At 42.8% G+C, this 60,948-nt stretch overlaps 2 protein-coding genes and 1 pseudogene across 2 annotated transcripts; 1 reads left to right on the forward strand and 2 right to left on the reverse strand.

Moving 5' to 3' along the window:
- The first annotated feature begins 9,527 nt into the window (after positions 1–9,527).
- Positions 9,528–14,739, forward strand: C6H5orf58 (chromosome 6 C5orf58 homolog). The gene is made up of 2 exons (XM_049775656.1): positions 9,528–9,621; positions 14,588–14,739. The coding sequence occupies exons 1-2, from the start codon at positions 9,528–9,530 to the stop codon at positions 14,737–14,739; spliced, it is 246 nt and encodes an 81-aa protein (XP_049631613.1).
- LOC126012652 (uncharacterized) lies at positions 10,497–10,641 on the reverse strand (annotated as a pseudogene).
- Positions 14,740–22,390: 7,651 nt separating the features above from the next.
- Positions 22,391–57,957, reverse strand: LCP2 (lymphocyte cytosolic protein 2). Its single transcript, XM_049775657.1, has 23 exons — positions 57,880–57,957; positions 55,018–55,080; positions 52,267–52,313; positions 46,493–46,558; positions 46,068–46,099; positions 45,523–45,560; positions 44,007–44,009; positions 41,656–41,845; positions 39,739–39,836; positions 38,677–38,740; positions 38,493–38,576; positions 38,120–38,145; positions 38,000–38,016; positions 37,783–37,890; positions 36,582–36,612; positions 35,225–35,237; positions 34,362–34,491; positions 32,546–32,555; positions 30,022–30,061; positions 28,762–28,844; positions 27,656–27,733; positions 24,591–24,746; positions 22,391–22,602 (listed from the first exon to the last, which is right to left on the reverse strand). Exons 1-23 carry the CDS (start codon positions 57,955–57,957, stop codon positions 22,480–22,482), a joined length of 1,578 nt encoding a protein of 525 aa, XP_049631614.1. The 3' UTR covers positions 22,391–22,479.
- Between the last annotated feature and the right edge of the window lie 2,991 nt (positions 57,958–60,948).

Consider the following 60,948-nt stretch of genomic DNA (forward strand, 5'->3'; position numbering starts at 1 on the left):
AAAAAAAAAAAAAAAAAAAAAAAAAAAATAGGGGGCCAGAGAGATAGCATGGAGATAGGGCATTTGCCTCACATGCAGAAGGATGGTGGTTCAAATCCCGGCATCCCATATAGTCCCCTGAGCCTGCCAGGAGCGATTTCTGAGTGTAGAGCCAGAAGTAACCCCTGAGTACAGCTGAGTATGACCAAAAAAAAAAAAAAAAAAAAAAAAAAAAAAAAACAAACAAAAAAAATAGGGGCTTCAGGGCAGGTGAGCAGAGCCTGTGTGTTCTGGAGCAGTATCTGATGCCCATATCACACTGAAAAATTTATAATCAAGATCTGGTGCTGCTGGGTAGAATCCCGTCTGAGTGTTAGGGGAGATTTGCTTTCTTTGGGGGGCACTTTCGGTTGCCAGTCAGTAGTTTTATTTCCATTTTAATTTTCTGAGCGTCTGCCCCCAGCAATAGCCAGTGGCTTGGAATTCACGGCTCTGTTGTGTGTTTACGCACTCTGCTTGCATGTAATTGACAAATTTAAATTCTGGTCATATTTCATTTATTACACAGACCCGGGGAAAAATCCTCAGCACAAACCTAATTACAGCACAAGTGCCACAAGGTAATTGCCGTGAAAGGACTCTGCCGCAGCGCTCTGAATATTTCATCCACCCATAAAGCGATTATGCTGACAAGATTCTGAAAAATAATAAAATATGTTTAATAAAGAAGAAGCAAAATATTGGTGTTTTTACATACAAAATATTAAAACATCCTTCATTTTGGACAGATCCTAAGTCAATTTGATTTTTTTTTTATTCAAATGACGATCCATAGCCAAGAGAGCTGTTCAAGTGGGGAACAGAGCTTCATAATCCTCCCACCCCATAGCCATGCTGCTTACTAGCTTGCTGTTGCCATCAAGAACAATTCTCAGCCTGCCCTTTGGGACCTCTCTTGGATCTATGATCTGGCCATCAGAATCCACAAGCTGGCAGGACCCAGCCCAGCATTTGGACAGCTGTGGTTCACTAACACTCTCCGGAGCCTCTTTGGAGTCAGCTGGGCCACAGAAACAAAGCTGTGCTGCCCCTCTAGACACTGGCAGGTGCTTATTTTCTTGTCTTCGGGATACTCCCAAAACAGGCCAGTGCATTCATTCCACCCATGAACAGAGATGAATTGGGTACTTATTACTGTATCCAGGAATTCTACTAAGCAGCAACTAGTAGATTGAGAAGACCAACCAAGACCAGCGCTTCTTGCCCCTTGAAGAAGGCAGATGGGACTGGATCACAGCCTTGACAGCATCTTTCTTTTGGGCTCTGTTGAGCACACGCGGGTTTGAGAAGCTCTGTTTTAAGGTGATGAATGTTGTTCCACATTGAGAAATACCCTAGAGAATTTGAAATATAGCGGGATGGGACTAAATAAATAAACAAACACAAAGATTGAAATACCCCATAAATTTTACTACCCAGAGATAATGACATTAATATTTTGGTGAATATTCTTCAGACTTATTCATAAGATCTTAGGTACCTTCTTTCTTCTTCACTAAGAAAAGTGAATACATACTTACATTCTGTTTCAATTTATTTCACAAATGTATTTTTTAAAATAAATATGTTCATTTGTCATTGCCTGCCTGGTGATGAGGGTAAGGAATGGAAGCGTGTGTGGGATAGGAGTGGGCGGAGGGCTGTGCCTAGAGGGAGAACTGTTGATCAGGATCTATGTCTTTAATAAACAGGCCAAGTACTGTTGGGGGATGGAAGGCTGATAGGATTGAAACATATTTTAGTTTGGTCCAAAAGGCTTTCTCTGGTTGGTTGATCTCTGGAAATAAACACAATCTGCATCATAAATATGCCTTCCTAGATAAAGGCTTTTTTCTAAAAAGCCACGCACAAAGAGTTTTCAGCCAAACAGCAAGCAAATGTCAAAAAACAGTATCACGTTGAACAGTGTCAGCTTCTGTACATCTGCTTTCTTTTTCTTGCATTACAGGAATGTTGAAGGAAGAAGGGAGCCAAGAGTGGGCAGAGTAAGTGCATGTACTTTATTCTTCTGAACAGTAAGTTGGAAAACTTCAGTGTTCTCTTGGCTTCCATGCCTACTGATACAACAGTCTTCAGATTGTTTGCTTTCCTTTCCCACAGTTGGACTACTGTGGCGCTGAGTTGCAGATTTAGCAAATCAAAACACAGGACTCCTGGCTAAATGAGAACCTTAGGAAAATGAATAGATCTCCATGATGTACATAATCTCCATTCAGGACATAATTATAGTAGAAGGGGGAAATCTGTTGTTTTCTGAAATTCATATTTAACCGAATATGTCATTTATTTTATCTGGAAACTTTATTTGGATAGTTTCTTATTTCAGAGAAAAATGTCAAATTATAGTTTCCTCTTGTTTTACTGATACATAATTGACATGTAACATTTATAAGTCTAAGGTGTGTAGTGTGGTAGTTTCATATAAATACCTGTGGTGAATAGTTTGCCACAGTATGGTTAGTTAATACATCATTCACCTCATGTGATTGTCATTATGTTAGTTATTACAGTGAGAACAATAATGTTCATGGAAACTCCAAGTAATCAGTATGGCATTGTCTGTGCTCATCATGCCATAAATTAAATCCCTGGAACTTATTCCTCTTAAAACGGAAACTCTTTATTCCTTCATAAGCATATTCCAAGTTACCCCATCCCTTAGCTCCAGGTAACTGTATCTATTCTATTTCTAGTTCAATGTTTCTTCATCTCACAGGTGTGATCAGACAGTATGTCTTTATCTTTCTCTCTAGCCTACTTATCATAATAAACTCAAACTTCTATCTTGCAGTAAAGGGCAGAATTCTTTCTTACATAATTTTAAAATTAGAGGTGAAAATATTTTAGTTAATGTAGCTAGTGAAGTGTAATGGTTATCTTTTTTAATCCTCTTGCCTTTTTTTCTTTTACCTAAGTGTAAAATTATTTTGAAGTGATTTTTTCAATATAATATTTTATATAGGTGACAATTGTTTCTTCCCCCCAAAAGAGTAACTGGCCAGTGACTGGTCAGCTACTTAAAAAAGACCATGAGCAAGACTCTTAACTCCCATGAGTCCCTGAGATCCTTTCTGTGCTTGACTCTGGGGTAAGAGCTGGTTATTCTCATTCACAGGTATTCCTTGCATCTCTGGAAGCCAGTCGTGCTCTTCAGTGATTGGTCCAATGTGTATCTCCCAAAGTTGTATATAAAGGAGTTGAACCAGGTGACATTCAGGAAAAGGGTTGATGCTACAGCAGGAAGCCAATCCCCAGGAACAGAGGCCCACACTCTTAATGGATAATGAGCCAGGAAATGATAGAAATGAGAGCACTGAGAGCAAGTCAAAGAAGTGAGATAATTTACTCAATGTATTTTCCTGGAAATGAAGACTTTATGTTGATAATTTGCAATAAAACTCACTAAGGAACCCACACTTGGCTCCATCAATGCTTAATCACCTTGTTGTTCTATAAGTTTTTCTCTTTATAAGAGAATTTACCAGCTTCTTAATCTCCTTTATTTGATTAACTTTAGAATCATCAGCTGCAACTTGTATTGGGTTCCAGTAAAATGCTGTATTTGAAAACTTACTAAGGAATAGACATTTTTTCAGAGACTCATTTAATTATTTATTTATTTACCGTATTTGCCGGCGTATAAGGCGACCCCCCAATTTTGCAGTTAAAACATAGGTTTAGGCCTATATTCGCTGTATCAGACAGAACGTTCCTGTGCTACAACTGTATGTACCACAGTGAGCCAATCACAACAAGCAAAGGTTCAAAGGTTCTACTGTCATAGACTTCCTCTCTGACTGGCCAATCTGAGCAGCTTTTGACAGTGTAGATTCGGGTCCAAACATTGTCTAATTGGCATGCATAAAAAGCCTGCTTGGATTGACTGAGTTAGAGAGGCAGTCTGAGCAGCCTGGCAGTGATTGGTGCAGAACAGTGTCTAATTTGCATGCATCAAAAGCCTGCTTGGATTGGCTGAGTCAGAGAGGCAGAGGATCCGAGCAGCCTTGCAGTGATTGGTGCAGAATATTGTCTAATTGGCATGCATAAAAAGCCTGCTTGGATTGGCTGAGTTAGAGAGGCAGTCCGAGAAGCCTGGCAGTGATTGGTGGAGATCATCATCTAATTTGCATGCATCAAAAGCCTACTTGGATGGGCTGAGTCAGAGAGGCAGTCCGAGCAGCCTTGCAGTGATCGGTGCAGGATCGAATTGGAAAATTCGTTTTGTGGCAATATTCAGACAATTTTCGTTCAGCGGCATATTGAAACATTTTCCGGGATATACTCTGCGTATAAGACGACCCCCGATTTTCGGCTGACTTTTTTTTTTGTTTCAGAAGTCGTATTATATGCCGGAAAATACGGTACTTTGCAATCCCAAATCTTAAATAGTAGATCGTGCTTTTAAGGTCTAATTTTCTTATGAGAAATGAAAGTACAATCTAGATTTTCTTGAGGGAAAAAAAAAACACAACAAGTAGACATCATTGCTCTGAGATATTTTTGTGGAGGATAATACATAATTAAAATCTATGTTCTTCTGATTTCCTCTCTTTTTCCCCTTGTCATGCTTATTCAAAGGAACTAGATTTGATTTTTTTTTCCCCAGAAAAGGTTTAATAATTTAACTATGGGAGCCGGAGAGATAGCACAGTGGTAGGTCATTGGCCTTGCATGCAGATGGATGGTGACTCGAATCCTGGCATCCCATATGGTCCCCCAAGCCTGCCAATGGCAATTTCTGAGTGCAGACCCAGGAGTAACCCCTGAGCGCTGCCAGGTGTGATCCAAAATCCCCCCCAAATTTTTTTTAACTATGGTCTTTTTCAAGTCACAGCAGTTTGAGTCTTCTCATAAGAAGCAGCTCTCTGGATGAATTTATATAGTGAGGAAGACCCTTCTTTGCAGATGTCTGAGTTCAGACATACCAAGCAGATTCAGAACTTCTGAACTGGTTCATTGTGTTAGAGAGAAAAAAAAACAACAAAAAAAAAAACAAAAACTAAAGCCAACAAAACGAACTACAATTGGACCTAACACACACCCTTGCCAGAAAACAAGTTACTAGGAGTGCTCCAGAAAATCTATATTCTCCAAACAAACAGAAAAGCCCCCTCCATTTGTACCTGAGGTTACTACTCCCTGAATTATTGGAAGTAGTGGGTTTTGCCCACATTGAGAAAGCTTCATTTGGCTAATCAAAAAGATGGCCTTCTTTGTCTTTAGTTTTCCTACTTCGTTGTTTCACATAATTTACAATGGTAAATAAAGATTTAAGGTAGACTTAAAATTTTAAAGTATGTGAATAAAATATTAAGATAATAAAAAATGAGCCAGTCGCTTTGTAAGAGTGAAATTGAGGAAATAGTTGACAGCATAGATTCTAGCAGTGTCTGAGGTGCAGCTCAATGATGGTCAAACTGTTTGTAAACCTGATGCTGTAGGGGCCAAAGTGAACAGTGGGGTTTCCTTGCACACAGTGCCAATGTAGGTTCAATTCCTGGCATTCTATATGGTCTCCCAACACCACCAGGAGTAATCCCTAAGTGCAGAGCCAGGAGTAAGCCCGGAGCACTTGCTAGGTGTGGCCCCAAAGCAACCAAAAAACAACAAAACCTGGTGCTGGAGGTCTGTGCTCTTCTGCATGGAGGCGCAAGTTTCCACGAAGCCAGTCCCCAAGGTAGTAATAGCAGAGATTCCTCTTGGAGTCTAGCAAAGATGGCTCGACTCCCAGCTTTTCCCCTTGGCAAGGCACCAATGGAAGCCTCTCAGCTCATGTCCTTTTTGCTCATTGATACACATTTACAGAAATGATCACACTTTAGCACTGGCAGTGACTATCATCTGCTAGCCCTTTGATGGATTCTCTCAGCTTTGAGACATCCCCCTCCCCCACTCTCTCTCACCACCAACAAACTGGGGGCAGAAGTGTCGGGTCCTAATTCACTGCATACATCCATACAGTACATTCATTCACAGGCATTCCTTTCATCTCTGGAAGCCGGTCATGCTCCTCAGTGACTGGTCCAATGTGTATCTCCCAAAGTTGTGTATAAAGGAGCTGAACCAGGTGACATTCAGGGAAAGGGTTGATGGCTACAGCAGGAAGCCAATCCCTGGGAACAGAGACCCACACTCATAATGGAAAATGACATGGATGAGGACACTTAGATTCCATAGAGCTAAACACATGGCTAAGGTGGATGGGAACTCAGTGGATTAGTGTGGAGCAGCCTGTCCTCTCTCCCATCCCCTGGAAGCAGCCGCCCTGAGAGGTGCTATGCTCCGAGTTCTGGGGCCCTGCAGCAAAAAGCCAGTCACTTGGACCTCTTCTACTCTAGGTGGTGACAAGGCCTACCTGGCCTTCCCTTGGGCAAGCCTGTGGTTTTTCACCGAAAGTGTGGCCCAGGAGGGCCTCTCCCAGCATGCACCAGGCGTGGCAGACAGGCACTTCCGGTTGCTGGCCCGAGGACCCTTAGAACTAGGAGGCACCTTGTGTGGCCTGTGTGGTGGCTGGCTGGTGGGGGGCGGTGAGTGGCTGATGGGGTGGTCAGTGGCCTCTCCCCTCCACGGCAGGGGCAGTGTAGTATTGCACCGAGGCAGAGAGGACCGCTTTGAGAGCTGGGCCTGGGGCCCATGAGTTCGGCCTGCGACCCAAGGGGGTCCTTGGGGGGTAAAGTCCAGGGAAGCTATGAGCTGCCCCCCAAACCTGGGGTCCTGCTTGAGTTGCCCGGTTACACACCCTGGCAGTGTGGAGTGTGGGTTGGGCAGAGGAGGGGGGCTGTGGCTCTTTAATTTGGGGTTTGTCAGCCCCCAGTTTCTGGACTAGTTGCGGCGCTCTGCAAATCTGTGTTCCCCTTCTCATCTTCCAGCGATGATGGGGCATTTCGTCGGCTTCACCCTTCTTGCTTCAGGGGTGAAACCCCCAGGCGAAGGCCCGGCTATAGCCAGGGCCCTCTCACTAGACCTGTGGGGGTCTGACACCCTTGGGCATCATTTGGACTTTGTTTTCGGGGAGTGGGTTGGTTTCTGAAGTGGAGCTCATAGACAGAGGTCCAAAAATGAGGTGCTGCTCTGGGAAAAGATGGGGGACCAAAAGATGCCTCCATTCGTTTTTCTTTTCTTTTGTTCTTTTTTTCTTTCTTTCTTTCTTTTTTTTTTTTTTTTTTTTTTTTTTTTGGAGGAGACACTCCCGAGGATGCTCGACCTAGTAGTTGGGGGAGGGAAGGTGGGTTGGGGAGATCGACAACCTTGCACCTCCACTTTCATTCCTGACTTTTAGAAGACCTTTTGTTGCTGGATCTAGGAGGTCTGGGCCATGCAGAAGGCCCCAAGTTTTGAATCCTAGTGTTGCTAGGCATGGGAGACTGCCCTGGTGGGTCCAGAACCACTGCATGTCACCAGGTTCTGTTAATGGACCTTAGACCTGACCCTTAGATAATCTCTCCCCTCAGACCTACATCTTTGGTTTGCCCATGCCCAAGCAAAGCAGCTTTCCTTCTGTTTACTTCAAACTGGGGCTTGAGGTAATTGCAGACTCTTACTTGAGTTTGGAAAATAGTGGTGTGTTCTTTTTTCTTTTATATTTCACTGAGATAGTGTGAGTACAGTCTCCCAATTCAGAAAAAGGCAGAGGCCTGGATTTTGGCTTCAAGGTTTTTTTGAAATGTTTTGACAAGCATTTGGGGCCACAGATGCTCACCTTTCACAGTTAAGGAGTCCTGTATGCTATTGTGGTTTATTTTCTCAAGTTATTTTGAAAAGTTGGGTGGCTAAGGATCTACTGATCTGACACTATCCACCATATATCAGTCCGTATTTGATACAGTTTAGTCAAAGTCTTATGGTTTAAAATATTAAAAGTTATAATAAAGATACATGTTTGCTTGGTTTGAGGGGGCTACACCAGGTGCTGCTCAGGGTGCTACTTAGTCCTCAGTGCTTAGGGATCACTTCTGGTGGTACTCGAGACCATGTGCAGTGCAAGGGATCACACCAGGAAGGTATGAGGCATACATGACAAACTTACCTGCTGTGCTATTTCTCTGAATCTAAAGCAGCAAGTTGATATACACGTTTCAGTTGACTGAAATGAAAAATATGTATTGCTCTAATATCCAAAGTTAAAATAGAAATGGCCGCTTTTCCATCTTCTTTGTCATTGAATGGTAATAGAATCTTAGTGGTTTTCTATCCACAAAGAATCTGTGGGTCTTGTCACACATGGACTTACATAATATTAATGCGATTTTATTATAATTTTATAATGTAGAGTTATAGTAAAATCACATATTTTATGTATATAGTATGTATAATTTATATTACAGAAAAGATCATGGTTAATGCTTACAGTACATATCATCTGCCTAGTCCTTTGATGCATTATCTCACAGTCTCCGCCAGCCAACAAACTGGGGGAGGGTCTAATTTTATTATCAAGATATTAATAGATGAGGACATTTGGATTCTCATGCAGAACAGCACCTCCATAGTAAACGCATGCTAGACAAGAACTGAAGTGTTGATGGTATCAGAAATCATATCATTTCTGTAGTTATATATTTAATTAATATAATTTTATAATAAAATTCTAATTTTACTATAATTACAAGGATCTTATTCAATTGGTAAATGGTGAAGTTGTTTGAAAATGTGAAGGCTTTCTGAAAAGGAATTTTTCTTTCTTTTCTTTTTTTCTTTTTTTGGTTTTTTGGGCCACACCCATTTGATGCTCAGGGGTTACTTCTGGCTAAGCGCTCAGAAATTGCCCCTGGCTTGGGGGAACCATATGGGATGCCGGGGAATCGAATCATGGTCCTTCCTTGGCTAGCGCTTGCAAGGCAGACACCTTACCTCTAGCATCACCTCGCCAGCCCCTGAAAAGGAATTTTTCATGGTAAAGGCCCCATCTTTGGATTTTTACTTAAAGAAGGAACTTTAAGAACTCCAGTCAGTGGCTGAAGTGATAGCACAGCTGAGGACATTTGCCTTCTGTACTGCAGATCCAGGATGGACCCCAGGTTTGGTCCCTGGCATCCCATATGATCCCCCAAGCCTGCCAGGAGTGATTTCTGAACAGAGAGCCAGGAGTAACCCCTGAGCACCTCCAGATGTGGCCCAAAAACAAAAACAAAAACAAAAATTCCAAAGGGGCCGGAGCGGTGGTGAAGAGCGGTAAGGCTTCTACCTTACTGGTGCTAGCCTAGGACAGACCTTGGTTCGATCCCCTGGCGTCCCATATGGACCCCAAGCCAGGAGCGATTTCTGAGCACATAACCAGGAGTAACCCCTGAGCATCACCGGGTGTGGCCCCCCCAAAAAATAAATATTAAAAATATCTCAGTCAAAGATGTTTTTAGTTGGAAAAATGTTAACATGACATTCCCAAGTTGGAATTCTAACCATTTATAAAAACTACTATTCCACACAAATAACATTTCCTTAGAGAAAATGCCTAAGATTTATACATTGTTTTTGTTTCTTAAAATCAGATGTTTAAGAATAATGTTGCTGACCGTAGGCTAAATTTGGAAGAAATGATTAAGAATATTAACACAATTTCATTGGAGTTGAAGAAAATGAAAGGTAAATGGGGGATCACTAAAATATTTGCAAGGCCTCATTAAACAAGCAAACCTAATACAGTAGGGCCAATTATTGCTTCTACTTAAATGGTAACTAACTTTTTCCCACCCAGTAAGGTGTCTGTATTTCCTAAGAAATGCTTACATATAATTAAATCTGTAAAGATAAATTATGGCTTGCCCTAACAGTGCATTCCCTTCCCTGATGCTTAATAACTTGATGCTGTTGTCTAACCTTCTAAATTCGAATACTTTCTTCCCTTAGATCAGGGGTCCTCAAACTTTTTAAACAGGGGGCCAGTTCACCCTCCAATGGTCTGACTATAGTAAAAACAAAACTTATGAGCGAATTCTTATGCACACTGCATATATCTTATTTTGCAGTGAAGAAACAAAACAGATACAAATACAATATGTGTCCTGCGGGCCATAGTTTGAGGACCACTGCCTTAGATAAGCTTCGTGACTTTACCTTCTGCCAGACTCTGTCTTTATCCATTGATCTATACTCATTTTTCTAAAGTTTCTTTCACATAAGAAGTAACTTCCTAGGGCCAAAGTGATAGCACAGTGTAGGGTATTTTTCTTGCACATAGACGACTTGGGACGGACCTGTGTTTGATCCCCACCATCCCATATGATCCCCCCCCCCCCGAGTCTGCCAGGAGAAATTTCTGAGTGCTGCTGTGTGTAGCCCAAAAACCAAAAAAAAAAAAAAAAAAAAAAAAAAGTAACTTCCCTCTGGGAGTTACTGGTTTTTCTTTAGAAGCAGGTCTTTATTTTTTTTTTTTTTTATCTTTTTAGTATTGGTCTGTTAACATTAGGCTCTTTCTTTTTCATTATGGCAGGAGGCATACCTGACAGTCTTAGATTTTTTTTTGTCCCCCAATTCACAATACAGACCAGGCAAAGGGCCTGTGTTGAGGTGTACATGGAGTGCATTTACTCTACCTCCTCTTTCTATTAGAAACAAGTCTTTAGAATTTTAAACCGGAGCAGTGGCACAGCGGTAAGGGAAGTTACATTTTTTTTTTCGGTCTTTGGGCCACACACAGCATGCGGTTGGCCTAGGACGGACTTTGGCTCAATTCCCCTGTGTCCCATATGGTCCCCCAAGCCAAGAGTGATTTCTGAGCACATAAGCAGGAGTAACTCCTGAGTGTCACCGGGTGTGGCCCAAAAACAAACAAAAAAAATTGGATTAGATCTTAACAAGTTCTGATGTTTAGTCATTGACATCAGAGACATATTATTCTTTTTGTATTATATGAGGCTTGTAAACTTTCAGAATATTTCTAGGGCTACTCTGTAACCCAATATTCCTATACAGGAGAGTCCATTGTACCAATCGATCTCACCAAACTATTCCAATTTGCACAGTTTTTCCTCAGAGACTAGTTGAGACTTACTCCTATTTCTTTTTTTTTTTTTTTTTTTTTGGTTTTTGGGCCACACCCGGTGACGCTCAGGGGTTACTCCTGGCTATGGGCTCAAGTCGCTCCTGGCTTGGGGGACCATATGGGACGCCGGGGGATCAAACCGCGGTCTGTCCAAGGATAGCGCAGGCAAGGCAGGCACCTTACCTCTAGCGCCACCGCCCTGGCTGTTGGTTTTAAATCTTTGTGGGGTGGGGGGATCACACTGGTTGGCACTCAGGGGTTACTTCTGACTCTGTGCTCAGAAATCTCTCCTGACAGGCTCAGGGGACCATATGGGATTCCTGAAATCAAACCAGAGTCCATCCAGGGTTGGATGCGTGGAAGGCAGACTCCTTACCACTGCTATCACTCCGGCTCCTGGTTTTATTTCTAACCTTGAAAACTATACTGAATATATGTTTATTTTGACTCATGGATGTTTTTGGTTTTGTTTGAGGGACACACTCATCTGTGCTCAGGGTTTGGCAATCAAATACCATTTCATGAGGGACCATATGGGATGCTGGGGTTCAACCATACACAAGGCATGCCACCCTATCCTCTGTATTATCACTCTAATCCTTAACTCTTGTTTTTTTTTTTTTTGGTTTGTTTGGGTTTTTTTTTTTTTGGCTTATGGGTCACACCCAGCAGCACTCAGGGGCTACTCCTTGCTCTACACTCAGAAAGCCCCTGGCAGGCTCGGGGGAACATATGGGATGTCAGGATTTGAACCACCGTCCTTCTGCATGCAAGGCAAATGCCCTACCGATGTACTCTCTCTCTGACCCCAACCCTTAACTCTTAAATATCTGAAGATAATCCCTGTTTTAGTTATGATATGTCTGGTTATAAGGAACATAATATAGACAAATGTGACTCTGTAAGGGAAATTACAAAATTTAAGGGAGAGCAGAATTGTAAAGATTTCATCAGGTACCAGGTCCTTTTAGTTTTTCTGCTTTTATAATTACTGTTATCATTCCCCCTGGTCATTGTGGGCTTATGCAGAAACCTGCTTGTATCTCTTTAAATAAGCCTGTCCTTAGATTCTTCCAGTATACCCCTTTCCTTTCATTGGCCAAATTTGCATTCTTTGCATAAATTAACAGCAGCCACTGCTGAGGGGAATGAGACTGCCAACACCAGCCATTTAGACCAGTCTGGAGTTATTGCTGCAGCTGGGAAGAGGATTAAATCAAATAAAATCAAGTTGTTTCACCAAGAAGAAAAGTATAGTAGCTCTTCCTTAGGGACTATCTGAACCGACAGCTAGGTCATGGCACTCTCAAACAGTGAGTGACTATTAATAAGCTTTATTTTAAATAGGAATTTTCTCTAAGGCAGCATTTCCCTGCTTTCTCTAGGGATGCTCATAGATGCTTGGTGTTTTTGTTTTTTTAATATGGCAAATTGGGAAGTGCCCAAGCTATAGATTTCTTTTTCAAATTCATGGGACCTAGCAGGTTCTAAGGAATTTGATACAGAGAGATCTGGCTTTATTAATTCATTTCTGAAAATAAACTTCAGCAAGCCAAAAGGGATTATCTTTCTGAAATATAAATTGCTGAAAACTCTGGATTGGCTTACCTCAGGATAAAGTCCAGACTTTCTGGAATGAACTAACAACATTTCTTTCAAGATGAGATACTGTTTACTTCTCTGTAGTCTCTTTCTTACCTCATGCTTTGTTCCTTGAACATGTTATGTTCTAACCATCACTTAACTATTAACATGTGTATCATCTTAAGGAGTATTCAACTGCTGTACTCCTGAATTCACCATATCAACTACTGTTTATAAAAGTTTCTTATAGGGACTGGAGAGATAGCATGGAGGTAGTGTGTTTGCCTTGCACACAGAAGGATGGTGGTTCGAATTCTGGCATCCCATATGGTCCCCCGAGCCTTCCAGGAGCGATTTCTGAGTGTAGAGCCAGGAGTAACCCCTGAGCAATGCCGGGTGTGACCCAAAAAAACAAAAAAAAAAAAAACAAAACAAAAAGTTCCTTATAATGCACCTTTTAAATGCCAGCAGTTTTCTATCTTTTTACATAACTTACTACACTGTGTTATGTATTACTTTTCCATTCCCAGCTCAATTGTAAATGTCCTAAGGATATTCCTAACAGTAAACACTATGCATTAATATGATACTTTCTTCAAAACCATTTATGAAAGAGTACTTAGTTTCAGATGCTTGCTCTCACTTAAAATAATTGGAGAAATTTTTTTGATTACTCCATATTTAATTATCTAACTGTTCTGGTTTGGGGATTATTTAGTTATGAAGTAAAATAATATGATAGATGTATCTGTGGCCATGTATGATAAGTGAGTTGAGCCAGGTTATGAGGCACTTGAAGAGTCAGAGCAGGAGGCTAGTCTTGATATGAACATGATGGATTCAGTGCATACCCTTATTCAGCATAGACTCCTCTGCAAAATGACACTGGCTGTAGTTAAAGCACATTGGGACTGAGGGTTTGATTCAAGTGGTAGGTAAAATGCATGCCTGGTGTGTGCAGGGCCCTGAGTTCAATCCTTGAGAATTGTGTGGCCCCCTAACCACTGGTGGGAGTAGTTTACCCAACTACCCCATCCCCCCCCAAAAGCCATCATGATCTGTCTACTATCCAGTCCATAAATGAACTCAATTACCTAACAACCCTAGGAAGTAAATCCGGAAAAGAGGAGGTTAGGTGGCCCTGGGGGAGGTAAGACTGAACTGCACACACACACACACACACACACACACACACACACACACACTAGCTAAGGCACTTGATTATGAACATTTGCCCAGCTGTGGGGAGTTTGGGACAGATTTATTATAATTAAACACCAAAAAAGAATTAGCAATGTGTAGGTATTAACTTGTAGGAAGGGGAATGTCATCAGACATTCTGAATGTCTGAAGATTAGTTACATAGATAAAAATGTTACATCTTGAAGTAGTAAAAATTATAATCAGGTATAGTGGAAATGTGAAGAGAACTATACTTTAATTTTAATCTTATTTAGAAAATAAAGATCTGTGAACTTGGAAAAATAAAATATTTATATCATTTAGAAATTTGAAGGTAATCCCCCCAAAAAACTAATTCCCCAAAAAAGTACTTAGCAGAAACACACACAGGTTAATTCTTTTTAAAAGTTAAAATTCTTTTAAAAGTTAAAAGGTTTTGCCTCTGGTAAATAGGTAGATTTTTGTTTTTTACATTCCTTATTTGACTTTTGTGTACTTTGTATCATGGAACAGTTAAAAATAGTTCTAAACATATCAGTTAAATTTGTATAAATCAAACTGTAGTAAGATGAATGACAAATTGGGAGCTGGATAATTCTAATAAAATTTTACATCGTGCTTATTTTATGATACATGAATATGTTTTGATATTTAATGAATTGATCAAAGAAATATTTAATATTCATATTTAATGTTTTGATATTTAGTGAATTTCCCAAAAGACTAAATGAAGAATTAAGAGGATGCTACTTAGTCATAATTGTCTATGACACGTAGTTTCTTCTATTTTGTTTTACACAGAGAGCTCCCAGTTACTGCTTTGTGACCTTACTCTACATTTTAATTATCCCGTGAACACAGATGATTTAAAGGAGACAGAAGGAAACAAGCCCCTCTTCGAAGACTATAAAATATCAGATGTGTTACTTGCTTCTAATACTTTTTCTAAATAATGTTTGCTTTTCTTTTTAAATATTTGTTCATTGAATTAACACATTATCTGGAAGATAAATGTAGTTTACTAATACATTTAGTATAATAAAAAGTATGTGGGGTAGTAGTCCTGTCATGTTAAAAAGTTAAACATTTCACTTACCTTTCCCTTCATTGTTACTGTGTAAAGACGACTGATTGTCTAGCTATGGTGCTCACATATATCTTTCGTTATGGAGCTTACTGAGGAGGGGTTGGTGTCACACATTAGTTTGCACATTAAGCCTTCATACTCCTTTAACTGTGTTGCTTTCAAAGTGTTCACTTGGGTTTACATTCTACTTATGGTACTCACACCCATCCTAGTGGTAATGTCTGCCAGGAGTCACTCTGGTATGCACGTGTGTTCTTCAGAGCTTGTATTTGCTATCCATGGGGTCTGCATCTCTTTTGACTGCACATTTGCAGTGGTCACATACTGCTTAAACAAGCCTGACTGTGGTGCAGCCTAAAATCATTATTACACTGAGAAACCATAGCATATAGCCCAAGATTTTCCCTCTCTCCCTATCCTGCCTCCTAGAAATCTTAATAAAATGTTTTTGTACAGGGCCAGAGTGATGATAGCACAGAGATAAGGCTGGGTTCAATCCCCCAGCATCTCATATGGTCCCCTGAGCCTACCAGGAGCAATTTCTGAACTCAGAGCCAGGAGTAACCCCTGAGTGCTGCCGCATGTAGCCCAAAAACAAACAAAAAGTTTGGTCATGTGCTCACAATAGTGTTGACCCCTATGGTTCTGATGTACATTAATAACTTCAATTCTAAATCACCAACATTTCTAAGCTCCTTAACCTTTATGTTATCACCAGCCTGCCTTCTTCTTTTCCCCTTCCGATTCTCCTTCATTTGTACTTACATTACTATAACCTGGAGTTAAAGATTCATCATCATTTGCTAGCTTTCATTCTCATCTTGATACTCTCTGCATCATATGGTGAAAACATCAAGTTGTTTTATTTAAACATCAAGTTTTTTAAAATAATTTTTATTGTGACCAGAGTGAATTACAAATCTTTCACAGTAATATTTTAGTTTCATAGTGACATTGAATCAAGGGCATTCCTATCACCAGTGTTGTCCTCTCTCCACCCCTGTTCCCAGCATGCATTCAATATTCCCCTCCTTTTCCCCCTGGGCTGCTAGTATGTCTGTCTAGCTTGTTGTAGATTGGGTATCGATTCTGCATAGTGGGCTTTGGATTTGGTGTTTAAGTCTGATAATTTTTTAAATTTCTACTCAATGTTCATACAACTGTTTTGTCTTGGTACCCATCTATTTCTTTTTTGGGGGGGTCACACCTGGTGGCGCTCAGAGGTTACTTCTGGCTCTATGCTCAGAAATCACTCCTGTCAGGCTCAGGGGACCATATGGGCTGCCAGGATTCGAACCACTGTCCTTCTGCATGCAAGGCAAATGCCTTACCTCCGTGCTATCTCTCCAGCCTGGTACCAACCATTTCTTTCCCTCAATTTATGAGGCAAAACAAGATGATTCAAGTTTTGTGGTTCTGTTTGAAGGAAACAAAAAAGCAAACAAACAAACAAACAAACAAAAACCAGGAGGAGTCCTATCTAGAGGTTATAAATATCAATTTAAGAGAAGAAAGGGAAAAGGGAAGAAAAACATAATAAAAAGACAAAGAATGCAAAAACAAACAAACAAAAATCCATAAAGAATCACAGCAATAGGGCCCGGAGAGATAGCACAGCAGTGTTTGCCTTGCAAGCAGCTGATCCAGGACCAAAGGTAGTTGGTTCGAATCCCGGTGTCCCATATGGTCCCCCGTGCCTGCCAGGAGCTATTTCTGAGCAGACAGCCAGGAGTAATGCCTGAGCACCGACGGGTGTGGCCCAAAAACCAAAAAAAAAAAAAAAAAAAAAAGAATCACAGCAATAAATACAACAACCAAACAATAACCACAAGCCTGAAATAAAAAGAAAAAAATTGTGCTTTTTTTTTTTTGCATAGGCACAGTAAATATTGTGGAGATTAGAAAGGGAATTCCCTTGGCCTAAGAGATAAAGGGTTTCTCTGACCTTGAAGCATGCTGTCATGGGAATAACTATAGGCTCTGTACATGCTCTTTTTCACTCCCCTAGGTCTTTTTATGGTGCCAGGAAACTTTCTGTTCAGTCATGGATAATAAAATCAGGCCTCTGTACCTAGGGATCTTGTTATTTACACAGGTCATGGGATGAAGCTTAGGATAGTCTTTCTTTACAGTTCTAGAAGTTCTGTTCTATCATTGTTGTTTTAATCAGTCTTCTGTAATTGGTGGTCTTGGTTTTTGCACTGATTTTAGGACAAAGCCTAGAATAGAGTCTTTCATTATGTTTCCAGAAGTTCTGCTCACTTACAGTTGTCTCAGTGAAAACATAAAGTTTTTAATCCCTTTGGCTTCTCTCAATGTGCCCTGCAGTTCCATCCAGGTTGTAGTAAACTTGAATTGCATAAATTCATCTTATGGTTGCATAGTATCCCATTGTAGATTTTATATACTGCAACTTTTTTAAACTTTATTTACTGATTTATTAATTGATTGATTAGATGTTGAGGCACATCCAGCAATGCTCAGGCACTCAGAAATGGTTCCTAGACGGTTGGGGAAACATATGGGTGCTGGGAATTGAATTGGGTCCCTCCCACGTTGGCCGTATGCAAGGCAAATGCCCCACTGCTGTGCTATCTCTTCAGCCCATATATACTACAACTTCTTTATACATCCAACTGCCATTGAACATTTGGCTTGTTTCTATATACTGAATATTATACTATGCACTGCAATGAATAATTGTGTATATGTGTGTATATATTTTGATTTGAGGGCCACACCCAGCAGTAGTCAGGGATTACTCCCAGTTCTGCATTCAGGAATCACTCCTGGCAGGCTCAAGGGACCATATGAGGTGCTGGGGATTGAACCCAGGTCACTCATATGCAAAGCAAATGCCCTACTCACTGTACTATCACTTTGGCCTGCAAGCATATGTCTTTCAAATTAATGGTTCTGTGTTTTAGGGGTAAATCCCAAAAAGCACATTGGATAGATCATAAAGGAGCTTAGTTTTCATGTTGTTTTTCAATTTTTAAATTAATATCTTTATTTAAACACCTTGATTACAAACATGATTGTGGTTGGGTTTCAGTCATGTAAAGAACACTCCCCTTCACGAGTGCAACATTCCCATCACCAATGTCCCAAATCTTCCTCCTCACCACCCCACCCCCTCCTGTACTAGAGTACTAGACAGGCTTTCTACTTCACTCATTCATTCACATTGTTATGCTAGTTCTCAATGTAGTTATTTCTCTAACTGCACTCATCACTCTGTGATGAGCTTCATGTAGTAAGCTGGAACTTCCAGCCCTCCTCTCTTTTGTCTCTGAAAATTATTGCAAGAATGTCTTTTATTTTTCTTAAAATCCATAGATGAGTGAGACTATTCTGCATCTATCTCTCTCCCTCTGACTTATTTCACTCAGCATAATAGATTCCATATACATCCATGTATAGGAAAATTTTATGATTTCATATCTTCTGGCAGCTGCATAATATTCCAATGAGTATATGTACCGCTGTTTTTTTAGTCATTCATCTGTTGAAGGGCATGTGGTTGTTTCCAGAATCTGGCTATTGTAAAAAGTGCTGCAATGAATATCGGTATGAGGAAGGGATTTTTGTATTCCTAGGGTATATCCCTAGGAGTGGTATAGCTGAGAGCTCAATTTCCAGTTTTTGGAGGAATCTCCATATCGTTTCCCATAAAGGTTGGACTAGAGGGCATTCCCACCAGCAATAAATAAGAGTTCCTTTCTCTCCACATCCCCGCCAGCACTGCTTGTTCTCATCTGTGTGGTGTGAGATGGTACCTCATAGTTGTTTTGATTTGCATCTCCCTAATGATTAGTGATGTGGAACATTTTTCATGTGCCTTTTGGCCATTTGCATTTCTTTTATGTCAAAGTGTCTGTCCATTCCTTCTCCCCATTTTTGATGGGATTAGGTTTTTTTTCTTGTAAAGTTCTGTCAGTGCCCTGTATATTTTGGGGATTAGCCCCTTATCTGATGGGTATTGGGTGAATAGTTTCTCCCACGCAGTGGGGGGATCTTGTATCCTGGGTACTGTTTCCTTTGAGGTGCAGAAGCTTCTTGATATCAGACCTGATACCATAAGGTATTTAGAACAACACATAGGTAAAACACTCCATGACATTGAGACTAAATTTTCAAGGAGGAAACTTTACTCTCCAAACAAGTGGAAGCAGAGATAAACAGATGGAAATAGTATTAAGCTAAGCTGTTTTTCATCTTTTTCTCTTATTTTTCCTTTGAGAAATATTTACACTTCACCATGAAAGTTAAACTGAACAGTATTCCAATAAGATGTAAGGTTTCCACAAGTGCCTTCCCTGCCAACACTGGTCACTTCCCATGTTCTTGTTATGACATTCTCACTAATGTAAACAACTCACTGTTGTTTGGATTAGGAGTCCCTGATAGAAAGTGATCAACACTTTTTCAGATTCTTTTTTGTTTGTTTGTTTGTTTGTTTGGGGGCCACACCCAGTGACGCTCAAGGGTTACTCCTGGCTATGCGCTCAGAAGTCCCTCCTGGCTTGGGGGACCATATGGGACACCAGGGGATCGAACCACAGTCCGTCCAAGGCTAGCGCAGGCAAGGCAGGCACCTTACCTCTAGCACCACCGCCCGGCCCCACTTTTTCAGATTCTTACTGGCCACTTATGCTACCCTCTCATTGGAATGACCTGTTCATCTTTCGTCCATTTCTGGCTGTGTTTCTTTATTGCTGATCTTCGTAAGTGCTTTATAGATACTGGATATTCGTTTTTTAAATCTGATGTATTGTGTGAAAATATTTTCTCTTTGCAAGTAGGATGCTTTTTATTTTCATTTGAGTTTCCTTTGTCATATAAAGACTGTATTTTGGTATAATTCCATTTTGTAAAATGTTTCTGTTGTCTGGGCCAGAGAGATAGCACAGTGATAGGGCATTTGCCTTGCATGTGGCAGACATGGGAAGGACCCAGGTTCGATTCCCAGCATTCCATATGGTCCCCTGAGCCTTCCATGAGTGATTTCTGAGCACAGAGCCAAGAGTAACCCCTGAGCACTGCCAGGTGTGGCCCCAAAACAAAACAAAACAAAACGTTTCTGTTTTCTTTTCCACAGAGATTGCGCCACTGAAAATACATTTGAGGTCCAGGTTGCTAGCATACCTATACTTTTCTCCATATATTTTATGGATTTTTGTCTAATAAGTATAAGTTTATATTAATCAAAGCTCTCCTGATTGTAAGTGTTGGAATCAACTAAAATTCACTGGAGTATTTACTTGATGGTATAGCATGGAAAACTATAGTTGGAGTAGATTTCAAGGGCACTACCAGTTCATAGCATGACTATTCTTGTTTCAGTTCTCTGCATTACCCTTATTCTCTCTTTTTAGAGACTCATTTTGTCCTTGTGGCAGATGGAGGAAGGGTAGATGCATGCAGACAGGCAATTGCTGGATCTCAGAGTTGAGAGCTTCTCCATCTCAGACCAGTGTTCACTGCTTCAGAGAGGGATCCTTATTCCAGGTTCTAGTCCAGGTTTGGTGAACTTACTCATCCTGAAGCAGTATCCTGAGTATATGTCACTGATGAGATGGTAAATGCCACTGGCTTATATGGTAAATTTGTAGCCAAATTTACCAAATTTGAGATCCCCAGACAAAAGGCCTTTATGTATTAGATCTCTCTACAGTTTCAGTCAGCAATGGATTGGTTTCTTTTCTAGAATACTTGTATTCTAAAACTTCCACCAGAGAAGACTTAAGATAATAAGCTTCGGATTTGCTGTGTGCATATAACTCATTGTCAAATCTGATATGAACTTTGTTTTAGATATTAAGATATTTTTGAGCAAAAAAATCATAGACTACACAAGCTCAGCTAATGCCATGACAGATACTTTGTCCACTTCATTGCAAACACTTTTACTAGTGTTCTGCTTATTGAAAATTCTGATGAAAAAACATATAAAGGAATGCAAGGTAATTTTATCTTATTCTCTAAGCTTTAAAACCCCCAAGTTCTGAGCCCTAACTAGAGTAGAATCTGGTAATTAAAGATGAAGTTTTATGAAGTGTATTTTTTTCTTTTCTTCTTTCTTTATTCATCATTGGTTAGAAGTCTCCACATATCTCAGCAAATTGTCATATCTAGCCTTCTTTCTAATGTCCTATTATCTCATGAAAATGAAAATACAAGGTATTACTTGTCATCCAGATGAACTTGTATACATAGTAGAGACATTTTTTTGTGTTCATGAAATGTTTAGAATTTAATCAATCCCCCAAAGGCAAAAACTTGAAGAACAACCAAGTGTCAGGTTTTATTTTACTCAACTACTCCTTCCTTTGAATGAATGCTTTCAATTGCTAGAAGAGTTTATAAAGGCCTGTTGAGAAAGATAAGACTGTTGCAGAGTTCTAGGAAGATAAAAAGAGAAGGAACCTAATGATAGAATTGGATCAAATTTTTCTATTATATACATTGCTTTTTTATTTTCCAGGAAGATGTGTTGGGGGGAAAGAGGTGTGGGTTTCTGGATGATCCAGGTGTATACTTGACACCAAAGTCTCATCATAAAATGGTGGGTTTTTTTACATTTTGGAAGTTTATATTTGTTTTAAGATAATAACAATATGAGCTGGGCTGAAGATATAGTACAGTATGTGAATACTTGCCTTGAACATGGTCTACTCAGATTTGATTCCTGGCACCACATATGATTCCTTTGTGTGTGTGTGTGTGTGTGTGTGTGTGTGTGTGTGTGTGTGTGTGTATGTGTGTTTCGGGCCACTCCCATTTGATGTTCAGGGGTTACTCCTGGCTAAGTGCTCAGAAATTGTCCCTGGCTTGGAGAGACCATATGGGTCGCCGGGGGTTCAAACCGCAGTCCTTCCTTGGCTAGCACTTGCAAGGCAGACAACTTACCTCTAGCGCCACCTTGCCCGCCCCACATATGATTCCTTGAGCCCACCAGGAGTGATCTCTAACACAAAGCAAGGAGTAAGTCCTAAACACTGTCAGGTGTGACCCCAAAGTAAACAAAAATAAATAAATAAAATAATAATATTATATAAGCAATGTCAATAAATTTTTAGAACCCCCAAATAAAACAAAAGACATTTTTAATCCCAGAAAGTTATTCCAAAACTGATTTATATTTTAATTAAAAAATTATACAAAAATACTTCCAGCATAAAATATCAACTAAGAAAGGCTGAAATATTTTCAGAACCTCTTAATCTTGCTACTCCTGCTGAGAAAGTTGATTTAGTAATTTTCAAATTATAGGTATAAAACTGTTGACTTTGATAAGACATGCTATAACAATCATTTTTTATAAAAATAGTTGAATAATACTTCAGCATCTTTTAACTTGCCCTTTATTTCTTTAGCTGTATAAACTAATTTTCTTAAAAAATGGGTGTTCAAAAATGCACATAGAAAACTTTTTAAAATATATACTTGACTTGATGCAACATTACTCATTTCTTTATGCTGAAAAAGAATAAGTTATGGGATACTTGATAGTCTTCATTTCAAACCATTTTCTGAGTGAATGAACAAAACCATTAAGTTTATATTAAAGAATTTAATGAAGTTCCTCTGCTTCTCCAACTTGCTAGGGATAACCAGCAGCATGTGTTAATGTGCATTGGTTTCTGGAATCTCGGTTTTGCCCATCAATGAGCAGAAGTGGCATTTTCCTGAAGTAGTCGATAATATCTGACACAGACAGAAAGTCCTGAAAGATACACAAAGGGGCACATGTGTAGCATGAATTTCACATTTTGAAAAAAGTTCATGTAATAGATCTCTTCAATTGAATAAACCATGGAAAAATTCACAAATATTAAACTTTCCACAGGCCATTTACTGTAAATATTTCAATTTAGCTATCCTTGCATTATCCTTGCTTTCTTTGTATTTTGTGTTTGGTTTTGTACCCCTGATCTTCTAATGCAAGGGGAAATCAGCTCAGTTTGTCTGATATGATATCTGTGGCATAAGTTCATTGATCTTAGAGCTGTGTTTCCAGGGTTGTCCCCACTCTCATTGTGTTCTGCAACCTTGTTTGTGTCTACAGCCTGGACTTCTTTGTCTGGACAGCCAGAGTAGGAAAACCCCCATCTCTGCTTTCATTAATTCAGAAGTTATCAAAAGGGGCCAAGGCAATAGCGCAGCAGGTAGTGGGTGTTTGCCTTGAACATAGCTGACTCAGGCTGGATTCCCAGCAACATAAATATAAAAGCTATGATCCCCCTAGTCCACCTACTGTGATCCCTGAGTGCAGATCCAGGAACTGGCCCTGAGTACCTGTGGTGTGACCCAGCCTCCTCCCCAAAAGACACCCAGATACTCAAAACAAGACTTAAAGACTAAGACTACTCTATGTCCATCAGAACCATTAAATGAGTGCTTCTGTTCTAGATATCTCTGCTTTGAAAAAACTGATACTACTCTTTTTTTTTTTTTTTTTTTTTTGGTTTTTGGGCCACACCCTGTGACGCTCAGGGGTTACTCCTGGCTATGCGCTCAGAAGTTGCTCTTGGCTTCTTGGGGGACCATATGGGACGCCGGGGGATCGAACCGCGGTCCATCCTAGGCTAGCGCAGGCAAGGCAGGCACCTTACCTCCAGCGCCACCGCCCGGCCCCAAGATACTACTCTTAAAACCAAAGCTTGTGAGCTAAACATTTGACCAAATGTATTTTCTAATCATCTGCATTAAATATCTGCAAAATCTGTAAAAAATAAACTATTTGGAGCAAAGTGGAAATTAATGCTGTTTCTCATTTTGGAAATGTTTTATTAAATTGACCTTTCTTCTAGAATTGTAAACTTAAAAAGACATTGTCTGGGGCATTAAGTTTAATTCTTAGTTTCCTTTGCTAAAGGCATTGTTTTTTTTATTATCCGTTCTAATTATACTCTGAAGTGCTAGTATAAACCTTTAGCATAAATGGATAAATGTTTTTGGTATCACACAGCCTTTATCAGCCTAACTTCATAGTTAGGGCTAAAGTGATAGTAAGTGATTGCCTGGCATGTGGCTGACCCCAGTCTGATCCCCAACACCATTTATTGTCCTCTGAGGTAGGCCCCCAAGCACAGAGGCAGAAGTAAGTCCTGAGCACATTAAAATATGTCCCACATACCCCACCAAATATCCAGTTATTAGCAAAATTAAAATTCAGAAGGGCCAGAGTCATAGTACATTGGGAGGGCATTTGCCTTGCATGCAACCAATCCTTGGCATTCCTATATGGTAGCCTGAGTTGCCAGGAGTGATCCCTAAGTACAGAGGTAGTGTTCCCAAATAACCAAGGAAATGCAAAATATTGCTCAAGTATTTAAATAATCACACAGTTCCACTTAATTCCCTTTCCAGTATACTTTGTCTTACGTTAAAGTTGTCATAAAGGTAAATGATAGAAAGGATTTGTTTTGATACCACCTAACTGAATTTTTAAAATGTTTAAAACATTTTTAAATGTTAACATTTTTATTATTTAGAAGTTCTTTCTGTGATTTTAGATTATTTGAAATAAAAGCCACTCCTGTGACAGAGTTTGGCCCTATTATATTTCCTTGGCTTCCTGTGAATAAAAGGCCATGGTAGTGTAATTTGAACCCATTATGAATCCCAGAGAACACTGCAGCATGGGTCCATGTAGATAGGTGTGCATAAAAAGAGACTTGGTGGGAAAGCTTACAACTGAAAGGTCCTTACCTCTTTTCCTCGGAGACCAGTTCCCAACAAGTAAACTTGATTTTCTTCCTGGTAACGAATCTTGATGTTGTAAACTTTACCTTTGTACAATACCATGAGGACATATGGGTTTGTTATTGTTTTGTTAGAGCTATCTCTCACCAGAAAAGTGCCATCCTGCAAGGATAAATTCTTTTTATTAAGGGAAAAGTAAAAAATCAATACTTATATTGCTTCTAAGAGCAACAGACAAGGCTCTAGGGGACCTGAAGCCTAATCGGTTGACAAGTCAGTGAATACTCAATTCCTTAGATTCCTACGGGCCTCATGTGCCATGGATTTCTTAGTTGTCAAGAAAGAGACAGCAGAGCCAAGAGTAACCCAGAAACACTGCTTGGTGTATCCCAAAAACAGCAACAGGGACCAAAGTGATAGTACAGCGGTAGGGCATTTGCCTTTCACGCTGCTGACCCTGGATGGACCCAGGTTTGGTTTCCTGCGTCCCATATGGTCTCCTGAGCCTGCCAGGTGCGATTTCTGAGGCAGGAGTAACCCAAGAGCACCATCAGGTGTGGCCCCCAAACCAAAGCAAACAAAAAAAACAACAACAAAAAGAGGCAGCAGAGGTCATATCAGTAAAATGTTCATGACACTCTCTTTGAATATACAATGGAATAAAGGAATTCCTTTTTTAAGGATAAAACAATAGGTAGCTGGGGCCAGAGTGATAGCGCAGCAGGTAGGGCATTTGCCTTGCATGCAGCCAACCCACAGCTGATCTGGGACCAATCCGGATTCAACTCTTGGCATCCCATATGGTTCCCAGAACTTGCCAAGAGAAATTTGAGTGCAGTGCCAGGAGTAACCCCTGAGTGCTGCCAAGTGTGACCCAAAAACCAAAACAAATAAAACAAAACAAAAAACTAGTAATAAGTAGCTGAAGGAATAAAAGGACTAGACAAATAAGGATTTAGTTTGTTAAAGGTGTTTCTTTCTAATCCTGAGATAAAATTCCCTTTCTACATTTCAAGTCAGAAATCCTCCAAATGCACCAGAGTGATAGCACAGTGGTAAGGCGTTTGCCTTACATGCAACCAACACAGGACAAGACGAACAGTGATTGGAATCCCGGCATCCCATATGGTCCCCCGAGCCTGCCAGAGTGATTTCTGAGCACAGAACCAGGAGTAATCCCTGAGTCGAGTGCTACCAGGTGTGACTCAAAAAAACAAACAAACAAACAAAAAAGAAATCGCCCAAAATACTTAAGAAATTCATCCATTTCAAAACTATATTACTTTCAAAGTGTTTCATCACTACATATATACCCAAATAAAATTAAATATGATTGTATTTTATCACTATATTTAATAAAATAGTGTGATATGTTTTATATTTTAACATTTTTTCCAGGGCCAGGGCACTTGTGCAAGGGTTAGGCACTTGTCTTGCACAAAGCCAACCTAGGTTCAGCCCCCAGCATCCTATATGGTCTCCTAAGCCCCACCAGGAGTGAGTCCTAAGTGCAGAACCAGGAGTAAGCCCTGAGTACTGCCATGTGTGACCCAAAAACAAAACAAAATTAAACAGAAATTTATTCCATAAGTTACTGACATGTAATAGTATTGAATGCAAATCTCCAATATTAAAATATAAATGGGAAAGATGCACTTAAACTGCAGCTTCTGTGCTCTGAATCAGCATGCTTGTTTGGTTTGTTTTTGTGGATTTTAGGCCATACTTGGAGGTGTTCAGTACTTATTCCTGACTTTACATTCAGGGGATCATGTGGGATGCCCAGGATCGAACCTGAGTTGACTACATGCAAGACAAGTGCCTTACCGACTGTACTATCACTCCAGTCCCTCTGAATCAGGGTTGTTTGATAAACCAGGGGTCTGAAAAATGCTTTTCCTTTGCTTTTTTTGTTGAGACAACCCCTAGCTAATCATGTTTAGGATTTATTCCTGGCTCAGTGCTCAGGGGTCACTCGTGTCAGAGCTCTGAGGACTATACATGATGCCAGATCATTTGACCTTTACATTTTATTTATTTTGTTTTTGTTTAGAGAACACAGCCATTATTAGGATTTATTCCTGACTCTGCTCAGGGATAATTCCTGGGGTTCAGGGAATCATATGGGTTTCTAGGGATTAGACCTATGTGGGGATTGAACCTGGGCCAGTCGCCACATGCAAGGCAAGTGCCTACCCAGCTGTGCTATCTTTCTAGCCCTGACCATCTGATCTTCTTATTGAGTTAACTGAATAAACTCCACACTGTCTCTGATAAACAGACAAACCTATGAATGATTATAGAATCACCTGCCAGTGGAGATAGAGACTCAAGGAGTAAAGACCAAAAGAACTTATATGTTTCCTCTGTGCTCTCTGGATTTAAGATTCAATATTTTGCCACTGGAAATCTCATCACTAAGACCTTTAATATTAAAGGACACCTAGAACTCTCTAGAGGAAAGTGCAAAAAACAAATTTCTGGAATTTTTCTGCATATAGGTTTCTTTATATCAATGGGGTGGCAATCGTGTATTAAGAGGAAGATGCATATTTGTGGAAGAGTTTCCTTTTACCATTGTATGACCTCAATGATTAAATGAACACTCTTTTTTATTTTTATTTTTTTTTATTTTTGGGTCACACCCATCAGTGCTCAGGGGTTCCTCCTGGCTCTACGCTCAGAAATCGCTCCTGGCAGGCTCAGGGACCATATGGGATGCCGGGATTCAAACCACCATCTTTCTGCATGCAAGGCAAATGCCCTACCTCCATTCTATCTCTCCGGCCCCAAATGAACACTCTTAATAAAATCTAGGATTCTACTAGTAAAGTGGTAAATCCTAAAATCTAGGATTCTTCTAGTAATCGAGGTTTTCCCCCAAGGCTTGGAAACATTGCCCTGGATGCTGGTAGCTGTGTATCAATCACTAACCAGTCACCTTAGTGGAAGAGCCTACATAGGACTTTGTGAAATTCCTAGTCCATAATTGGTGTTCAATAAAAGACAAGTTCCCTTTTCCCCTTCCATTAATATTGATAACTATACACAAATAGACTTTAGCACAATACCTGATTTATCCTTCTAAGAGCAGCTTCTGCTTCCGGTCTGGTAATATAGGAAACGTACCACTGTTGGTTTAAAGAATTCTGAAAATGTAAATTTAAAAGGCAATAAATTTTGAAGCTATACATGTATGAGAAGAAAAGCTTCCAAGTAATAATTTCTAAATATAAGCATCTCAAGTTCATGAAGTTTGAAATAGGTCATCTTAATTTGAACATAGACTCATTCTGGTAGGGGTAAATATAAAATACTTTGTCCAGGGCTGGAAAGAGAACACAGCAGTAGGGCATTTGCCTTGCATGCTGACAACCCAAGATGGATCAAGGTTCGATTCCCAACATCCCATATAGTCCCCAGAGCCTGCCAGAAGTGATTCTGAGAGCAGAGCCAGGAGTAACCCCTGAGTATTACCTGAGTGGCCCAAAATATAAAGAAAAAAAATAAAGAAAATACTTTGTGCAAGTTCCTTTTAATCTTTTGACATGGGTTGCATGGGTTGCTATAAATAAACAATGGTTCATTAAGTAATGAATCCTCTATAAGCAAAAAACAGAGATGTCACAATTTGTTCATTTAAGTAAAAAAAAAACTGGAAAAAAAAGAAAAATGGACATACACTAGGAAACATATAAATTGATTTCTTTTTTTTGTTAAAGACAAAAAAATTAAAATAGCATTTAAAAGCATCGAGGCCAGAGCGGGTATGTGTGGCCCAAAGTCAAAAAAGAAAAGTAAAAAGCATCAATAAAACCCATTTTTCTTTTATGTTGGGGGGGAGTCACACCCAGCAGTGCTTAGGGGTTACTCCTGGTTCTGTATTCAGAAATCACTTCTGGCAGGCTCGGAGGCCCATATGGGATGCTGAGAATTGAGCCACCATCCATCCTGGGTCAGCTGCATGCAAGGCAAATGCCCTACTGTGCTATTTCTTTCGGCCCCAATTAAAACCCATTTCTCATATGAATTTGTCCCTTAACTTTTTTTCACCAAAAACAAATGTAGTAGCTACTAGATAGCATTATAAAAATCACTAAGTAGTTTTCAGTGGGAATTTACAATACTTTACTTTCTGGGACATAATCAACAAATATAAACAAACTTGATTACCTACCTCTTCCCTAGGGGATGGTGGCCGAGGCTTGCTGGAAACTGGAGGCCTGTTTCCCCCTCTTGGACTCGGTCTACTATTGGGGCCTGAGGGAATAAAGTTCCACAGTGCATTTGTGGTGAGTAGTCATGTCAATACAGCCCTCCTGGCTCCCAACGCCCTCCCAAACATCCCAACCATGCAAGCTCAAGAAGCAGAACACAGAAACACAAGGACTACTTAGGAACTATTCCAAAACATAGTTTTGAGAGCAGTAACACAACTTGGAATGATTTTGCAAATGTGCCTGTTCAGTGAAGTGGCTATATCCATTTATGAAAAAGTCACTGTGATTTCAATGTGATCACTGAAAAGAATATTCAGTAACTTTCAGTATTTGTTATCAAAACTTTAATATTCAGTTAATATTAAATATTAGTATATTATTATTAAATATTTATTGACCTTCTATTAGTTCACTTGAAGAAGGTAGATTTCAGGTAGTGAGCACTGAAAAATTATTTGTTTCTGAAAAGGAGACAGTAAGATTCGTTTTGTAATCTCTAGTCTAAACAAATCATATGCTTTAAGTGTCAGGGCTCCAACTTCAACCTGTAGTTCTGAGATATCACGCTTCAAAAATAAGAATTTCTAGGGTTAGAAAGACAGTATGGAGGGTAGAGTGTTCTTGACTTTCATGTGACTGACCTGTGTTCAGTTCACAGCACCACATATGGTGGGTCCACTCAGGACCCTGAGCATAGAGCTAGAAGTAAGCTCCCCGAGCCCAGGAACACGCATGTTTACAAGGGCTTACACCAGTTACTCAGATCACAGCTGGAGTAACTGTGGTATAGGCAACACCACCTACCTACCCCATGCTGTTAAGCAAGCAGATCATCTGACAAGAATAAAATCAGATTATTACACAGGGTTTTCTCTTATTCTCTGTAAGCTGGCCCTGAGCTGCTCTATTCTTTTGCTCATTCTCAGTGCCAGAAGAGATGCCAGGTTTTACCTTTCAGTCTAATAAGCATTTTATAATGTTGGTTCTCTGGATGAAGCCCAGTATTAGAAAACTGATAAAACTCAGAGGAGATAAGATCAAAGCTGGCTTCCTAAGGAAGAGTGTGGCTTATATATTGTCCTGTCCTTCCAGCAACCCTCTGGCATACTGCTAAAACAAGTAAGTGCTGAGTGAGGATTAGATGCTTTTAGGAAACAACAAAATCCAGACCTGAAGGCATATGTCTAGCAGAGGTCACCAGAATCCAGAATACACACCTTGAGAGAAATATGGTGGCAAGGAGTTGCTTTGCTGAAACTTACTGAGGACAGAGAAAAAGAAGGGAGAGTTGAGTTGATTTGTGATTACAGGACCAGACAGGGAGGTTGGTTTAGGGAAACTCACTAAGTACAATCTCTGCTTCTTTTGTCTCTAGACAAGTACCTCAGGGGCATGTTTTAGGATCTCCAATTGACATATGAAACCCAATAGAACTGACCATTCTATCTACATTTTTAAATAATATCTTTATTTAAATACCGTGATTAGAAACATGATTGTAGCTGGGTTTCTGTTATAAAAAGAACATCCCCTCCTTCACTTGTGCAACATTCCCATAACTGATGCCCCCATCACTCTCCTCCCCCACCTGTATTTTTTTTTGTTTATATTATATATAAGATAAAGTTTAATTGATAAGTTAGACACAATAGGTGAAAAACAATAGTAGTTCAATGGAACAGGTATAGCCACCTACTGTAAAATGTTATGTGAATATGATTTGTATTTTTTTTTTATTTTGAGCATTCTTCAGCAGCACTCAGGGGTTACTCCTAGCCCTGCACTCAGAAATCGGTCCGGGCTGGTTCAGGTGACCATATGTGATGCTGGGGAAACCTCACAGGCAAACACCATGCACAAGAAAAATAAAAATCACATGATCATATCAATAGATGCAGAGAAAGCATTTGATAAGGTCCAACATCCATTCTTGATAAAAACTCTCAGCAAGATGGGAAAGAAAGGAACCTTTCTCAATATAGTTAAGGCCATCTACAATAAGTGAATGGCAAATATTATCCTCAATGGAGAAAAACTAAAAGCCTTTCCTCTAAATTCTGGTACAAGACAAGGCTATCCTCTCTCACCACTCCTATTCAAACTAGTACTTGGAAGTACTTGTTATAGCGATTAGGCAAGAAAAAGATATTCAGGGAATCCAGATATAAAGGAAGAAGTCAAGCTCCCACTGTTGGAGATGACATGATGCTCTACTTAAAAAACTCTAAAGACTCTACCAAAAAGCTTCTAGAAACAATAGATTCATATAGCAATGTGCCAGGCTACAAAATTAACACACAGAAATCAATGGCTTTTTTAAACATCAGTAATGATAGGAAAAAAATGGACATTGAGAAAACAATCCCATTCACATTAGTGTCAGGCAAACTGAAATATCTTAGAGTCAACTTGACTAAGGACATGAAGGACCTATACAAAGAAAACTATAAAACCCTGCTCCAAGAAATAAGAGAGGACACACAGAAATGGAAACACATACCCTGCTCATGGATTGGCAAGATTAACATCATTAAAATTGCAATTCTCCCCAAAGCATTGTACAAATTTAATGTGATCCCTCTAAAGATTCTCATGACATTCTTCAAAGAAGTGGAACAAACACTTCTGATATTCATTTGGAACAATAAACACCCTTGAATAGCTAAAGCAATCCTTGGGAAAAGGAATATGGGAGGCATTACTTTCCCCTATTGCTGTATTGCTAATACTATTGCTGTATTGCAAAGTAATAGTTATCAAAACAGCATGGTATTGGAATAAAGACAGACCCTCAGATAAATGGAATAGCCTTGAGTGCTCAGAGAATGTTCCCCAGACATACAATCACCTAATTTTTCATAAAGGAGCAAGAAATCCTAAATGGAGCAAGGAAAGCCTCTTCAACAAGTGCTGTTGGCACTTGCAAAGGGTTAGCCACTTGCAAACAAGCGAACTCAGACCCCCAGCTAACATCATGTATGAAGGTAAAATCCAAATGGATTAAAGACCTTGATATCAGACCTGAAACCATAAGGTATATAGAACAACATGTAGGTAAAACACTCCATGACAGTGACACTAAAGGCATCTTCAAGGAGGAAACAGCACTCACCAAACAAGACAGATGGGAATATATTAAGCTGAGAAGCTTCTGCACCTCAAAAGAAATAGTGCCCAGGATACAAGAGCCATTCACTGAGTGGGAGAAACTATTCACCCAATACCCATCAAATAAGGGGCTAATATCCAAAATATGCAAGGCACTGACAGAACTTAACAAGAAAAAAAAACATCTAATCCTATCAAAAATGGGGAGAAGAAATGGACAGACACTTTGACATAAAAGAAATGCAAATGGCCAAAAGTCACATAAAAAATGCTCCACATCACTAATCATCAGGGAAATACAAATCAAAACAACTATGAGGTACCATCTCACATCACAGAGATTGGCACACATACAAAGAATGAGAACAAGCAGTGCTGGCAGGGATGTGGAGAGAAAGGAACTCTTATTCACTGCTGGTGGGAATGATGTCTAGTCCAACCTTTATGGAAAGTGATATGGAGATTCCTCCAAAAGCTGGAAGTTGAGCTCTCATACGATCCAGCTATACCACTCCTAGGAATATACCCTAGGAACACAGAAATACAATACAAAAATTCCTTTCTCACACCTATATTCATTGCAGCACTTTTTACAATAGCCAGACTCTGGAAACAACCAAGATGCCCTTCAACAGATGAATGGCTAAAGAAACTGTGGTACATATATACAATGGAATATTATGCAGCCAATCAGGAGAGATGAAGTCATGAAATTTTCCTATACATGGATATACGTGGAATCTATTATGCCAAGTGAAATAAGTCAGAGGGAGAGAGATAGATGCAGAAATAGTCTCCCTCATCTATGGGTTTTAAGAAAAAATAAAAGATATTTTTGTAATAATTCTCAGAGACAAAAGAAAGGAGGGCTGGAAGGTCCAGCTCACATGAAGTGGTGAGCTCACAAAGAGTGGTGAGTGCCGTTATAGAAATAACTACACTGAGAACTATCCTAACGATGTAACTGAATGAGGGAAGTGGAAAGCCTGTCTAGAGTACAGGCAGGGGTGGGAGGAGGGAGATTTGGTGACATTGGTGTTGCACTGGTGAATGGGGGGTGTTCTTTACATGACTGAAACCCAACTACAATCAGATTTTTAATCAAGGTGTTTCAATAAAGATATTAAGTTTAAATAAGGAAAAAAAAACTTCTATATGTTTGGCAGGGAATAGGATGTCTGCTGATGGATACTGGGCTCCTTGTGAAAATTAAAGATGACAAGCTCCAAAGCTGGGTTATTTTAGGGACACTAAAAGGCTTGTGTGAATTATTGAGGGAGACATGACCCAGTGTTTCTCTGGTCTCTGCCTCATTGTGAGCACTGAGGAGCACTATGGTGATAGAGAAAGCAAACCTCAAGAGACAGAGCTTGTGTAGAGGAATTCAGGGTCTCCCAAGGGCAGGGTACATTCCCTAGGCCAGGTATCCACAATGTAAGCTAAGTCCAGGTACATGCATGGAAATAAGCCATTTCATGGAGGTGTGCTTTAGGCTACCACAGAACAAAACAGTGCGAATTGTTCCATAAAGCCAGCTCCACTCATTTGAGGGTTTCTGAAAGTTACACTATTCTGTGACTAGTAAGTGTGTAACAGCTATTTATCTTCAAAATGATTTTAAAATAATTAACTTAAAAATGCTGTATGGGATATCAGAGTGATAACATAGTGTTAAGGCATTTGCCTTGCATGCTGCCAACTCGAGACAGATCTGGGTCTTATCCCGGCATTTCATATGGTCTCCTGAGCCTTCTAGGTGTGATTTCTGAGTGCAGGTGTGATTTCTTTTTTTTTTTTTTTTTTTTTTTTTTTTGGTTTTTGGGCCACACCCTGTGACGCTCAGGGGTTACTCCTGGCTATGCGCTCAGAAGTTGCTCCTGGCTTCTTGGGGGACCATATGGGACGCCGGGGGATCGAACCGCGGTCCGTCCTAGGCTAGCGCAGGCAAGGCAGGCACCTTACCTCCAGCGCCACCGCCCGGCCCCGCAGGTGTGATTTCTAAGTGCAGAGCCAGGAGTAACCCCTGAGCATTACTGCATGTGGCCCAAAAACTAAAATAAAAATTAAAAAATTAAAATGCTGAAAATAAATAAATGGCACCTTAAACTTCAGAGAGAGACCTTTTTGCAAAAGGAAGGTCTTCAGAAAAAGGCAGTATCTCCAGAGCACAACAAATAAGGTGTAACTGCATTAATGGGATTTCCTGAGTGTTTTAATTCACCAAATAAAATACTTTCCCACTTTTTGCCCTGAGGTCCCTTCTGTTTGGAGTTGTGTGAGACAGACAATTCTTGATTCCTCAGACCCAGCAGAGGGCAAGAATGAATTCACCTGTGGGTCTTTTCATTTTCTTAAGACCAAACATAATCTGAGGCTGCTATTCATTGGCTTATTTCTTCCTCACTCACATGGTATCAGTCAAGTAGAATGTTAGGCCTTAGCCACAAACCTTTCTGAGAATCCTCCAGGTGTGTGAGCTGCTGGGAGGGAGAAATTGGAAGCCGGTTTAGGGTATCTTGAAGGAAAGGTGTTGGCAGTCTTTGTGACCAGTGCTGGCTGGGGCAAAGGTCTTTGAAGAGCTTTGTTACAGGGGGTAGAAAAAATAAAGGAGAATGACTGTATAAGCATCCAGGTGATAGGTGATACAAGGGACATTCTGAAACTGCTCCTATGTTAGTAGAGCTAATTTAATGGAATAAAAAAAGTGAAATTTGATTAGGAAGTGATGAGACAGTAATACCCCTCTAGGTTTTTTCCGAGGTGATTTACTACATGAAAATGTCTTAGTTTTTTTTCAAACTTCCTCTCTTTATAATACACTTTTATTTTTCATTATTGAAGTAATAACTTGTCCATTTAAAATCTTATGAATTTTAGAAATCACAGTTTTTAAGTAAAAATTCAAATTCTCATCTTGTAAAGGTAAATAGGATCTTTGTCATTTATGTTCAGTTAATAAGCCTGTTCTCACATAGAATTTATAAATTTACGATCAAATTTACCATACAGTTATAAATCTTGCTGTACTGTTAAGTAATTTTCATGGTATGAACTTAATACTTCTCAGATAATTCTGTTTCAATGTAGTATAATATATATATGTGTATATATATATATTATACTACATTGAAACAGAATTATATATATATATATATATATATATATATATATATACCAACTGGCTTCTATATGCTTAATACTAGTTTAATCATTTTAACTGATTCCATGAGAGTTCAATATCCGAATTCCATTGTATATATGAACAGAAAACGGGGATAAATTAAAGTTGTAAGAAATATTTTCTGAACATACCATCATCTTCATCCTGTTAAAGGGAAGAAAAGAAAAACAGCCATTAACAAAAAGATTTCATTAAAAATCATATTTCTGAAACATATCAATGTTTCTTTAGCAATTATACCTCTCCACAATAAATATATTGTGAGGAATATTTCAGACAACTGTGTCAACAGATTTGTGGTTTCATAACATAAATGATTATCAAATCATATGATATTCTGATAACTTTCCTTATAAGAGTAGAAAATACTGGGCCCCAAGATAGAACAGGAATGACACAATCTACACTGAGCCTCTAAGAATCACACATAGTATTTCAGCCAATCTTCTTAGCAGTGCTCTAGAATGTTACTACCTCATTTTGTAAACAGAAGCATTCGATTCAGGATGCATTCCTAATTGGTCAAGAACTACAGAATGGATTCAAATTCCAGTCAGTCTGACCCAAAACTTTGCTGTCTTCTGGGATCTTATTTCCATAATCACCCCTCCTGCAACCACTTCTTTATAATAATTTATAATGTAACTTATAAATAATAAGCATATTTATCTTCAGGATAGTCTTGCACAGTAGAAAAGGGAAGTAGGCAGTCTACTCAAAATAGAAGTGATAAAGATCAAAATCAACAATGGATATCTGTTTTGTGAGACCAGTATAATGCTGATGAAGCAGCATTAGGGTGACATACCTTACAAACCCAGAGCTGAACAAAGAACAGGCACTTGGGAACAAACCTTTGGTCAGGGCAGAGATTTGACTGCCTGCAGAGGGTTTCAAATGCAGAGAAAATCAAGGATTGGGTCTGGCTACTTGCTAACTATGCAATCTCACATCTGTCTTACCCCTGCTAGGCCCTGATAGGGCCACTGAATAAGAGCATGCTTACAAGTGTAACCAGGGCTGACAATCATTCCCCTCTAGATTTGTCTGCAAATGACAAGTTCCTGAGATAGCCATCCTCAAAACTGGAAGTCTTCTGAGCAAATACCCTGTCAACCACAGCCTTCCCATGGTAGGCATATAACCGAATAACAGCGGTCAAGAACTACTTTCCCCTTTCTTTCTTGTGCGGATATTAAAACAGAAAGGTTGTTTGACAATTTTTATGCCAACCAAAACTCTTGGTTTTCTCACTTAATCCTTCCTGCTACCTATTTTACCACCTACAAATGGGCCTGGGATAAGTCAGAACCACTGGAAAATGATCTCCACAGTGTGCTGGGCAGGAGGAAAGATGGAGGCCCTGCAGACACCAAAGCTCAAGAACATGATGTGCAGACCCAGCACTGGGTTCCTATGGCAGCTGTCCTTAGAGCCTGGGCTGAATTTCCCTGGCCAAGCATCTATAACATGACATTTTATACTTACATTCTCTCTTCGGTTGGGTCCCCATCCATGCCTAAAATGATTCAAGCACAGAACAGAGCATGAAGAGTTTGAGAGAACAAGCCTCAGAGTAGAGCTAGTTTTACTTAACTTAAATAATGAAGAATCAACTACTAACCCATGGTGAAGTGGGAAGCCAGAAAGCCCAGTAGAAATAGAGGGGAAGGAGTGAAGAGAACTCTGGCCACTTGCTATTGTATAATCTGTGAGCCCTGAGCCAGGCAAGCCTTTATTTTTTCTGTGCAGCTGCTGCAGCAAGCAAGGGCATCTATATATGTAAAGGCTTTAGTCAGCAAAGGCTTTAGTCTTTAGTAGCTATTACACTTCAATAAGTAGATGTTTCTCCGAGCTAATGAAAACATTTAAAATACCATTCTTTTCTAATGTTGGAAAATAGTCACCTGAGGACTCGCACCCATCTCTCACACTTAGAAATGCTGCTTCTTTAGGATTTAGCCAGATGAAAGAGTTAGTTAAGACAGATTTGGGGCCACTGTCTGAAAATCATGAGTGCTCAGTCTTCTAATGCTCTCCTTTGAGGGACAAAAAGAAGATGGCTAGGTGGCCATCTCCTATCTGTTAGATGTTCAGGCATCAGCTTATCCTGCTCTTAAGTGTTGTTCATTTTTTTCATTAGAATTTCTATGGATTCATAATGTTTTAAAAACATTGATTTGATGACAGAGTTCATTTGGTTTGGATTCCTGCCTAGCCCGACCCTGACTGAGTTATCTTACAGCCAAACATGGTCACAGAGATGAAATAATCTGCAGGTGGGGCCCGAACCCAGATACATTGATAATTTGGCTGAAGAGATCCTAGGAGACTTGAGAGTAAAGTTAGAGCTAGTAGAGCAGATCTTGGTGTTCTGACAGTAGAACTATGGGGGAAGCACAGTGACCTTGATCTCCCCACTACCTTTACTGAGAAATTAGTGGTAGGTAGAGTGCCTTTGGCTATGGTGGCAGGAAAACACCACCACGCCATGGCAGTCATTCCACAGAAAGTTCTCTCTTCTCAGTGTTGTGCTGCACATGAATGCAGGACCTTCCCCCTGATGTACCTACAGATGTTAGCTCCCATCCTGTAAGTTCCTGGGATTCCTGGTTCCTCAGGCCAACACTGGTGGGTGTTTGGCCATACTCCTCACTGAGGAACATTCTCAAACACAGAGGACAGTTACCTGGGCACAGGAGGTCTGGCCGCTACCGAAGGGCGACTGCTTTCACGCCTTTCTGTGGCTGGTGGTAGAGGAGGCTTTTGGATCTTGGGTAAAATCTCCCCAAGTGGCCTGCAAAGTTGGCAGATGGACAGGATGTAGGAGAAACACAAGTAAACTTTCCAGTAGCGTATCACCCCGTGACCCATATCCTCCCTCCCCTCTATATCCAAGTGCTTACCTTTCCGGGGTGGGGGGCTGCAAGACAAGTGGGACAGATGTGTGAGTGCCTCAGCCCTTCGCAAACACAGACACCACACAAGGTGAAGCCAACATGAAAGCAACAAGGGAAACCACTTACCTTATTAGAAAACGCTGGTTTCATCCCTACAAGTAACAGACAGCAGATGAGCCTGGGGGGTCATAACTTTACCAGCTAGGCAAAAGGCATTCAAATGCAGTTTGATGAACAGGTAATCTGAGCTTCTCAGTCTTTATGCATTGAAGACTCAGAGTTTAGACATGGATGGATGTGCTACATGGAGCACCTTATTTTATAGGCTCAGAGGTATTATGCGACTTGTCCAAGGTCTAAGTGATCTTGGTCTGTTAACCTCCTCATGCCTTGGTTCTAGCAGTTTCACCACATTCCCCAGATGGGGTGTAGGCCAAGCTTGTAGCAAGCACTAAGAATTGTTGGCCTCGGTTCCCTGCATAGAGCAGCTGAAGCTCACCTGGCAGGAAGGGCTCTCTGTCAGCTGGAGCCAGTGACCAGTCCAGGGCAGGCTTGGTGCTCCTGTCTATGGAAGGAGCCGGTACTATAGGGAAAGAATGAAGTCAGTGAAAAGAAAAGAGCAAGGTTTGGGGGAGTATAGCTTTGATGTGCTGGCAGATATAAAGGTATATCCCTGAACTTACATTTTGGAGTTCTATGGTTTTTGTTTCTGCTAGGTTCTCCATGGCTGGACTGGGATGGTGGGGGCTTAGGAAAAAAATATCAAGAAGTATTTCTCAGATAGCAGCAAGTCCTGGACTCTGTCTCCACAAGATCACATCTCTTAACTACCTGCAATCCTTCATGGAGCCTGCTCCTTCCACTCCCTGTTCCATCTCAGCCCCAGTGTTTCCCTCACTCCCCTATTCCTCATTCAGAACAAAATCAAATCTGCTCCCGTGGCAAGGCCCTGCTGGTCTGGCCCAGCTCATCCTGCCACCTGAGACTCTACTCCAAAGCTTGAGTGTATCCTGTGATGCCCGTGCTCCTCATACTGGCCTCTCTGCATGTGTGAGCTCCTCTTCCAAGACTCTTCTCCATGCTGTTCTTGCCATGACTAGCTGTTTCTGTCCAGACCACCCTCATATCCCACTCTTCATCACATTAAAGGATTGATTATCTCCTTAAGTACACATGACTACTCAGATTATTTTTCTGAGCATCTCTTGCCTTTCATGATCATAGTAAAACTTTTTTGAAGCAGAAACCTTGTTTAGTTAAAGCTCTGTTCCCAGCACTATGCACTGGTACACTTCTGGGTACACAGTAGCTGCTCAGTAAGTATCTGTTGGTTGAAAGAGAGAATTCTGCACTCGAATGTGGAGAGAAAGGCCCGCCTGGAGATTGCAAAAGCAAGCAGCTTTTATTGGTTGTATTATTTGAGGCATTGGCCAGCAGGTGGTGCAAGTCTTTCTATAGGCAAGATGAGGCCTGGTACCCAGATGATCCCAGGAGTGCCCTGACTCTCAGCTAGCTCTCTTATTTCTGTGTTCTGCATTTTATATTGCCTTCAGTAAAAAACAGAAATGGATAATTATGACAGGAGTAAAAATGACTATTTTCCCCACAAACCTTGCAACTACATTTCCCACCCTACACACACTATCTTTTCTTGCTTGTTAGAACTATATTTCTAGTCATTTCTCTCTGACAGAGGAAGTGATTGAATTGGGCACAGAGCAGCAGAAGAGAAAGGGGGAACCTACCACATGATTCCTGGCAGCGGGTGGGGGCGGCTTGGTGTCAAAGCTTCTTTGCGGGGGTGCTGGTGGTTGCTGTGTGCCTGTCCCAGAGTGGGGACGGTCTGTGGAAATACCAGGTCATGCACATGAAAGGAGAAAAGCTTTATCCAGCTCTGTCATCAAGAAGCTCCCCCCCTGACACCCCAGCCCAGTTGCTGATTTGTGCCCTTGGGCCTTGATGTTCAGTTACATCTTAGTTTACCCAAAACAAAGCCCATCCCTGGTTTCTTTACATCTGTTTGTTTACAACTTGGTTTTACCCCAAAACAGAGATTGTCTTATATGTAAACATGGGCTGGACAGGTTCAGCATAGCCTGAGGTATCTGCCCTTATTCTGCTCTTAATCTCCCTCCTGAGGAGTGGGTGGTCTCTGTACTCAATAAAAACAGTTCTGCCAGGCAGCTTGCTCTCCATATGAGGTAGAAGATTGCCAGACTACACGTTCCATCCTCAGCCTGGTCTGGATTATTTCGATTCAGACTCATTCACCTGGGGTTGGAGATACAGCGCATGGGGTGATCTTACAGCTTGGCACCTATCCAACTTTGTTCTTCGAATACTCTGCCATTTTGGAACAATGCTCCCATCACCTCTCCAGAATGGGGATTTGGCAAACTTTTTTTTTCCTTCATAAGAATGGGGAACATGTCTCTTTCTAATCAGCTGAGCCAATAAATAGCAGGTAGTGAGTGTTTTCAGAGTTGTAGATAGGATATCAGAAGGATTGTGCCATGGGTAGGGTGTTGCCTTGCACATGGCCAACCTAGGTTTGCTCCCTGGCATTCCATATTGTCTTCCAAGCCTGCCAGGTGTGACCCCTGAACACAGAGCCAGGAATAAGCCTAAGCACTGCAGGTTATGGTCCTCAAATAAAAACAAAACAGTTATGTAGAATTAAACCATAAGTTCCTTGCATGTGCAGGTACAAGTACATTTATGCACATATATACATATGTGTTCATACACAGACAGACATACCTGGATGCCTGGGCATGATTTTGTCTACTATTGTGGCTCATGATGCTCCTGATCTGAGCCCCTCAGAGCTTCTTCCCATTTATGTCTCTTCCTTTTGCTTTCCCCTTAATGAGAGGAGGTGGTCAGTAGCCTCTCTGACTATACCACAGACTCAAGGCTGGTATATGCCCTTGTCTTGAGCAGAAACTCTCCCTCCGTGGATATAACTGTATTCCTAGACAATGTCTTGCCTCCTTTTTGAGTCAGGCCAGGCAGAAGAGTGGGAAGAGTTTCCTTTCATTCTGTGCCCCCATGTTCCCTTGCTACACTGCAGTTCCTGCCCCCAGAGAATGTGAGCTTGTCCACAGGTGGTCCAGGACTAGTCTCAGCTATTGGAACCTCTGTGGCCTTCTCTCTTCTCCTTGGTTTCTTAGGGTCTTAGGGCCTTTATAGCCATCACTACCACTACTCTACCAGAGCATGCTACCCATGCCAATATCACTCACCAGTCTTCTAAGGTTCAGTTACAATAAATCTTAGGGAAATGACCAGACCCTGCCTCCATCTCCCTAGTCATATCTTGCTTGAATTCAATTCATTGTGATTCATTTATTTGATCTTGTCTCACCCATACTTCAGATTTTCTTATGGAGAACACTGTCTTGCTCACTGTGTATCTTCATACTTGCCACATGCCAGGTGCCAACCACTGGATATCTCTCTGCCTTAGCCTGTCTCCATGTGTGACAGAAGTTTCCTTGAGTGCCTACCTAGCTTCTAGCAGAGTCACTGCTGCCTATAGTCTGGAGTTCTGACACTGTGGGTCACCTCCCAAGTTAAACATCATCCCAAGTGAGGATCTGGGAAGTGGGCACTATTGGCTCCTGCTCTCCGGGCACCAGCCCCATGCATGGCACTCTTACCTATGTACATGGAGTCAGATAAGGGCTTGGGAGGCAGTATGGAGTTCTGCATTGCCTCCTCATCATTGGAGGGCGGTGGCTCGTAGTCGGCATCTTCTTCTACTGGCACTGCCTCTTCCTCATTTGGGGACTCATAGTCACCATCATCCTCCCCATCCTGGTCTTCATTGGGACTTTCATAGTCATCTTCCTGCCAGTACAGATTCAGGGAGATGCAGTGAGGAGAGGCTCTGCCAGGCCTCATGGTGATGCCTACTGATGTCTCACAGCATGGACCTGTGACTCTGAAGACACAGGCCCAACTATGCATTAACATGGGCTCCCAGGGCTATCTGCACAAAAGCTTGGGAGAAAAAAACAGCTGGAAGCAAGAGTGCCTGGAATACTTGTTAACTTTCCGCTCTGTTTTCTGGGTCTATGACCCAAACACTCCTCCCTGGACCTTGGCCTGTGGAGACCAAAGAGCTAAGGCTGTTCCCAAGCAGACCAGCAATCCCTGCTGAGGTTGGCCAGGTTGTACTCTACCATCTGCTGAGAGCAAACAGTGCAAAGAGCCCCTCAGTATCACCATAGTAGCCCTGAGTTCCAAGCTGCTCCCTTGGGAAGACTTTCTCTCTAAAGAAGTGATTGCTATACTGTATGCTGCTCTGTGGAATAGCCCAGGGAGGTGACCCCTGGGAGGAGGGTCTCGTATCTGTCAAGTACTGGCTATGTGGGAAGGAATCATGGTAAGTGACATCTAGGCCTTGAGGTGCTGCAATCCAGGGTTCCAGACAGCTCTGTTAGCAATTTATGGACATGAACTTCTTCAGTTGAAACTCCTGTGGGATTTAGACTTGTTTTCAGTTTGTTTTAATATGAGGAAACAAGATAGGAGTGGAGTATCTCCCTGAATTCCCAAAATGTTTTCACCCTGTTGTTTTAATTTATGCATAGGGTATGAAGTCCCTGATGATTAGAATGTGGAAACTTTTCCGAGTGCCTCTGTAGCCCCTGCCCACTGTCCTTTAGAATAAAGGACACCTCTCTTCCCTTCTTTGGACCTCCTACTGATCCAGTGGTCCTCAGACTTTTTCAATGGGGCCACAAACCATTGGTGGGCCGGACTATAGTAAAAACAAAAACTATAAACCAGTTCCTTGTCATACTGCATATATCTTATTTGAAAGTGAAGAAACAAAACAGGAATAAATACAATATGTGGCCCATGAGTCGTAGTTTGAGGATCACTGCATTCCACCTGACTTCCCAGAGCACCCTTGCCCTAGAGTGTTAGGGGGGAGTTACATAGCAGAAAACTCTAGACTTTAGGAGGTCAAAGAATCCAAGAGAAGGTACAGCTAGTAAGCTAAAGGGCTCTTAAGACATATTGTTGTAATTTATGCCACCCAGAGAATGCCCTGGGGGCAGGAACCCTGTAGACAGTTTCCTATCTGTCACCCTTCCCAGGAGGAAGACAACCTTCAGAGATTATACCTGAAATCTCCTCGTTCCTCACATTCCCTTATGAGATTGTAAATCCTCTTTGGTTTAGTTAGATTGATTTAGAACCCTTCTTTCTATGAATGATTATTTGCTAAACAATAAATAGTCAATGAAGAGGACAGTCTGGGCTCTCTGTCCTAGAGGCAGTCAGCCCCCTGATCTCTATGCTTTCTCTTGTTTTCTTTATTTTATTAATATCGTTATTTAAACACCTTGATTACAAATATGATTGTAGTTGGGTTTCAGTCATGTAAAGAACACTCCCCTTCACCAGTGCAACATTTACATCATGAATGTCCCAAATCTCCCTCCTCCCCTGCCTTGTTTCCTTAATCCTCATAGTGAGTCCACTTCAGGCCTGTTCACTAGGAGCTGGACTCCAATACTAGAGCCTTTCTTAAAGGTTGACTTCCCTCTTTATGTCTGGACATTATTTCTTCATTGACCTAGCATTCAATGCTTTTGTTTCCAGCTGAGTTCTGCTACAAGTTTACATTAGTCAACCTGTCAAGGTTCACTGGATTGATTCTCTATACCCTTCTGCCACCTATCGGGCTGTGTCAGGCTTGAGACAGAACCCTGAGTTTCCTGGTTCCCTGTAAGGGAAATGATTGTGTACAGAGAGGATTCCCGCTCAGAAGGACTGTAAGAAGCCATGGAAAAAGGCAGCTTCTCTTGCAAAAATCTAAGCATTCTCGGGCTCTGGACTTTTCCTATTGTGGAAATTAATTTGCCCCAGTTGTTGTTACTTGCTCACATAGTAAGCACAGCCTTGGTGACCAGTCATGTCATTCTGTTAGCAGAAACACTAGAGGACAAGGGGGCCCAAACACCTTCTTTCTGCTACTCCTGCGTAGCTGATGGACCTCCTCAAAGAGACCACTGGGCTGGGAGCCAGGGTCTGGGCACCCTCTTTACACTATCTATAAAACTCCATATGGGCCTCAGTTTCTGTGCTCAGCTGTTTCAACTGCAGTCTGCACAGAAGAGTTCACTCACCATCTGGACAGAGTTGCTTAGCCTGCCCTCACTCCAAGGTCTAAGCTGCCTTGGACTATGTGTGCACCTCTCCAGGCATGGTCAGAGCTCACCCAATTAGCTAGTATCAGATATCATCCATGAGCTCTTTTTACCTATAATCCTATAATAAAAGTCATTAATAAGCCAGACATAGAAACTTGTAGGTACAACAGTTGGAACTGTTATCAGGAAAATTAGATAAATCTTATTGAATCCTAAACTTTTAGACTGTGGTTGCCAGTTGAACACAGAAAGTGGGGCTTTGAATAATGGGGCCTCCGTACTTTACAGCTACTTTATGTATCCAGTGTAGAGCATGGGATGTGAGGGGCCTGCTTCGGGGCAGCAATAAGCTGTAAGTCTGTGGGCTAGCTCTGCACTGTCTTGGTTAGAAAGAAGGTCTGTAGGCAAAAGTCCCCGTGTATCTGTTTAGACATGTTTGCTCTACCCCTGCTGCCTAGGAAGAAAGAGGGTGCCTGTAACTAATCCTCTGACCTGGGGTGGGGAGGTGACCTGGCTATGGGCCCTTTCTGCCAGTGGCTCACCCTTTTGTCAGAGGCTTTCTGGACCCCTCTGTGCATCTGAGGGTAAGCCTCCCCATACTCTGAACCCCTCCAGACAACTTAGGGACAGTCCACCCCATATTCTGGGAGACACCATATAGATGGAAGACAGACTCCTCCATGCACCTGGGAGACAGCTCACCCTAATCTCTGGATCCCCCCATAACATCTAGGATCCACCTCATATTTGGACCCTTCTATATATCTGGGAAATGGCACATCTGATACTCTAGAACCTCCATTTAGCTTAGAGACAGCCCACACTGAACTCTGTACTCCATATATATATATATATCTGGGAAACAACCTCTCCCTATACTCTGGACTCGGGACAGACCACCCTATATTCTGGAGCCTGCCATTATAGCTGGGAAACAGCCCATCTCATAATCTGACCTTGCCATACATCTGAGAGACAGCTCACCCTATACTTCAGACACCTCTATACAGCTGAGAGACAACCCATGCCATACTCTGGACCTTCCATACTACTGAGAGACAGCTAGTCCTGTATTCAGGTTGCTTATATATAGCTGGGAGAAGTTCACCATGTACTTCGGACACTCTTTCAAACTGGGGGACAGCCCACACCAAATCCTGGACCCAACATCCATCTGTAGGACAGCCCACCCTATCTTTAGGCCCTCTTTACAGCTGGGGGTCAGCCCACTTCATATTCTGGACCCCCCCATACATCTGGGAACATCCTACCCTACTTTGGATTCCTCCATACATCTGGGAGCCCACCCCATAACCTGGACCCTCCATACAGCTAAAGGACAGCCTACATCATACTCACAAAAGATGACCAGCCCCCATTGTCTTCTTCATGGCTCTCTGTGGAGGAAACAGCACTGTCATGACTGTGGCAATGACACTATAAGGGTCCCCGGAAGGACCCTCCCGTTGTTCCCTCATACTTGCCTCCCCTAGGCCTCTAAACCCACCTTCTTCAAGTTTGGGGCAATTGCTTTTCCTTTAGGACAATGGTTCTCAACCTTCCATATGATGAGAGAACCCGAGTAAGGGCAAGTGTGCCCCTCTGTGGTCTGCTCCTAGGCACAAGGAAGCAGTTGGAAAACCCCTTACAGGCTCCACCCCAGGGCTTAGTTGAGCACAGTCCATTGCAGGCTTCCCTATGCCATACTGAGCTTCCTCACTGTCTCTGTAGATGGCACCTCTGCATCGCTCCCAGTAATAGCCTTTCCCCCCACCCCCACCCCCGCAAGATGGTGAGCAAGGTCTGCTGCCTGCTGCTTTGAGGTCCTAGGGACCACAGACAGTGGAGCAAATAAAGTCCCAGTTACCGCCAAAATTGTTTATCTCAAACCCAAGTCTTTTTACCTGTATCTTCCTGAAACCGCTGAACTGGAGGTCTACAAAACAAATAAAATCGCATTCATGGCCCTGTTGATTTCAGTGCAGGCCTGTGAGGGAACCCTACCCCCACTGCGGCCAGCATGTTTTACCAGCCAACACTGGTGTCTTTGTTGCTAAGCAATATGCACCAGGCTGCCCGAAAATTCTGGAAACCACCCAAGCCACATTGGTAGCACAATTGGGACCTTGTGACTGCCTGACTCTGCATGGGGATTTCCTCTCCTTCCTAGACCCAGAGCAGGGTTCCAGGCAGGGGGAGGAAGGCCCCGCCCTAGTCAGGTCGATAATGTCAAGACCCTTTTACTGAAAAGTGGGACCAAGCCAGTTCAGTTTGGCTTGGCGTTTCTATTCATTTTCCCCCACAGAGTCAGGGCCAAAGCTGCACTCACTTGCGAGTGAAAATGCTCTTTCTCTCCTCATTCTTGTTGATTTCTTGACTTAATTTGCTGAGAATCCTATAGGATTAAGACAGATAGATGAGCCGATAATTCCGTTCACCCCCCAGAACCCCCTGCTCCCCCACTCTGACCACCTCAAGTGTCTCTCAGGGGCCCTTTTGTTCATGACTTCCTCCTGGAACTTGTCCCTCCATCTCCACTGATCTGTTCTGCCCTGGACTCAACTACTGCATAAACACGAGTCACACAGCCCAACTGCCCTGCTAGTACAGCAATGTCTCCAGAGTACCTACCAGGAGCTCTCGACCTTTTAGGCCTGGAACTCCCCTGTCCTGCTGTGGGAAAGGGGTCCAGGCAGCTTTGGGTGGGCTCCCTTGCCTAGGATTTGGGGAAACTGACAGTAGAGGAACTTGGCCACTGTCCTCTGGTAAAAGAGCAGGCTGGCCTCAGAGTGGGCCAATGAGGACGACCTCCCTCTTGACCACACACACAAACCCCAGGAGCTAGACTCCAGGCTAGCTTTGGATGCTTTGCAAGCCTGTGTTACTTCCTCTGTGCCCAGGTGCCCCAGAACAAGACAAAGCTGCACCCAGGTCATCTGAGGCTGGTATTTCAATGAAAAAAGTATCACAATTATTCATCTGTCAGTGCCAAGGGTTAAACAGTATTCACTACTTTTATTCATAGTACTCCCCGACTCACAGATTATTTTAAATCTCTCCTTCCACAATCTAATTTTCCTATTTCTTGAGCTCAGTAAATGGAGATTTAATTCCACTCGTTATTTGAGTAGAATTCATTTCTAGCCATTGATTTCTCGTTGTCTTTTCCCACATTGACTCAGCTGTCCATTTCTTTCGACATGTTCTTCAAAGTATACGCAGATGCAAAGTATATGCAGATGGCCCTGTGGGTAATTCAGATACCATCCCACTTGAAGCCTGCTTTAACATTTTCCCAGTGTCAACCTGGAAAGCTCATGCTCAAGGATGAAATCACCCTGCTGAGTTCTTTGTTCCTCTGCCCATGTGAAAGAAACCCACATGCTAAACATAATCCCTCATGTTTCTTCAGTGTTTTGTCCGATCTGATTGATCTCCTGTTTAGAAACCTGCCCCATTTCACCCAACAGTCTGTGTGCAGGCCTGGGAATGCCAGCTGCTCTGCTGAGTGAATACAGCAGAAAAAGAAATCTGCTCTCGAGGAGCAGACATGCAGGTGGAAAGCAGACCACAGACAAGGCACATTTTAGGAAGTGAAATTCTAGGTAGGAGTCATGCACATGCTTATAGCCACTGACCAGGGTTGAGGATGCTGGTGGGGGCGTCTGTGTGGGGTTTGGGGGTGTTGTAGATGAAAATGAGCTGATCTCAGGCAGAGAAGCCATCTTAGAAGGTGGCTGAGCTGTCCCCCTGAGCGTGTCATGGCTCACTGCTTGAATCCCAAAAAGACCTTCCCGCCCCATGCCGTGTCTCCTCTTATCGAATCTGCAGCAGCCAGGCTGGAGGCTGCTGCTGCTCTGGCTGGCTGAGGAAGGAAATGCCAAACCACAAACCCGACAAGGGAGTAGCAGAGAGCTGAGAGAGCAGAGTACGCCTGGCCGTTGGTGTGCAATACAACTTGGGCTCCCAGGCTTCTCTGCTTTTGTGGGCCCCAGGCAACACCTTTACAGGGGCAGTGCAGGTGGATAGGGCTGGGAGGTGACTGCTACCTTGGTGTGCAGGCCTTAAAAGGTCTGTTTTAGACCTGTAAACCCAAACACCCAACCCTGCAAGACCAAGTGACAGTGAATGGCCGGAAGTGACTCATTCCTTCTCCTCCCCACAAACTCCAGCTTCAGCACCAGGGAGACAGGTGGTAGAGGCAGGGCAGCTGGTCCTCAGAGTTTTCTGCTGTGCCCTGGGAGGAGAGCTAGTTGCTGACAGGAAGTCGACATTGCAGCAGGGCCAGCGCTGGCTTGCCCTGGGTGGCAGCCAGTTGGGTGCTGGGCATCAATGGTTATGTGAAGGACACATGAGTAAATCCAGCCAAGGGCTCTGCCCGCTGATGATTTCAGGGCCTCCTGGATCCCTTCCTCCTTATCAATAAAAAAGGGTGTTGGATATGGTTAAGGGGTCCCTGCTGACCTGACCATCAGAATTGTCCAGGTGCACCTGATCAGGCCACCATCCACCCAACCCACTGGCCACTAAGAGGGGCCTGGAGAAAGTGTGTAAAACCAGTCTTGGTGGTCCTGTTATCTTTGAAATCACTTTTGAAAGGAAATGTAGGAGGAGAAGGAGGAAGAGAAGAAAGGGGCAGAAGAGGCAAGGGAGAAGAGGAGAGATAGAGGGGGCCACTAAGGCATAAGATGAATGTCTAAGACCCTTCTCTAGTCCCAGACCCTATATCCTATCCTTTCCATCATAGAACAAATATTACCAGGGCTAGTTCTTGGGCCTGGAGGCAGATGAGAAGTAGAAGGAGGATGTATAGGCCTGGGAAGGATGTCAGAGGGCACTGAGGTGGGGAGGCAAGCAGAGAGCTCAGAGAGGGGACACTCAGGAGAGAATATGAGGAGATACTAAGGGAGGAGGTGAGGGGGTTTCTGAGCAGAGCAGAAGACACTGTGACTCTGGATGGAGTGCTGTGCCTCCTAGTTCAGTTTGTTATGAATCAAGAACTCTCTGAATATCTAGGACTCTTGGTAAGGGCCCCGATGTTTCACCAGCCAGGTTATGGTGACATGTCAAACTGGAATGGCTGGTGGGGGGAGGGGCCGAAAGCACTGCACCCCAGTCATACAGGTATGTGGGGGTTGGGGGTAGCATGGTTTCTACTGTGGCCTGTTGCCTGAGGCTTCCACTATAAGCACAACAGAAGGATGCCTCCATAAACTGCCCCCTTATTAGGCACTCCTGGGTTCTTGTCCCACATGAGGGCTCTTGGTAACAGGCTTATATGACCCCAAGCTCTTGAGGCCTAGCTGCCACCTCACTATTTTGCCACAACACCTCTCCCTGCTCTCTGCTTGCCTCTCCACCTCAGTGCCCTCTGACATCCTTCCCAGGCCTACACATCCTCCTTCTACTTCTCATCTGTCTCCAGGCCCAAGAACTAGCCCTGGTAATATTTGTTCTATGATGGGAAGGATAGGATATAGGGTCTGGGACTTGGGAAGGGTCTTAGACATTCATCTTATGCCTTAGTAGAGTATATCACAGAGTGGTATACAAGCTGGAAGGCTCCATATGTTCCCTCTGTCATGCAGTAATGTCTTCATGTAATAATATTTTCTTTACAATATCCAATCTAGTTAATTCAGAGCAATATACTTGTCTTGGGTATTTTCCATCGTTAGAAGCCACAGTTGGGCTCTTTATAGTCCCTGTGCCTCAATTTAACTTTTTGAATGTACAGGTTGTTATTAAATATCCCAATCTATTAATCTAATGTGTATGCCACTTATACTCAAGTCTGGGTGCATTCATTAGTTTTTCCCTATTGCTCTAATATTTGTTGATCTCATAATCCCTGATTAGATGCTTGATTTTGCAAAGTTTTCTTTGTTGGGCGGTGGACTTTTTTTTTTTTTTTTTGGTTTTTGGGTCACACCCAGCGGTGCTCAGGGGTTACTCCTGGCTGTCTGCTCAGAAACAGCTCCTGGCAGGCACGGGGGACCATATGGGACACCGGGATTCGAACCAACCACCTTTGGTCCTGGATCGGCTGCTTGCAAGGCAAACGCCACTGTGCTATCTCTCCGGGCCCCGGACTTTTTTTTTTTTGTATTCCTCAGAGAGTAGGGGTCCGAGGAAGGCCCCATGTGATCCCCTCAACCCTATTATTGCACTAAAGTAGGAATTTCCTGTGCTCCTATTTCACCATATTTGGTAGACTTCTCAATTTGCCAGCAAAGTACACTAGGGCGATCCTTATCAATGTTACATGCCATTGTAATGAGAGCTGCGACTGAAGTCCAGGCTTCTGGTCAGAGGTGGTGCTTATAGGCCCACACTCCCTGGGACTGGGTGAGGGAGCTTGTGTGCACAGATCCCTGAAGCTTTGTATTCCTATAAAAAAAAAATCTTTGAAGGTTTTGGGGGATGCAGTTAAGTTACATAAAAACAGGTATTTTTTAAAGTCTTGTTCTTGGCATTAGCTAGGTAAAATGTGAGGAAATAACTTAGTGGTCCAAAAGTACAATGTCAGTTTGCATCACCATCTAGCACCCAGTCCTTCAGCCTGAGCAGCAGAACTGTTTGCCTGAGTGGCATCACTAGAAATGACACACTTGCCCTAAGCACTGCTTGAGAGACCCAACAGAAATAATTGAAAGGGGGCCAGAGTGGTGGCACAGACCATAAGGCGTCTGTCTTGTGCACACACTAGCCTAGGACAAACTGCGGTTCCAATCCCCAGCGTCCCATATGGTTCCCCAAGCCAGGAGCGATTTTTTGAGCACATAGCCAAGAGTAACCCCTGAGCATCACCGGGTGTGGCTGAAAAACCAAAACAAAACAAACAAACAAAAAAAGAAATAATTGAAAGACTCATTGGAAGGTTTGGATAGCCTGAAGCTGATGGTCCCACTACTGAGACAAGGCCATCCTGTGAGTTCTGCAGTGCCAAATCTGGAGTCTTTCTCATCTTCTCTGTGCATGTCGCACTGTTGCCAGCTCCATGGGTGATTGCATGCACACCCTGATCTGCACTGCTAAAGAGGGCTCCTCTGCCATTTTTCTGTGTGGTCCTCTCTTCTCTGGGACCCAGAGTGGATATCTTTACAAACCATTGAGCCTCACAGTACATTTGCTTTGGCTGTCACAATAACTTGATCCAACATTTAAAAATTGGGACCTACCATATCTTGAACTACTTTTGATAATTAAAAACTGACTATCCTGCTTCATATCAGTGGAGCTGAGTAGCAACTTCTGTATAAATGGACTCTGCAATTTTGTGCCCATGGCCGCCTCCACCTTCTATGATCTATGCTCGGAGATTCTGTGCTGGTCATCATTTATCATCATAGCTGTGCTATGATTTTTCTTATAATGAAGAAATGTTTCTCTACTGTTAGTTTTATTGTGAAGATATATTCCACAGAACTGAGTTGTCATTTTCACCCTGACCCATCTTTCGTATTGTTCTCACTCATATCCTGGCTTTGGAAGCATTCGAGATGTGTGTGTAGTATGACCTGTACTTGAGGGGGAACATCTCAGACATATGTGCTTCCTCTGCCCCTTTCAATACCTTGTGTCATCCCAGGCCCATATATGACAGCTGTAGCAGTTTATGCCCATATTCCCTGGATTTTTCTCAATCTTCCCACTCAGGTAGTCTTCTCCAGTAGCTAGTATTGAGATGCACAGTACTTCTCATTGCTAGCCTTCAAACTCCTGCTCTCTCATGTGACTGAGCTGGAAACTGAGGGCAGAAAACTTAGCGATGGCCGAATTGAGGGTGATCCTGGACAGAACCTCTGCCCTTTGATCCCAGAGCCAAACCATCACATCTGGCAGGGAGGAAACACAAGTGGGTCCAGAATTATCTTCACTTTGGCAAGAGCTGCCAGCTGCTAGCAGGGCCACAATTAGTTCCTTCTCCCAATACATTGGGTTGTTATCCTGCCCCCTCCCCTCTTACGTTTGTTTTTTTTTTCCTTTCTGCTTTCATGTTTCAAACTCAGAGAGCATGCGTATGGACTCAGCTCCCCTAGACCATTGCTAGTTCTGGCCTCTGTTCCCTAAGCCATCCCAGGATTCAGGGAAAATACTCACGGCACCCGGAGCTTAGGGAACTTCTGGATATCATTTTCTGTCAGGTTCTGAAATAAAAACACTGTAGGTCACAACCCAGATGAGTAGGGAAATGTATGATACCACAAGGACTGTGATAAACAGTAGTATGGCACACATTCAGAAGTGGATAGCATAAGAGCATGTTACATAAAAGTATGAGGAGCTGGAATTGTAAGACATACTTTGTCAAAGGGACTTCCTAGAGCTGGATTTTATGAACAGGAACTGAGAAGAAGATAAGAATTCAGTAAATCAGTAAGATTTTGGAAGAGTTTTTCTGTGTAAGAAAGCTCCTCCACCTGTTTCTGAACCTTCCACCTGGTACCTGAGAAACTCTTGACAGAAGTAGTACCTGAGCCCTTGACTGGTCTCAAAACAAACAAATAAAAAACTTACATATGCCCTCAGAATCCTTTACAGATGGATGAGCCAAACCATGGGCATAACTTGTGATAGATGAGATGTGACCATAGCTCCTGGAAAAGTGACTGAGAGGTGGTGGTAGTGGTGGTGGGATGACCCCATGCACCTTTGTTGCTTTTCATCTTGACTCACTCAGTGGTTCCTCTTGCTTGCAGAGCAGATGTTATATCTCAAGATGGAACAGCCTGAGGCCACAGGCCAAACAGTCTCTGGGCCCCTAAGTAACCCCTGAGTGGCTGCCCACCTCAAGATGTTTTTCATCTTGAGAAGGAAAATATTCTGTCCAACTCAGCCACTTTGGGCAAAGTTTTCTATGTCTTTGTGATGGACACAGGCCCCACATCTCCTGCCTTCATCCACCTCTAGCCAGGGCTTTGCTTTTCTCATCAGATAAACTAAACCAGCAGTAAAACAGACCCAAGGGTCTTCTCTGTGTTGAACTCAGAAGGATGGCATGAGGGAGGGAAGAGACTCAGGCTTCCACTTCTATCCTCACAGTGCTCTTAGATTTAAAGGAGCAATTATAGAGAAACTGGATACCCATAAGAGCACAAGCTATACTCAAAGCACCAGAGAGGGATGGATTTTGCTCGAGAATATTCTTCAGTACCCCTGTGGCTAGGCAGGCACCTCCTCTCTCTCCTCCCCTAGCACCATTTTCCATTTGATGAGCAAAATAGCAGCAGTGTCTGAGAGACTGGCAGCCAGGACAAAGCATAGAGCGGGATTCTGCCAAGAAAACACCTTGTCTTCACTGACCTAGAATTTCCAGGGAAGTGAGAAGCCTCAGCTGGAAGGGACAATCACTCTTTCTGACCCAAGGAGCAGGGCAGATACAGGGGATGGAGATAGAGGCATGCTTGACCATAGTGACCTAAGCCCTTCTAAGATGTCCCTAATTGGCCAGACCAAGTTTCTAAAAGACAGATTTGGGTGCAATGGAATTTGCAAGGACAGCAACAGGACTCTAGGAGTTCTCCTACTCAAAGCTTATTATGAGGGAATAATGTGGAAATAATCACTTGAGCCATAATAGACAAAATGCAGTGGGATGCTTCTAGCCAATTACTAGGAGTATAACTTAGAAATAAGCACATCTTGCCTCTACACTCATCTTGTCTGCAAATGAGTTGGCTGGAGGCTTCCTAAAAATAGATTTTCTGTTATCAAAACAGGCATTTGCAAGGCAAGAATGCATTGTCCTCTGTGTGTGAAAGGAGTTTGACTAAGTGCTTCTCAAGTAAGTGAATAGATGATAGGTGAATGCTTTCAGTGGGACAGTGGAAGATAATCATGGGCCAACAGGAGGGTAGGTTGGGACTTACTTAGCCTGAGACTGAAGAACATATCAGAGAGGATCAGATGGCTGGAGGGGGGTGGGTATTTAGTTTCCCATCTCAAGATGCATCAGGCAGCCAGTAGTATCAGGGATGGGTGCACCGGTAGCTGCTGAACTCCCATGCCCCTTCCAGACCTGAAGTGTCCTGACCCACTTTCCTCAGTGGGCCTCACTAGAAACCTGGTTTACCTGTTCAGCTACATTTGAGTGTTCACTTCCCCAGACCTTTAAAGTTTTTCTTAAAAAAAAAGATGAGATATGTGATTGGAAAGTGGAGGTTAGGTTAGTCAGAGGTATCATTAGAGGGACAGAGCCCTGACCACCTTCCTGATGCCACATCAGCCTGTCTCCAACATTGATACCATCCATTGATTAGCCCAGTTCTCTGTAGTCTCTGTAGCTTCTTCAGAGACTTAAACTTATATCTGTTTGAATATATCTGTTTGCAGAGAAAGTGACCTCAAATGTGTGTGTGTGTGTGTGTGTGTGTGTGTGATCATTGTTGGCACAAAGCCAATGTGTGGATTTGGTAGAGACAAGAGGGACATTGTTGAAATAATAGAAGGCTCCACCCTTTTCCCCACCCTATGGATATGTTCCACAGAATTAGAAATAAAAGAGGCTCTTCTCCTGCCTTATATCATCTTTCCCTCTTTTGGGCTTCTCAGAAATGGATACAAATAGATTTTCAACAGTGTATATGTACAGACATGCACTTTACTATTCTGGATTCTGCTAACACTTGGACTTGGTACTGGTGAATTATCTGGGAGGATGCTGAGACAGATGAGAGTGATGATGATGGTGAGAACTTCCCAAAACTCTGAGCAGGCCTGCAGTCATGTGCAGATCCTAAAGACAAGCAGTGATAGCCCAACTACAACTATGGCAAACCAACTGGCTCTGCTGCCATTGGGAGAAGTGCACAGACACTTTTTCCTCTGTGTGTTTGACTAGCCAGCACTTACCAAAAACCGTGGCCCATCGATGTGGAACTTCCTCACTGCCTTTTCACAGTCCCTGTAGTTCAGCTGCAAAAGGAAAGGAAGATGCGTTCAGTGGGCACTGGCTTAGATCATTGGTTCCCCTCCCTTGCCTGCCCCAGAAGCTTAGCGATTTGTGGTACTTGTGGCTAGCCTGTCATCCCCTCACCTCTTTCTGACAAAGAGGCCCCATGCTTGCCTCAGCCCTGCTTTCACTGGTCCCTTGGGATGCTCTGAAAGGAAGATCTTCCTCGATCTAAGGGATTGGTGTTGATCAAACAGTACTTTCATGGCTCCAGAGTTGAATAGCACTCTATAGGGAAGTTAAGGGACCACCTCTGTTGGGCATCGTCCAAAGAGAACAGAGTCACCAGGCTGAACATTGTCAGGTGCCTCCTTCTAAGCTTATTCAGAAGGTAACTGAGATGACACTTTTTATTTAATCTTGTCTTTTCTTTTTACATGACCTTCAAATGATAACAGGACACTTAAATCATTGCACTTTTATTTTATACATTATTTTCACTAAATTATTCCTTTACTGAGAATTCCATTTGCTTTTCAGACTACTGTTTTAGTAACCATAGTAGAAATTGCTACTGATGATTGATCACTTCCTGTCTGACGGCACTGTTTTGAATGTTGAATAAACCCTCACATATTACATGGAGAGGCAGAGGTGATGTTTCCTAAGTAGTGTCAGAGGTCACGAGTAGTCTTGGAACATTCCATTCAGTACCTCTGCCAGGATGGGCTCCTCTCTAATGACAATGTGACTTAACAGTAAAAAGCGGGGAGGCAAATTCAACTGAAATTTTAATAAATGCACCTTTCATGTTGATCATGGATATTTTTTCATGCATTCCATACCCCACTTTATTTACAATAAAAAGCAAACACCATTGTTGAACCCTCTTGACTGGATAAAATAAAATGAATGTAGAAAGCTTGGAAAATACCAATTTACCAATTTAGGGCTAATGATAGAAAACATGTTATATTTAACATTCTATGGAGCCCAAGCTTTCCTGGACTTTCCCTGTGATGAGTAAGTCTGAGGAGGCCATGAAATTCTCCCGTGCCTTCCATCTTTCCATTAATCATACTCATCGTTATTATTTGCTTCTTTACCTCTGATTTTTTGTGACTGCAGGCCCTGAAGTCTGAGCCTACCTAGAAGTTTTGGTTCTGACCTAGTATTATTTGTGTTTAATGACTAAATATCTGAAACTTCTGGTGCTGGTAGAATTAAACCCAGGATCTCACATTTGACAAATGTTTACTGATGACAAATGCTTACTGCTGAGCTCCATCCCCAACTCCTAAAGCGTGATATATATATCACGTGATATATATATATAAAAATATATATATATATTTTTTTGGTTTTTTGGGCCACACCCGGCGGTGCTCAGGAGTTACTCCTGGCTGTCTGCTCAGAAATAGCTCCTGGCAGGCAAGGGAGACCATATGGGACACGGGGATTCGAACCAACCACCTTTGGTCCTAGATCGGCTGCTTGCAAGGCAAACGCCGCTGTGCTATCTCTCCGGGCCCAAGCCTATATTTTTGATGGTGCACATGAGCATCCAGCTTGGGGGATCACTGGTCTAAAGCAGTTACTTGGTGTGTATTGGAACAGGAAGGCAAAAAGCTGAGGTAAAGTCACTGAGAGTTGGGGTCCACTGGGGTTAGACCCCCTGGTTCTGAGCCAGAGCCCTGCTGTGGCAGAGCTGGACATGTTCTATGGCATGAAGAGGGTGACTGGGACAGGAAACCTGACCTCTTTCCTCAAGCTGAACTGACAGGACACAAAGGCTGAGCTGTGGCAGCCTCTGTTCTGGGCACAGGGAGCAGAACAGGATGGCACCTGCTCACTGAAGCCTGCTGGATGCCTCCCCACCATTATTTCCTTTCTCCCACCTCCCCAACCCCTCTTCCTATTAGATCCACTTTACTGGTGAGAAGACTCAGGCTCTAGGAGACTGTCACCCAGTCAGCAGGGGACATTGAAACCCAGATGGGCCTGTCATGGTCACTGCCACTCCTGCCCTTTCACCCTTTCATGGCAGGAAGTTCAGCAGCTAAGGTCTACCCAACAGGGGCTCTGCCCTGTCATAGCTTGCTAGGCTCTTCCTTGGTACCCCTTAGATGCCTTCAGACTCCCTACTCTCGTCCTGTGTCCTGTCTTGTCTCGTGTCCTAGATTTGTTGTGTGTCTGGGCTCTCTGTTTTCCTTTTGGTCTCCCCATTTCATCCCTCAGCTATGTTCCCTGACCCTGTGTTGCATGCGAAGGGGAAGTCATCCAAAGATAAAGTGGCATGTATCTTCCTCCTCCCTCACCCCCACCCCTCGAGACAAGGCTCAAGCTCCATTTCTCCTGCTCCTTCTCAGCTCTTCTCTTCCGACTGAGCCTGCTGCCGCCTCACTGCGTCTTGTCTAGTTTCACTTAAAAACACCTTTGCAGAGGGAGATGTGGGATGCATGCTGGGAACAGGGGTGGAGGGAGGACAACACTGGTGGTGGGAATGCCCCTCATTCATTGTCCTATGTGCCTCAAATATTACTGTGAAAGAATTGTAGTTCATTTCGACCTAGTCACATAGACCATGACTACATGACTGGAGTTGCCTGTCCAGGGGTCCCTAAGAGAAGGGGCAGCAGGGCCTAAAGTGCCACACCCTAGCCCAAGCACACAGTAACCGCACATTTTTTCCAAGGGCTTCCCCCTGAGAGGGGCCCCACATTCTGGGTCCTCAGTGAGCTGCTGGGCTACATGCTCTATTCGCCCACCTTCAACCCCCTCAGGGCTCGACAGTCCTGCCCCCATCAAAGAGCCAGACTCACCTTCTTGAAATAGTCCGCCAGGCTGTCCGGGTCCCAGGTTAGGACCTCTGAGCGGAAAGGCACCCTCTTCAGTGCCATTTTGCCTCGATGGGACTCACCGCACGCTGAGTCTGGGTGCTGTGCCCATGGACAGGGAGGCCACCAGCCAGAACCCGGGGGGCTCTAGGCTCTGTCCACTCCAGGGACCCCCTGGTGTCTTCACTGTGCTCCCCAGATCCCAGAAAGCAGCAGCTTCCTCTGCGAACAAATATGGTCTCTTCTCAGAAAACGACTCAGCGAGTTTCCTTTACCACTTCCTCTGCTGGGCCCTAAATAAGTAAACAAGGAAGCTAAGCTTTGGGGCCTGGAGAGGCCCAGCACCAGGCAGTTGGTAATTCACCAGCACCCCAGCCAGGGCGAGGACCAAGAAGAAAGACCCAAACTTCTGGTGAGTCTGGCGTACTCCATGAAACTAGCTGCACACGTTTCTACCACAGCTCTGTTTACTTGCACCGCTGCAGATGCAAGTCTCACTCGACGGTTGACCTAAAATAGAGCAGTTGGACCCTGTGAAGGGGAAGGAAGGGACTCCACTGTGAGTCCTTCTGTCCTTCTGTTTGTCTTCTGAAGGTTTCTCTGACAGGTCCAGGCAGCAGGCAGCCCCGGTTTGGTGTCCTGACTGAAGGGAAGGGGAGCATTTGAAATAGACTCTCCATTTCCATGTCTCTAAAATAGGTAAGAAGAGAAATTCCCTCAAATACACATAGAACTTAGAGGTCCTTAAAAAGACAGACCAACAGAGGAAAAGTAAAAACAGATGCCACTGCAGTTGATTCTATCGTATACTCCATATATACCGTAGATATTCTCTGTCACGTTCACCCCACATTCTGATCATGGTGAGTCTTCAGCAGAGCCAGACAGGCACAGCCCTGAGCAAGCTATAGGAATCTCCTGTTCAGGTGCCCTGCAATTTTGTAGTGTGAGATCTCAGTTGGCAGAGGGCAAGTCTGGGCCTAAATGCAAACACACTCATGCGGCATCCAAACACAAGTCCCGCATTCCATGCATGCACACTAGAAGGTATATCTCTGCTCCTAAGCATCAAGAGTGAGGCCAAAGGTGAAAATCCATGGCAGCAGGGAAGATCAGAGAGACCAATAGAATCTTTAGGAAAGATGAGCTAGAATTAACTGGATGATCGAGCATATTCTGGGCCTGCATATGGAGGCAGGCTCAATTATGCAGCTTTGTGTTGAGGTGTACCCCAGGAGCAAATAGAAGACACACTATCTATAGAGAAACATGCAAGGCTGTCTTTAAGAGCAAATGATCAGTAAGAAGAATAAATTGGAATTAGTATACAGCTAAAAAGTGGACCTCTTTGGAAATGTTTTCCAGTGAATGTGACTGACATAGACAGTCCACAGTGCTTACCTGGAAGATAGACATGGCAGTGAGAAATCTGGAGGACTTGAAAGAAGTCCTTGTGGGTAAGCATTTGGTCTGACCTCCTGGGTTAAGAGTCAGCACACCAGACTAATGACTTGCTCACTGTCCTTTACACTCTGCCTCCCTCCCAGTCTCTGAACTGTTGTGTCATGGTCATGTGCAGTTGGGGCTCCTCCAGTTTTGTTTCCATATTTCTTCGATGTCACCCTCAGGACCTGCATATGAGGTGGCCAATGTGAGAGAGATTGAATGGAGGGGGGGTTGAAGCTCTGACTCTGGCAACACAGTCCCCACCCTGGGCAGCATCTGTGAATGAATAGGTTCTTGAGTTCTTCCTCAACTCAGACACTTCTCAGAACTCACCGGTGCATTTCACATTTCCCTACCCAGTGGCTGCTGGAGCTCTAGGCAAGCCCATTACCTACCAAGAGAAGCACTGAGGCTAGGAGGACCAGTAGGACTCACCTCAGTTTCCCTACCTGAAATGGGCAGTCATGGCAGCAGCCACTGAGGGTAGCTAATGCCAAGGGAAATGGCCTAGTGCCACTAAAATGGCCAGGGATGGCTTCCAATACTCTTGAAAGCACGAAGCAGAGTAGAAAGTGGGAGTAAGGGGCAGAGATGGAGACTAGCCTATCCTGCAGATGCAGCAGGTGAGACAGGTGGGCAATCTCAGACACTGGTGGGACAGTGTTGTCTGTCTTTTGTGGGTGTCGAGACAAGGAACACATGTGGGAGCTGTATCCTGACCCTTCTCCTCCTGAAGCTCCCCTCTTCTCTCTTTGGCAGGGAAGAATCAAATAAGGCAAGGAGCACTGTAGAACAACAACCCTTTGGATGGGCCTGGATGGTGCTGGATGGTGATGGAGGGATGAGAGGCCTTTCTCCTCCGACCAGGTCCACGTGTATGCACCTTCTCCAGCTGTTGGGGCTGCAACTTCAGGATAGTGGCGGGTAGAAAACTCATAGACAGACTTCAGGGTATATCATCTTTATTCAGGCCCTGGCCAACACGTGTGGCCTATCATAACCATTTATGCTGGATCCCTCTTCAGCCCTGCATAGTACCTTGTCCCTCAGCCATCTCCTCTCCATCCATCTTTCTTGCTCAATCTCCTCCAAACTCCACCTCCAAATCTTCTTCTCAAAGTCCCCTCCTGGCCTTCTGGCCAAACCTTTTGTAACCCCTCAAAGACCCCGCCCAGAAATGGGCAGGTCTTTCTTGCAGGTAAGGTTACCGGAAGAATGGGGGATAGGCAACAGAACACCATCTTCACAGGTTTCTGTGGGAGGGACACATAGTGTGCAAGGTATGGGGATCACTTAGAGGTACAGGGAGACTGTGGGCCTCAGGAGAGGTTGAAATGGGAAGGGAGGGTGTGCTTATTGAGAGGTACTGAGGATGGGGCAAGGCAGGAGAAGAGAGGAGAGGGGGATATGAGAGGGAGACTGGCCTCCCATGGACACCCTGCCTCACCTTTGCTCAACACATACCTCTGAGGCTGCCAGAGAGGCTGCTTCCTTCTGCCTGTGTCGGACCATCCTGACTAGAGGTTCCTACTTCAGAGACTTTCTCCAGACCTCAGGACCCCAAATGGGATCTCCAATGAAATACCCAGAAGGGTAGCCCAAGCCACT

Source organism: Suncus etruscus, chromosome 6 (genome assembly GCF_024139225.1).
Source record: "Suncus etruscus isolate mSunEtr1 chromosome 6, mSunEtr1.pri.cur, whole genome shotgun sequence".
NCBI classification, from domain to species: Eukaryota; Metazoa; Chordata; class Mammalia; order Eulipotyphla; family Soricidae; genus Suncus; species Suncus etruscus.

Excerpts from the sequence above, each read along its gene's own strand:
- C6H5orf58 (XM_049775656.1), top strand. The coding sequence starts at position 9,528 with ATGTTTAAGAATAATGTTGCTGACCGTAGGCTAAATTTGGAAGAAATG. Across the intron at positions 9,622-14,587 it reads GGAGTTGAAGAAAATGAAAG|AGAGCTCCCAGTTACTGCTT; the intron begins GTAAATGGGGGA and ends TGTTTTACACAG.
- LCP2 (XM_049775657.1), bottom strand. The coding sequence starts at position 57,957 with ATGGCACTGAAGAGGGTGCCTTTCCGCTCAGAGGTCCTAACCTGGGAC. Across the intron at positions 55,081-57,879 it reads TGGCGGACTATTTCAAGAAG|CTGAACTACAGGGACTGTGA; the intron begins GTGAGTCTGGCT and ends TTCCTTTTGCAG. Across the intron at positions 36,613-37,782 it reads GCCAGACCTCCTGTGCCCAG|GCATGGATGGGGACCCAACC; the intron begins GTAACTGTCCTC and ends GAATCATTTTAG.